The sequence below is a fragment of the Hylobates moloch genome, unplaced genomic scaffold, assembly GCF_009828535.3.
Source record: "Hylobates moloch isolate HMO894 unplaced genomic scaffold, HMol_V3 SCAFFOLD_2, whole genome shotgun sequence".
Taxonomy (NCBI): domain Eukaryota; kingdom Metazoa; phylum Chordata; class Mammalia; order Primates; family Hylobatidae; genus Hylobates; species Hylobates moloch.
This window is the reverse complement of record NW_026652277.1, coordinates 128,650,770-128,722,277: the sequence shown is the minus strand read 5'-3', so window position 1 is coordinate 128,722,277 and position 71,508 is coordinate 128,650,770. Positions and strand designations below refer to the sequence as shown.

The window sequence follows — 71,508 nt, the reverse complement described above, 5'->3', positions numbered from 1 at the left end:
GACATGGTGGTGTATGCCTGTGGTCCCAGCTACTTGGGAGGCTGAGGTAGGAGGATTGTTTGAGCCTGGAAGGAAGAGGCTGCAGTGAGCCGAGATCACAGCACTGCACTCCAGCCTAGGTGACAGACCCAGACCCTGTCTCAAAAAACAAAACAAAACAAAACACAAAAACTCCACAAAGTATAATTCTCTAGTGTTTTATCTAATGAAAGTATAATAGAAGCTTTGCTGTTAAACATAAGATATAAAGTGCCTGTGAATACATATTTTTCTTTTTGTTCTTTTTTCCATACATATTCTGCTTATGTAATATTTTTCATAATTACTTTGGATCATAATAATTTTTTTGAGATTAAGTCTTACTATTTTGCCTAGGCTAGCCTCAAATTCTTGGGCTGAAGCGATCCTCCCTCAGCCTCCTGAGTACCTAGGACTGCAGATGGGCACACCAGGCCGTCAGGATCATAATAGTTTTAGTTGATATTTTAATGAATCTTGATTCTTTTTAAAAAATAATGACGTGGTATATGAATTATCTATCAATTTAAAAATAATTCTAATTTTCTGTCACTCATCAAATATATAATCCACTTGCATGAACCTTCATTCTAAGTTAAATATAATTTCAGATATACAGAAACAATGCAGGAACAGTACGATGAATTTCCAGATAGCCTTCACATTATAACATTATATACATTTCTTTATAAAGCCTAATTGTAGAAAACCTAACCTATAGATTTTACATAGGTTAGACTATACATATATATATCTTTTTTTTTCCTGAGCAATTTAAGAGTAAGTTGCAGACATAATGCCCTTCTAACCTTAATTCTTAACTGGAAAAAATATACCACACCCAATTAACTATAGAGTAATCTAAGTATCGGTCTTTTCAGCAACACCCAATCAGATAATAATCATGTTGATAGCATCATTTTCAAATTGTAGCATCTTCTAACTTGAACAATGGTAGATAAAGTCTAGCTATAAGAGTAATTGATATAGTCAGCCAGGCGGTGTGGTGGCTCACGCCTGTAATCCCAGCACTTTGGGAGGCTGAGGTGGGTGGATCACGAGGTCGGGAGTTCGAGACCATCCTGGCCAACACGGTGAAACCCCATCTCCACTAAAGATACAAAAAATTAGCCAGGCATGGTGACGTGCGCCCGTAATCTCAGCTACTAAGGCTGGAGAATCGCTTGAACCCGGGAGGCGGAGGTTGCAGTGAGCCGAGATCGCGCCACTGCACTCCAGCCTGGGCGACAGGGCGAGACTCCATCTCAAAGAAACAAAAATGAAAAACAAAAAAACAAAACAAAACAAAAAGTAACTGATATACTCTTTTAGCTCAATAGATACTAAAGAGTAAGAACTTTAGCTGGGCACAGTGGATGTGCCTGTAATCCCAACTATTCAGAAGTTCGAGGTAAGAGGATTGTTTGAGCCCAGGAGTTTGAGACCATCCTGGGCAACATAGCGAGACCTCTGTCTCTACCAAAAAAAATTTTTTTAAATTAGGTGTGCATGGTGGTGCACGCTTGTGGTCCCAGCCACTTGGGAGGCTAAGGCAAGAGGATCACTTGAGCCCAGGAGGTTGAGGCTGCAACAGCACTCCAGTCTGGGCAACAGAGTAAGATCCTCTCTCTAAAAAAAAGGACATCTTTACTATGAGCGGTGAACACCACTCTTTCATGTTCTGTTTTTCAGTTTATATTTGTTTTCTCAGGTTTTACACAGCTGTTTTTATTTTTTTCTTTAAAGGAAGTAGGTGCTTGCTTCAGTAACACAATATCCTATAGTAATTCATCACATAATTTTCTATATGGAAGTCATTCTGTCAACTTGGGAGCACAAACAGGCATCATTGGTGGCTTTTCATAAGCCCCTGATAACTTTGTGTTGTTTTATTCCTTTTTTTTTTTTTTTTTTGACGGAGTCTTGGTCTGTCGCCCGGGCTGGAGTGCAGTGGCTCAGTCTCGGCTCACTGCAAGCTCCGCCTCCTGCGTTCACACCATTCTCCTGCCTCAGCCTCCTGAGTAGCTGGGACTACAGGCCTCCGCCACTACGCCCGGTTAATTTTTTGTATTTTTAGTAGAGACAGGGTTTCACCGTGTTAGCCAGGATGGTCTCGATCTCCTGACCTCGTGATCCACCCACCTCTGCCTCCGAAAGTGCTGGGATTACAGGTGTGAACCACCACGCCCAGCCACGTGTTTAGTTTTTATAAATATTTGGCAATTTTATTTTGACTATATCAATATTCAAAACGGGGTATTTTTGATTTTTAAAAAATTCATTTGAATAGCAATTGACTTTTATTCCCATTTACAAAAGCATCAGTCTGTGGCAGATTGGAAATGAAAACTGGTCCTTCAACAACAAACATTTGAGAAACTCTTCTAAATTACAGCCTCAAATTCCTGGGCTCAAGTGATCCTCCCACCTATGCCTCCCAAGTAGCTTGTACTACAGGTGTCTGCCACATTAAATTAGAGATGGGGGTAGAGCTATGTTGCCTAGGCTGGAAGCCTTGTCTTTTTGAATGCCTCTATGCCATTGGCCTCTATCTCTGACTTTACCTGGTCTTACCTTAACCTTGGTCTCCATTCTTTTCCTGCAATCAGGGCAGCTACATACAGTGATATAATATGCACTGCCTAAAGGTCCATTTTCAGGCCAGGGCTGAAACCCAGCACACCCTCCGCTCCACTCTCCATGCTTCCCCACAGGTCTGTGGCTGCCCCGAAGGAGCTATCTATTTCACAAAATATAGTCCCTGCATGGGCTAGACTTATGGTAGGTGGCTCAGGGTGGAATGGATGAACAATAGGAGGAACACGTTTTTGTTAAGATATTCCTATTTGCTACTAAACAGTCCACATAGATTATAGAAATAGATAAGCAAAAGCACACCTACAATTCCATCACCAGGATACTTTTGATTTCCTGTATCTATTGTTCCACTATTTAAAACAAAAAAAGGTGATAATTTACTATTTGCCTGCCTCATACCTGCAGGAATACTTTTTTGTTTTTTTAATTTTCCAGATTGACAATGGATATTTTTCTATTTTTTTTAAGTTAGTTTTATTCAGAGTCTTTTTGTTGTTGAGACAGGGTCTTGCTCTGTTGCCCAGTGCTGGAGTGCAGTGGCGCAATCATGGCTCACTGCAACGTCCGCCTCCCGGGTTCAAGCAATTCTTGTGCCTCAGCCTCCCATATGACTGGGATTACAGGCGTGCTCCACCATGCCCAGCTAATTTTTTTGTATTTTTAGTAGAGATGGGGCATCTCGCTATGTTGGCCAGGCTGGTCTCAAACCCCTGTTCTCAAGTGATCTGTCCACCTCAGCCTCCCAAGTGCTGGGATTACAGGCATGAGCCACCATGCCCGGCCATTTTTCTTTTTTTTTTTTTTTTTTTTTTTTTTTTTTTTTTTTTTTTTTTTTTTGAGACGGAGTCTTTCTCTGTCCCCCAGGCTGGAGTGCAGTGGCGCGATCTCGGCTCACCGCAACCTCCACCTCCTGGGTTCACGCCATTCTCCTGCCTCAGCCTCCCGAGTAGCTGGGAATACAGGCGCCCGCCAACACGCCCGGCTAATTTTTTGTGTTTTTAGTAGAGACGGGGTTTCACCGTGTTAGCCAGGATGGTCTCGATCTCCTGACCTCGTGATCCGCCCGCCTCAGCCTCCCAAAGTGCTGGGATTACAGGCTTGAGCCACCGCGCCCGGCTGCCCGGCCATTTTTCTATCTTACTTTTCCTCACTTAATGTTATACAAAATTATGATGCCAATATAAATCTGTATGCAGTCTTGATAGCTTCATATTTCAATGTATAATTATTTAACCAATCTCACTGTAAAATTTTAAAAAATTATTTAAAAATTACTTGTTGAGGCCAGGTGTGGTGGCTCACGCCTGTAATCCCAGCACTTTGGGAGGCCGAGGTGGGCGGATCACCTGAGGGTCAGGAGTTCAAAACCAGCCTGACCAACATGGTGAAACCCCATCTCTACTAAAATACAAAAATTAGCCCGGCATGATGGCGGGTGCTGTAATCCCAGCTACTCGGGAGGCTGAGATGGGAGAATCGCTTGAACCCGGGAGGTGGTGGTTGCAGTGAGCTGAGATTGTGCCACTGCACTCCAGCCTGGGCAGCTGAGTGAGACTCTGCCTCAAAACAACAACAACAAAAATTACTTGTTGAAAAGATTGAGCACTTTTTGAAAGTGCTCATAACCCCACGATTGTAGCATAACGAATTTAGGTTTCTTTATGCACATTTTGCCTCATTAAACTCAACATATCCAAAAGCAAATCTACCTCCTTCTATCCCCATCCTCCTCCCTCTCCTGAATTGTCAGTGGAATGAGGCCAGAAACTCTAGGTCTACCCTTTACTCCTTTTCTGTCCCTGCCACTTCCACATGCCAGCCCTAACATTTCTTACCTCTCTAGTCTAACTGGCTTCCTGGCTTCCAAACTAACTTTCTGCAATCCCATTGTAAGCTGCACCAGCACTACCTTTTTTGGTCTTTTAAATTTTAAATTTTCCCCAAGGCCGGGTGTGGTGGCTCACGCCTGTAATACCAGCACTTTGAGAGGCCGAGGTGGGCGGATCACGAGGTCAGGAGATCGAGACCATCCTTGCTGACACGGTGAAACCCCATCTTTTTTTTTTTTTTTTGAGACGGAGTCTCGCTCTGTCCCCCAGGCTGGAGTGCAGCGGCGCGATCTGGGCTCACTGCAAGCTCCGCCTCCCGGGTTCACGCCATTCTCCTGCCTCAGCCTCCCGAGTAGCTGGGACTACAGGCGCCCGCCACTGTGCCCAGCTAATTTTTTGTATTTTTAGTAGAGATGGGGTTTCACCGGCCGGGCGTGGTGGCTCAAGCCTGTAATTCCAGCACTTTGGGAAGCCGAGGCGGGCGGATCACGAGGTCAGGAGATCGAGACCATCCTGGCTAATACGGTGAAACCCCATCTCTACTAAAAATACAAAAAATTAGTCGGGCGTGATGGCGGGCGCCTGTAGTCCCAGCTACTCGGGAGGCTGAGGCAGGAGAATGGCGTGAACCCGGGAGGTGGAGCTTGCAGTGAGCCCAGATAACGCCACTGCACTCCAGCCTGGGCGACGGAGCGAGACTCCGTCTCAAAAAAAAAAAAAAATTTTTCCCCAAACTACTTCAAATACTTGAAATTTATTCTAGTATTTTTGTTCTTATACAGAAACTTTTTGCTGAGAAGTTTCTAGAGAGGGACCTGGCTGTGAGCTGCTAGTAACCAATACTCCTGGTAAGTAAAAGAATAAAGACCTTAGTCTTTGGGGTGATCTTGGTGTGGCAGCACAGCATCTACCACAATACTATCTTATTTCTTGTCCCCACTCCCCACACCAATCACATGCGGTTTGTAGAGCACGGAATTCACTGGGTTTTTTTTTGGTTTTTGGTTTGTTTTTTCCCGCCCCCAGATAAAAAGATCTGCGTTAGAATACCATGCCCTTGTCATCTCGTGGATTTTTTTCAGTCATGTCAAAGATGACCCCTCCTGTAAACCTTTTCTAAACTCCCTGGGCAGAGGCTCTCCTCTGTACATGCTTCTATAACTTCTCATGTTGTTAACACATCTATTTCCTCTACAAGTAGAGACTAGACCTCCTCTAAGGGTCAGAAAATTCAGCATCTACCAGTAACACCAGCATTTAATTCATACTCATCCAGTTATTTTTGACTAAACATTCATGTACTTTTTGTATTTTGAGACAGAGTCTCACTCTGTCACCCACACTGGAGTGCAGTGGTGCAATCTTGGCTCACCGAAACCTCCACCTCCTGGGTTCAAGCGATTCTCCTGCCTCAGCCTCCTGAGTAGCTGGGACTACAGGCATGTGCCACCACGCCCGGCTAATTTTTGTATTTTTGTAGAAATGGGGTTTCACCATGTTGGCCAGACTGGCCTCAAACCCCTGACCTCAGGTGATCCTCCTGCCTTGGCCTCCCGAAGTGCTGGGATTACACGTTTGAGCCACCGCGCCCAGCCCATGTAGTTTTATGTAGTTGTATATAATTGCATAGCACTTAAGACCACATTAACTAACCAGCATCTATTCTCCATGTTTTGCATGCTTCATCTCAGTATCTCTTACATCTAAAATGCTAAAGGTGGCTGGGCACGGTGGCTCACATCTGATATCCCAGCACTTTGGGAGTCTGAGGCAGGCAGATCACTTGAGGCCAGGAGCTCGAGACCAGCCAGGCCAACGTGGTGAAACCCCATCTCTACAAATTAACCAGGCATGGTGGCAGGGCCCTGTAATCCCAGCTATTCGGGAGGCTGAGGCAGGGGAATCACTTGAACCTGGGAGATGGAGGCTGCAGTGAGCCAAGATCGCACCACTGCATTCCAGCCTCAGTGACAGAGTGAGTCTGTCTTTAAATAAATAAATAAAATAAAATGCTAAAGGTGAGGCTGAAGTCAACAGAACCAGGCTACCAAAGATGAGGAATTCTTAAACGGTAAATAAAATAGGAGATGAAATAATTGAATTCCGAAGCTTTAAGTAGATTAAAAGATTTAGCTGAGAGATAACAGTGACTGAAACAACAAACTCTAGCCTGCCAGAGTTTGAATCTGGGCTCTATCATTTCTAGTCTCTCTAACATTGGGCAGTTACTTTTATTTTTTAAGATGGAGTCTCCCTCTGTTGCCCAGGCTGGAGTGCAGTGGCATGATCTCGGCTAACTGCAACCTCCGCCTCCCGGGTCCAAGCGATCCTCCTGCCTCAGCCTCTTGAGTAGCTGGGACTATAGGCCTGTGCCACCACACCTGGCTAAATTTTGTATTTTTAGTAGAGATGGGGTTTCACCATGTTGGCCAGGCTGATCTTGAACTCCTGACCTCATGATCTGCCCACCTCGGCCTCCCAAAGCGCTGGGATTATAGGCGTGAGCCACCACACCTGGCCACAAAGTTACTTTAAACCAGAGAACTACCCAGGTGCCTTTACGCTTTCTTTTTTTTTTTTTAAGTGAAAGCAAGTTTATTAAGAAAGTAAACCAATAAAAGAATGGCTACTCCATACACTTCCCTTCTTGTCTCCAATGGTAGAGGGCCTGTTTCAGTCATCAGGTTCCACTACCTAACTCCTTTCATTCTGAGGACAGAAACAGTATCTAAAAAAGCATACAAACCATGATCATCTCAATGGAGGGGAAAAAAGGGAGGTAGGGATGTGATATCTTCCATTCCTAAGAACCCAGCAAACTAGAAGGGACTATCTCAATCTAATAAAAGGCATTGATCTAGACATCTACATAAAACCAGTAGAGGCCAGCTGAGGTGGCTCACTCCTGTAATCCCAGCATCTTGGGAGGCTAAGGCTTGAGCCCAGGAGGTGGGGACCAGCCTGGGCAATATGGCAAAACCCTGTCTCTACTAAAACACAAAAATTAGCCAGATGTGGTGGTGTGCGCCTATAGTCCCAGCTACTCGGGATGGTTAGATGATATCACTTGAACTGGAGAGGTCGAGGCTGCAGTGAGCCGTGATTGCACCACTGCACTTGAGCCTGGGTGACACAGCAAGACCGTCTCCACAAAGCAAAACAAAAACACCTACTAGCAAACACTCTTGATGGAATATTCAATGCTTTCTTCCTAAAACTGGGAACAGGGCAAGGAGGTAAGCCCTTAATACAGGAACAGCACATGAAACCAAGCAAGTAAGGTACAAGTGCAAGGGAGGGAGCAAGTGCAAGGATGTACTCCCACTCAGATGCCCACTCTACGCTTCCACTGCCCTGACGGTGCCTCCTTACATTTTATTACATACCTCACTTTAGTCACAATCTGCTCTTACCTCTTCTCACCATGGAAGTCCTAACCAGTGGAATAAGGGAGGAACCAACCAACCACCCACTATTGGCAAAGTCTCATAATGTAAGTCAACATTTTTAAAGTTGCCTTTCTGTAAACTAGTACCAGTTGGAAAAAGAAACCAATTCCATTTAGACTAGCAACCAGAAACCAAAAATGCTCAGGAATTAACAAACTAGCTGGGCACAGGGGCTGATGCTTGTAATCCCAGCACTTTGGGAGGCCGAGTTGGGTGGATCACCTGAGGTCAGTTCAAGACCAGCCTGGCCAACATGGTGAAGCCTTGTCTCTACTAAAAATAAAAAAATTTAGCCGGGCATGGCGGCAGACGCCTGTAATCCCAGCTATTCAGGTAGCTGAGGCAGGAGAATCGCTTGAACCCGGGAGTTGGAGGTTGCAGTGAGCCGAGATTGTGCCTTTGCGCTCCAGCCTGGGCCACAAGAGCAAAACTGTATATAAAAAACAAAACAAAACAAAACAATTCAACTTAATTATAATAATCCCATCAGGCTTTTAAAAAAATTGAAACTGACAGGCTTATTGTCGTATTTATATCACATCTAAAGGACAAATTAATCTACAAACGGAACACAAGTAGACCACTTGACTTCAGGACTTTAAAGCTCAGCAATCAGTATTATATGGGCACATGGACAGATAAAAGTGGATCAATGAAAGAGAAAACACTCCAGAAGGCCAGGTGCCTTCTGGACACATCCAAAGTGGCTCTCGCCTGTAATCCCAGCACTTTGAGAAGCTGAGGCAGGCGGATCACATGAGGCCAAAAGTTCAAGACCAGCCTGGCCATCATGGCCAAACTCTGTCTCTAATAAAAATACAAAAATTAGCCGGGGGTGGTGGCGTACGCCCGTAGCCCCAGCTACCTGGGAGGCTGAGGCAGAAGGATTGCTTGAACCTGGGAGGCGGAGGTTGCAGTGAGCCAAGATCGCATCACTGCACTCCAGGCTGGGCAACAGAGCAAGATTCTGTCTCCAAAAAAAAAAAAAGTGTGGGGGGGAGGGGGGGAATACACTCCAGAAATAGATGGAGAAAAGAATCTTTCCCACAGTGTTAGAATAACTTGATGGGGGGAGAAAAATGAACCTCAAGCCCTACCCTACATCACTACAAAAACTTACTTGAGATTGATAATAGACCTAAACATAAAAGCTTAAACATTTCATGAGAAAACAATACCACCATAACAATCTGGAGGTAGGCAGATTTATTTAGAAAAAGTCCATTTAAAAATTGAAATTAAGACTCCAGTGGAAACTTCTGCTCAAAACACTATATAAAAAAAATCAAGAGTCAAGACACACAATGGGGAAAATATTTGCAAAATAACTGACAAGGAATTTTATTCAAAATACATACAGTTCCTATAACCTGGTAATAAAAACGAATCTAATTTAAAAATACACACTCAAAGACATATTAATGGCCAATAAACACATGAGAACATGTTCATTAGTCAGAGAAATGCAGACTGAAACCACAAGATACCACTACATGCCCAGAAGTCACAATATTTGTGTGCAAATGTTCATAGCAGCTTTACTCACACTTGCCAAAAACTAGAAACCAATAAAATGTTCACTAACAGGAAAACAGATTAACAAATTATAGTATATTCATACAATCGAGTCCTACTCAGCAATAAGGACTGTTGAACCTCAACAATGTTTATGCTGAAAGAATTACAAAGTTCCAGGGAAGGAAATAAAAATGAACCCCAGTCTATGATGAAAACATTTGAGCTTGGTGGTGGTGGGAGATTGCTTAATTGCCTGGGTAGAGTAAGTGAGCTCCTTTTGTCCTGGTCAGGTGTGGGCGAAGGAGAACCACTTACCAAAATTATAGCTTAGATGTGTACATATATATATATTTTTGAGATGAAGTCTCACTCTGACACCTAAGCTGGAGTGCAGTGGCAATCTCGACTCACTGCAACCTCAGCCTCCCAGGTTCAAGTGATTCTTCTGCCTCAGCCTTCTGAGTAGCTGGGACTACACGCATGCGCCACCACTCCCGGCTAATTTTTTGTATTTTTGGCACAGACAGGGTTTCACCATGTTGGCCAGGCTGGTCTTGAACTCCTGACCTCAGGTAATCCACCCACCTCGGCCTTCCAAAGTGCTGGGATCACAGGCGTGAGCTACTGTGCCCAGCTGGATTTGTGTATTTCAATTTAAATAAATTTTATCTAAAAAGAGTATGTAGTTAGCAGACAGATATGCCTAACTAGAATGGTGGTGTTGAAACTTGTATATAAAGGTTTAGTTTACCATTTTGTTTACTTTGTATGTTTGAAAATTCTCCATATTAAAACTGGGCGCAGTGACTCATGCCTGTAATCCCTGCACTGTGGGAGGCCGAGGTGGGCAGATCATCTGAGGTCAGGAGTTCCAGACCAGCCTGGCCAACATGATGAAACCCCATCTCTACTAAAGTTACAAAAAATTGGCCGGGTGTGGTGGTGCGTGCGTTATCCCAGCTACTTAGGAGGCTGAGGCAGGAGAATCACTTGAATCTGGGAGGTGGAGGTTACAGTGAGCCAAGATGGCGCCACTGCACTCCAGCCTGGTGACACAGTGAGACTCTGTCTCAAAACACACACAGAGACACACACACACACCCCTCCATATTAAGATGTTTACAAATCTAAAATCTATTGTCTGGGCCCCTAGGCCATATATCTAACAATTTATCAGACATCCCTTGACAAGTCTGTTTGATGGTTTTCTTACCATCTTGAAGTCACATACCTCTAGCTTTGTTTCGAATTTCACCATAGGGTTCTGTTGAGAATCCAGGAAAACGGTGGCTATTGCACGATTTTTGTTTTTGAGACAGGGTTTCACTTTTGCTCGGGACAGAGTACAGTGGTGCATTCACAGCTCATTACAGCCTCAACTTCCTTTTATTTATTGTAGAGACAGGGTCTCGCTATGTTGCTCAGGCTGGCCTCAAACTCCTGGGCTCAAGCAATCCTCCCACCTCAGCCTCCCAAACTTTTGGGATTACAGGTGTGAGCCATGGCACCCAGCCCAAAGTTCAGTTTTGGAGTTAAGAATTTGGACACTTGACCAGGTGCAGTGGCTCATGCCTGTAATTCCAACACGCTGGGAGGCAAAGGTGGGCATATTGCTTGAGAACAAGAGTTCAAGACCAGCCTGGCCAACATGGTGAAACTTTGTCTCTACTAAAAATACAAAAATTTGCCGGGTGTGGTGGCGCATCCCTGTAGTCCCAGTTACTTGAGTGACTGAGGCACGAGTATCACTTGAACCTGGGAGGTGGAGGTTGCAGTGAGCCGAGATCATGCCACTGCACTCCAGCCTGGGTGACAGAACAAAAATGTCTTAAAAAGAAAAAAAAAATTTTTTTTGGACACTTGCCATCATTCAAGGCACTAGCACAGAGGCCTGTGGAGGGCCCTAAGGGAAGAAAATCAGAAAATTCAAACAAACTAGTGGAAATATTTTAGGAAATCACAGGACAGTCTCTGAAAGCAGGAAAGGATGGAATCCAAATTAGCAGCACCTCTTCCATTATGACAAGAGGAAGGGCAGAGGATGAAATTGCAAAGCCTGAAGCCCGGAACCCAAAAAATCCATCACAATTGTCTATCCAGGAGAATAAAATAATACCACATTACCACTTGTGTCTATGATGGAAACTTGGTGACTGCTTACTAATGAACCCCCAAATTCACTCACCTGTTTTTGGCAAACGAATCTTGTGAATTACATATTGCACAGATATGTAATATTTTGCTTTTCTAGGAACACCATCTGTTTTTAATGAAAATTGAGGAAATATTTTCTAACTGAAGCATATTCTGAGAAAGATCAGAATATATATTTTCTTAAGATTTTCAGCTTATTACATATTTGACTGTAGAACTAAAATGCTGCCAAATAAAGAAAATGACAAAGCCAAGTGTGATGGCAGAAGCCTGCATTCCCAGCTACTTGGGAAGCTGCAGCAGGACTGCTTGAGCCTAGGAGTTCAAAGAAGCAGTATGCTATGATCGCACCTGTGAACAGCCACTGCACTCCAGCCTGGACAACAGAACAAGGCCCCAAGTTAAAAAAATAAAGAAAATGATCAAGGTTATAAATTTTTTTCTACTTAATAGAAATAACCATGAATGAAATAAGGAAACTTATAGTTTGATCATCCTCAACCAATGTTTTAAGAGTCTAGTCAATAATAAAGCTTGGGACCTAACACTTTTAAACTTCTCTCTAACTCCAAACTCATAAATACACATTGCTGTATTGATTTTAAACTTCAGATATATAGTATTTGGTCAAGTAGGCTACTTGAAAAAACAGGGCAACAGAAAAGTTTCTGAATGTCACTAGACAATTAAACTTTTATTGAAGCGTAAATTGTGGTACAGAAATACATTTCAACTGATTTAAGTCCGACACCAGTGAAAGGAGAAATTATGGCACCAAAACTTTCCCTCTTCTATCATACCATGATTTAGATTATGATTCAATCTACATTTCTCTTTTCTAGGCTTTGTCCCATAAAAATTTGTGCAGTTTTTCAACATTAGAATTCTTAATTCCATCAGAAAAAAAAAAAAAAAAAAAAAACAGACCTCAAGTCAACAAATCTATTGGGATATTGTTTACGAACAAAGTCCACCTTACGCATTGGTCCTCAAAACAGAGCTCCTCAAAATATTAGGTGCTGTGCTCATTACAGAATCGAACTGATCACACTGATTGAAAACTTCCTCAATGAAATTTTCAATCAACAACATGCTTCAAATAAAAGTCAAACAGTGTTCCAACCACTTGATTTCAAACCAAGTAGATTTTAGGTTTAGAAACACTAAAAAAAGGTGTTTCATTTATAAATACGGAAGGAACAAAAACATCACTGCATCAATCCAGAAATTATCAAAATATTTAGAGGACAAGAAATATAAAATTTAGTCAACTTTGCTGTTTTCTCAGTTCCTTAAAATCCCAGAGTATCTGCAAATATAGCTAAAAGGTACCAACTCTTGAAAGCCTACATTACTAGTCATTTCCCATTGAGTATTTTGGAATTTTGTTATTCTACTTATTTATTCATGTTCTACTTATTCACGTATTCTGCTTTATGATGTTTATCTGAATAATCTGGACAAATTCTCATTCTGGACAGTCATTCATTTCATCCTATGAATGCCATGGTGAGGGAAACACCGTAGTTAAGAGGAACAGATGAAGTCAGAACACTCACATGCATCACAGTCACAGAACTTTAAGTCACAAGATGGAAAAGACATTGATTCTGCTTTGGATCAAAGTTTATAGAACACTACTTAATGGAAACTAGTGGAAATGGCAGCTAAAGGAAAAGTTAAGGTGAATGATCCAAACTGACTTGATTTACTGAATCCAGAACAAAATTATGCTAATTCTCTCTGGTAATTAAGTAAAAAAAAAAAAAAAAAAAAAGATTTTATACTACTACTAAGTTAGTAAAGGCGTGCTACTCATTAGACGCTAATCTCATTTACTGAGGAACACAGAATTTTATGTTTTCCACAGTTCAGCCAGTACACCCTAATCTCAATCTACAACTCTGGGTCTTCCCTGCTAATCAACTATTTTCCAAAAGAGCACATTACAATAAAAGAGAGGCTAAATTCCCATGCCCTTTAAAGAATATTAAGCTCAGGGACCATCTCCCCCATTCCCCATCTGGGGTACAGAATTAGTATATAAACCCACAGTGTTAACAGTGTATTGCTTTATTTGGGGTCTTGGGGGAGACACCAGGGAGAGGGAAGAAATCAAAGGACTACAAATGCAGGGTCCAATAATGTTAAAATAGCAAATATGCAAAATGAGTAACTGGAATCATTTTCTTAAGGACTCAACTCATGGAAGAAAAACTTTAATTGCTGTTTCCAAAAACATCAGTATGAAGTAGAAATTGGTTTCAATAACATTAGTAAAGAATATGTTCTAGAAAGTGGAGGTAACTGGTAAAATTCTGGCAGCAATTTAATAGAACAGTCCTAGAGGGTTAGGCTGAGGCCAACACCTAATGAGGACGAAAGCCTTGTCTGTGGGGAATTTTGGATGATACTTGGAGAAAGATTACACTGTGCATAAACCAAATTGAGTTGCTTTCACAAGTGTTGTAAAGTTTCATATAGTAAAAGGTTTTTTCTACATGCACTTCAACTTCACAGCAAGAGTGGCAGAGAATACCTAAACACAGAAGAGAGCATTCATGCAAGATATCTAATTCCTTGATATAATAATGCATACAATTCAAAATGATTACACTATCATTACATCTAGGGCTTTCTGCAACTACACAGTGGTGGTTATGGAAAGCACTGCCCCCAGCATCGACATCTAGAAAGCATCCACCACCTTCTACATGTGTTCTCTTTTTGCGTTTTTTCTTCATTTTTCTTAATCAACTCTGCTGTTGTTGCTGCTTCTTAGCAAAACTGGTAAAAACAAAATTGTAATCATTGAACATAGCACTCTGGCAATCAAGACGCTTAAAACCTTCAATCTTCTGGGGCGAAGCAAGCACTGTGCGACATTTAGAACTCTGGGGGAAAAAATTAAATAACCATTAATGTTTGCAATCCAGAAGTATTTTCATCCAAAACAGTTAAGTGACAGACTTTTATCTTAATGAAACTAAGACATCTGAGTTATTTTAGCTGCCTTATGTGCTGGAGGGACCAGGACATCTTATGGTTCCTCCCACCAGGCCTGTCAATAGCAAGGCAGGAGGAACCCATCAATTTGGCTAGATAGAAAACAAGGACTGACAGAGGTCTAATGAAACAAAGCTTCTCAGCTACCAGTAACCTCAAACAGTATTACTTCTGGATATCTGAGTGGCTGGTATATGTGCTATCTTAGAATACATCTTAGGCCTCACTGTCTCATTTCCTTTAAGATTTTAAAAATCAAATAACCTGATTAATAATAAAATATAAAATTACCTGATTAACAAACAAGGTGGTCACAAATTTTCCTGGCTTGAAGACTTCTACAACTTTCCTGATCAGGTCATCATAGGAGGTCTGACTTAAGTTTGTTTCAAAGCTAACATAAGAAAATTCTGGTTCTGGAGTGATGTGAATAGTCCAATAAGTTCCCTGAGAGAAACAGTTCACAGTGTTAAGAATGGAAAGACTATTACACATTTAAATAATTATTGCAGCAATATATAACTACTCACATCCGATTTCATTCCATTCATCGAATACCCACAAGGATTGAACATTGTGGCATCAATGACAGAACCTGGTATCAGGTCACGAATTCCACTCTCCTGGGGGGAAAAAAGACCGAGTTTAACAAAGGTTTGACAAATAAACTTCAAATGAGTCCAAAATTTAGTCCCAGGGTGGGAGGAGGGAGAGGATCAGGAAAAGTAACTAATGGGTACTAGGCTTAACACTTGGGTGACGAAATACTCTGTACGACAAACCCCCATGACACAAGTTTACCTATGTAACAAACTTGCACTTGTTACCCTGAACTTAAAAGTTAAAGAATGAAAAATAAAATTTAGTCCCCATGCAGAAGAATCCAGCAACAATTATTACTAAAAATGCTTACACGAGTGACATCCTTTGCAGTAACACCATCTTTCATGTAGAACTGGTCCATAACTGCTGGGTCAAGCTCACTCATCAGAATTTCCAAGGTTTGATCCGGCTGACTGATTACCCGACTCTCTGGGAAATCCAGAGTATATAAGTACCTAAATAAAAGTTAAAAATAGTTCCTAAAAATGACAATTGGCAGTTTAAATCTTACATAGGACAACAAAAATCCACAAAATTCCATTAAACATACCAACAGTCAGAATTCATACGTCCCATACAATATGCTGCTCCATCTGTTGAGGGAAGAGAATGCAAAATAAATATAACACATCCATTTAATAGGATGGTTTGTTACTACCCTTCCACAATAAGCAGAATGATACTATTTGCCACTTATTAGAAATGTCATCCATCAGTGGACCGGGCATAGTAGCTCATGCCTATAATCCCACCTCTTTTGGGGGAGGCAGAGGTGGGCAAATCACTTGAGGTCAGGAGTTCGAGACCAGCCTGGCCAACATGATGAAACCCCGTCGCTACTAAAAATACAAAAATTAGCTAGGCATGATCCCAGCTACTTGGGAGGCCAAGGCAGGAGAACTGCTTGAACCCAGGAGGCGGAGGTTGCAGTGAGCCAAGATCGTGCCACTCCACTCCAGCCTGGGTGACAGAGCGAGACACCATCTCAAGAAAAAAGAAATGTCATCAGTGAAAAGAATGAAAACAGTAGGTGAATTCCCAGATAAGCAGGATCGACTGACTTGGTGGGTATTTGCACTAAACACCCAACACTCTGATTAGCTTGGTTTGGTTTCATATTAGTAGATGTGCTAAGTTCGATTTTCATGCTTATGAGCAACTTTGTGCAAAGTTACTAAATTATCTTAGGTTTTCAGCCTTACCTAGGAAGTAAGGATGTTATCAGATAACCTTTAGTTCCCTGACCTCTACAAATAAAAGCTTAGTAAAAGGATGAAAGAAACCCTTACCAATTTCATTCAAGAAACACTAATTTACACTGTGCAATTTTAAAAAGCCAGGTCAATTATTATATAAAATGCTGGAGCAGAACACTAGGCATTTTTCTGAAGGGAATCATATCCTTCTTCATATTGTCAAAGGACATTATGATCTATATGTTAAGAACCACTGAGGCTGGAGGACTACTAGAGGGCAGGAGTTCAAGACCAGCCTGGGCAACACAGCGAGACTCCGTCTCTACTAAAAATAAAATAAAAATTAGCTGGGTGCTTGAACTCAAAAGTTTGACAATGCAGTGAGCTATAGATGCCACTGCTCTACAGCCTGGGAGACAAAGTGAAAGCTTGTCTCAAACAAAAACGCAAAAAGAACCACTGAGTGAGACACAAAGTAGAGTGACTGGGCAGATGAAGATGAACTCTCTCTATGCTATATGAAAAACCAGAGGAGGCAGGTGATCAATTCTACATTTTGAAATGCCATCATTTAAACAGCATTGATTTATGATACACAATTATTTTTACAAGTACATGTGTGTAATACATAATTTGCAATAAGCTATCAATCTTAACTAAAAATATTTTATCTGATATTTTAATGCTCTTTATAAATTCTGCATATTTTGAATTACAGGCTATATAAAGATCACTACTGTACTCCTAAAACATCCAAGTCAAAGTAAATATGAACCAGGTGCAGTAACTCACACTTGTAATCCTAGCACTTTGGGAGGCCAAGGCAGGTGGATCCCTTGAGCCCAGGCATTCAAGACCGGCCTGGGCAATATGGCAAAACCTCGTCTTTACTAAAAATTAAAAAAAAAAATTAGCCAGGTGGGGTGGTGCGCATCTGTAGCCCCAGCTACTTGGGAGGCTGAGGCGGGAGGATCACTTGAACCTGGGATGTTGAGGCTGCAGTGAGCTGTGATCACACCACTGCACCAGCATGGGTGACAGAAGGAGACCCCTGTCTAAAACAAACCAAAAAACCCACAAGGAAAGCAAATATTAGTGTGTAGAATGCTATATCTGCATACGTATGCTCTCATATAGAAAGATCTCTGAGAGGTTGCACTTTCTATCTTTAAGAAGACAACAGTTTTATATTTTATTTAAACTTACTTGGGAAAATTGCATTAAGAAACTCTATTTCTTCCTGGAAATTCCGGTGTGGGTACCCTTGGTGAGAAGGCTTCATGAAATTCTTACGAGAATAAAAGAAGCTCTTTATTAAAAAAGAAAAAAAGATAACTTTTAGATGTAGAATTCTATCACTTTTCAAAGCTAATCAACTATTTTCCACCTATCAAAACTCGGCAAAATCAAAACTCAAATATTTTAGCTGGGCATGGTAGCATATGCCTGTAGTCTCGCTATTAGGAGGCAGGAGGATCACTTGGCCCAGGAGTCCAGCCTGGGCAACATCCTGAAGCCCCATCTCTCTCTCTCTCTCTTTTTTTTTTTAAAAAGCCCAGTCTAGTGATGATGGGTCATAACAACTATTAACACCAAGTATATTCCTTTCTAGAACTGTAGTTTCTAAACTGAGCTTATTAATAGTCATATAAGCAAAAATTTGGGGAGAATAACATTAGTTTTAAGCATCGGTTAAGCACACATTGCTTTAGATTTCTTACAAGGATCAATTCATAACAACAAAAACTGTATTGAGTACTAATGACAATCCATCCTTTCCTTATGAAGTTAAAGATTAAAATTCAGGCCGGGTGCAGTGGCTCACGCCTGCAATCCCAGCACTTTAGGAGGCTGAGGCGGGTGGATCACCTGAGGTCAGGAGTAAAGAGACCAGCCTGGCCAACATAGTGAAACACTGTCTCTACTAAAAATACAAAAAAATTAGCCAGGCGTGGTGGTGGGCACCTGTAATCCCAGCTACTTGGGAGGCTGAGGCAGGAGAATCGCTTGAACCTGGGAGGCGCAGATTGCAGTGAGCTGAGATTGTGCTATTGCATTCCAGCCTGGGAAACAAGAGCGAAACTCCATCTCAAAAAAAAAAAAAAAATAAATAAATAAAATGTAACAACTGCTAATCAGAAAATTATACCCTAGGTAAAAACACCTTAGTTCTTGAAAAGTATGAGAATTTAACTCAATACTGACTGTTGCTCTTCAACCTGACTCTTCATTATAAAGACTGGACAATTTCGGTAATGACATTTTTCTTGCTTTTCCTTCTTTTCTTACCATTTCTCTATTATTGTAAGTAACCATGTTAAGAAATTAACTACTGGAAGTGTCTGGCTTCTTCATTTCTTTCTCCCATTTGAATTTCATCCTAACTCATTCTCTGCTTCCTTCATATTTTCTGCTGTTCTTGAGAATCAGATCTCTTCCTAAGGTATGAATACCTTAGCACGTGTTTGCAAGCATCGTAACAAAGGCAGTAAGTATATAAATTTATTTACTTTGCATATTACAGGATAAGAACCCTAACATTTATGCCTGAAAAAATATTTAAATGTTTGCTTACTTACTTGAATTGAGTCAAACCCACTGTAATCCCTAGCAAGCTTCAACAGGGGAACCAGTGCTTTCAGCAAGAGGGTGGTACCACATGTCTTCAAAATGAAACGTCTCTTGGAGACAAACATGCTACTCTCACTGCAGTTGAAAAAAGTCACAATATTATAACAATACTAATGTACTACTGAGGGTGCAATCAACCAATTTAATTATCATTTACAATTTTGGCTAGTACTTTTAAATATTAGGATCTCAAGGAAGCAAGTAACACATTATTCTTTTCTTTTTCTAGTATACAAAACATCCCCAGGGCTTGGCACATGGTAAGCATTTTGATAAACATTCGCATATTCATAATATAAGCTTAGTTTAAAAAAAAAAAAAGAGAGAGAGGCCAGGCACGGTGGCTCATGCCTGTAATCCCAGCACTTTAGAAGGCCGAGGTGGATCACCAGGTCAGGAGTTCAAGACCAGCCTGGCCAAGATGATGAAACTCCGTCTCTCCTAAAAATACAAAAATTAGCCGGGCACAGTGGCAGGCGCCTGTAATACCAGCTACTTGGGAGGCTGAGGCAAGAAAATCGCTTGAACCTGGGTGGCAGAGGTTGCAGTGAGACAAGACTGCACCAGTGCACTCCAGCCTGGACAGACTGAGACTCCGCCTCAGGAAAAAAAAAAAAAAAAGGTTGGGGGGCTGTTTAGTCCAGTATCCCCCTGCAAGGCCCATCACAATATATACTATAAGCATTCGAAGTATTTATTGAATAAATTAACTCTGCAACTACAAAAAAGGTGATGAGCTTTTATATACCAATTAGACAACTGTATTTGTATAGAGAAGCTAACTTTCCCTTTGCCTGAACTTCTGATTAAGAGGTCCTTCTTTATCAATTGGGAGGAAAAGAAGGAAACCACCTTGAACTGTCCGGTGAGGCTTCAAAACCTATGTCCTAGAAACATTCACATTACCCTAAACGTTTCCTTTTATACCATATTTTTAAGAATAATGTAAAAAAAAAAGGCTGGGCGCAGTGGCTCACGTGCATAATCCCAACAATTTGGGAGGCTGAAGCGGATGGATCACCTGAGGTCAGGAGCTCAAGAACAGCCTGGCCAACATGGTGAAACCCCGTCTCTACCAAAAATACAAAAATTAGCCGGGCATGATGGAGGATGCCTGTAATCCCAGCTACTCAGGAGGCTTAGGTGGGAGAATTGCTTGAACCAGGGAGGCGGAGGTTGCAGTGAGCTGAGATCGCGCCACTGCACTCCAGCCTGGGTGACTGAGTGAAACTCCGTCTCAAAAAACAAAACAAAACAAAACAAAACAAAACAAAACAAAACAAACCCCAGAATTGCAACTGAGAGGAACTTAACTGTTTCACATTATGATTAGGACTGAAATTAGCTACCTAACACTTGTTTTACAGGACTTACCTGAGTACATAAGCTTCCTGCTTGTCAGTTTTTGTCACACTTATGATTGAACATTGCACATCCTTCAAAAGTATGTCCCACTCAGATCTATCATTTAACAAAAAAATTACGATTAATCCACAATAGTACCCACCTGCTCATAAAAATTACAAAGCTCACACTTTTTCTTATGAAGACCACATTTTTAATTAATATTGTACACCAACTTTTAGTTTCTTTCAAAATAATCTGTATTAACATATCCAGATAAATGATAGGTATATTATGCTATATATGAAACAAAAATTGGTCATTATACTATGTATTTACAAATTACTAAAAGAAAAATAGGCAAAAAAATGTTCAAAGGTCCAAAAACCAAGGTAAACCATTAACTAATCAATGATTATAGAAATGCAATGGGATACTTTGTCTATAACGTGCAGATTTTAAACTTAAGAAACACTTAAAAAAAAAGAAGAGCATAATTTTACCAATCTAATTGGCATAGAAATTTGAAAGCCTGTCTGTCTGGACAGAGTGAGTGATGTTACTCTTATAGCACTCACAAAAAACTGGAATGACTTTGCCAATTACAAGCATACCTAGAAGATTTTGGGAATACTACGCAGCTCTCCAAATGCAATGAGAAAGCCCATTTAACAGGAAATGTGCAGTACAAGCAACCATAGCAATGAAGGTCATATGGACATGAACAAACTAGTCTTAATTTGCCTGAGAATAGAATTAGGAAAGTGTTCATTCTTTCACTAGTGTGCCCATTATAAAAAGACAATGTAATTCCATGGAACAGCTTAACATGACAGATATTATTATTTTTTGAGACAGGGTCTCACTCTGTCGCCCAGGTTGGAGTACAGTGGTGCAATCACAGCTCACTTTGGCCTTGACCTCCCAGGCTCAAGCAATTCTCTTGCCTCCGTCTCTCAGGTAACTAGAACCACAGGCATGTGCCACCATGCCCAGCTGTTTGCCAGAAATATTTCTTAGGCCGGGTGTGGTGGCTCACGCCTGTAATCCCAGCACTTTGGGAGGCCAAGGCGGGTGGATCACTTGAGGTCAGGAGTTTGAGACCAGCCTGGCCAACATGGTGAAACCATGTTTCTACTAAAAATACAAAAATTAACCAGGCGTGGTGGCGGGTGCTTATAATCTCAGCTACTCAGGAGGCTGAGGCAGGAGAATCGCCTGTAATCCTAGCACTTTGGGACTGGGATGGCTTAAGCTCAGGAGTTTGAGACCAGGCTGGGCGACAGAGCAATACCCTAGTCTTTAAAAAAAGAAGAAAAAATTTTAAGCCCTATGATATCTGACAAGGCCATTGCTCTATACTCACAAAAATGGCAAATCTTTTTTTTTTTTTGAGACTGAGTCTTGCTCTGTCACCCAGGCTGGAGTCCACTGGCATGATCTCTGCTCACTGCAACCTCCACCTCCCAAGCAGCTGGGATTACAGGCACGTGCCACCACGCCTGGCTAATTTTTGTATTTTTAGTGGCGACAGGGTTTCACCATGTTGGCCAGGCTGGTCTCGTACTACTGACCTCAGATGATCCGCCTGCCTCGGGCTCCCAAAGTGCTGGGATTACAGGTGTGAGCCACCGTGCCCAGCTGGCAAATCATTTGTTAACCAGATAAGACCTTTTGAGCGAAATCCAACAGCAAAATGTTTTATTTGTTTGTATTAAAAAGGAAGCACAACACCAAACATGCCTGGTAGAATTTTGTGCTTGTCTCACCATTTTGCTATAAGAAACTGTTACTGACCCATCTGCGTACCAATACCCATGCAAAAATCTTTAATGTGTTAGGCTTGCTAATGATTACAGAGCTCAGTTCCTGTATTTGACTATAACATGACTAAGCAACTTTTTAAAAAGAGCTATTAAAAAGTTTTAAGGTTCTTTAAAAAGGGTGCTAACAATTTGTTCATATATGGAAAGAATACATATGCAGGACATATACTGTGATAACCCTTGAAATTACCCCTGGCTTGTGTGGTGGCACACGCCTATAATCCCAGCTACTCAGGAGGCTGAGGCAGAAGAATCACTTGAACCCTGAAGGTGGAGGTTGCAGTGAGCTGAGGATCTCGCCACTGCATACCAGCCTGGGCAACAGAGGGAGACTCTGTCTCAAAAACAAACAAACAAACAAACAAAAAAAACTTGGCCAGGCACAGTGGCTCACACCTGTACCACTTTGGGCAGCCGAGGTGCATGGATCACCTGAGGTCAGGAGTTTGAGACCAGCCTGGCCAACATGGTGAAACTCCATCTCTACTAAAAATACAAAAATTAGCTGGGTGTAGTGGTGGGCGCCTGTAATCCCAGCTACTCTGGAGGCTGAGGCAGGAGACTGAACATGGGAGATGGAGGGTGCAGTGTGCCGAGATCACACCACTGCATTCCAGCCTGGGCAACAAAAGTGAAACTCCATCTCAAAAAAATAAACTTTACTCGTGGGAATGAAATCCTGCTTCACTTGACTAAGATGAATTTACAAAATCCTTTTAAAAATTATCTATTAAGACTCCCATTCCTGAATATGAAGGTAAATAAAAATACCCACTATGATTTAAGTATTACAAGCATTAAAATTTCAGATATTTTAAGAACTTATCTAATTCAGGACCATCAATAATGCTACCTGCTTAAGTCATCACCTACTGACTTCCCACTATAACTTATTCTTGCACATATTCTTTTTTACCCACTGGACGCACTAACAAATCCCACCCTCCCTTTCTCAGTTATATTCACCATTTCTATTAAGACTTTTAATGGCTGAACTAAACAGTATAATAGTCTTTTCCTTTCTTATTTTTGTTTTCTCTTTTTTTAAAGGCTGTCGTGGCCAGGCACTGTGGTTCAGAGAGGCCAAGAAGGAAGGATCACGAGGCCAGAAGTTCAAGACCAGCCTGGGCAACATAGCAATAGCCAGTCTCTTAAAAAGAAAAAAGGCAGCTGGGAGTGGTGGTGCATGCCTGCAGTCCCAGCTACTCGGTAGGTAGGCTGATGTGGTAAGTTTGCTTGAGCCCAGGAGGTGGAGGGTGCAGTGAACCATGATCACACCACTACACTCCAGCCAGGGTAACAGAGCAAGACCCTCTCTTAAAACAAAAAGTATTCACCCTTACAACTTGTAGCACAGATACTTTAAAGTCTTGGTCCATGTCACCTTGAAGTTGGTGTCTGCTGTCTTTTCCTTTGAGATGTTAAGATTTTCCTGGTTTTGGGTATGTTGACTAATTTAGGATGGCATCCTGGATATTTTGACATGTTACATCATTCTAGGTCTTGATTTTTAAAAACTTTCAGCAGACAATCTCGTTTGGTTCAGGCTTCAAGTTTTTACTCAACGTTTGTAGGTTGTGTTATGGTTCCAATGTTAGGTTCGTTATGAACTCCTTTGCTATGCTATTTGCATCTGCCCCACTTATTTGCCACCCAATGGCCAGGCTGGCCCTGGAGAGGCAGTCTATTGTGTATTCTAGTTTTCAAAGCCTCTGATGTGCTGTTTAGGGTCAGATCCATGCAAAATGGCTAAGGAATGTTCATATAAAACTTTATAGGTTTACTTTCTTCAACTCTCCATAATCTCTCTGACAATGCCTGACTCACATACGGGATAGGGGACGGACTCTTCTTCATCCACTATCTATAAAAACAGGGCTTTGGCCGGGCGCAGTGACTAATGCCTGTAATCCCAGCACTCTCGGAGGCGGGAGGATCACGAGGTCAGGAGATCAAGACCATCCTGGCTAACAAGGTGAAACCCCATCTCTACTAAAAATACAAAAAAAAATTACGGCCGGGCGCGGTGGCTCACGCTTGTAATCCCAGCACTTTGGGAGGCCGAGGCGGGCGGATCACGAGGTCAGGAGATCGAGACCACGGTGAAACCCCGTCTCTACTAAAAATACAAAAAAAAAATTAGCCGGGCGTGGTGGCGGGCGCCTGTAGTCCCAGCTACTCGGAGAGGCTGAGGCAGGAGAATGGCGTGAACCCGGGAGGCGGAGCTTGCAGTGAGCAGAGATCGCGCCACTGCACTCCAGCCTGGGTGATAGAGCGAGACTCCGTCTCAAAAAAAAAAAAAAAAAAAAAAAAAAAATTAGCCAGGCGTGGTGGCGGGCACCTGTAGTCCCAGCTACTCAGGAGGCTGAGGTGGGAGAATGGCATGAACCCAGGAGGCAGAGCTTGCAGTGAGCTGAGATCATGCCACTGCACTCCAGCCCCGGCTACAGAGCAAGACTCCCTCTCAAAAACAAACAACAAACAAAAAACAATTCCCTTCTCTCGTTTTAGACATCTGTCTAACTACCACAGCTGCTAAAGGCCTACAAGGGGATTGGGGCAGAATAGAACAAAACAAAAGCAAAAAAGAGATTTCCTCCACTCTGATTCAAAGGGGCCTCTCTTTCTTTCTTTGCAGACCAGAACTAGACAGCCTTTCTTGGAACTATTTTTGCCTGCCCCTACTGTTCAGTTCTGGGTTTCTGGCAAGCCCAGGAGAAATCGGCAAGGAGATACTAGAGGAGAAAAAAAACAGGAAATTCACTGCTGGTTCAGTGGAATTTAAAGTTCTGGCTTTCTTCTCCATTTCACCTGCTAAAATTTACTTCTCAGAGTCCTTGGATAGCTGCTCAACAATGCATTCTGTCCAGAGTTTATTAATTGCATTTTAATAAGAGAAGACAGTGTAGCATGCTTCTTCTGTAATGGCAGAAAGAAATAACCTTTTGTTTTTTCAGCCAGTCTCACTGTCACTCAGGCTGGAGAACAATGGTACAATCACAGCTCACTGCAGCCTTGGCCTCCCATGCTCAAAGAGATCCTCCCACCTCAGCCTCCCAAGTAGCTGGGACCACAGGCATGTATCACTACACCTTACTAATATATTTTTAAATTTTTTGTAGAGATGAGGTCTCCCTATGTTGCCCAGGTTGGTCTCAAACTCCTGGGCTAATGAGATCCTCCCATCTCAGCCTCCCAAAGTGCTAGGACTATAGGCACGTGCCAACCCATTGGCTTCAGAATGCTCTTATACTCACTCATCATCAGTTAATAAAATTCTCCATCCAAACCTTTCCTCAACTAATAGTAATGCTCCAGTAATCAGAATGTTTCAATCATAGTATCAAAGAAAACAATTACTTTAAGCAACCTAGGACAAACAGTTAAACTGTCTATCAACCTAGTGATGATAAAGGCATTTACCAGAGCTGCTAGGCTCGAGAAAAATAAATCAGAGGGCAAGACAGATGAAAGAAAAAAGAAGTCAATACAATGCTATACATGTACATAAAAGAGGTGAAAAACTCTGCAACAGCTGAAAATTTCAGCACGAATTATTTCTATCACATTTCTGTGGGAAAAAATGGCCTGCTTTTGTAAATAAAGCTCTACTGGAACCTAGCCACACCCATTCATTTGTACATTGACTATGGTTTTCTCCCTATAAGGGCAGAGCTGAGTAATTGCAACACAGACTGTCTGCCCTGCAAAATTTAAAATTTACTCTATAGTCCTTTACAGAAAGTTTGCTGACTCTTGTTTTGGAGGAAAGGTTTTCAGTGGTCTGCTTTCTGATCAAATTAATGATGGAAAAGACAAAGTGCTTTATACAGTCGACAGAGCCATTTTCTAAATCAGGTTGCAGTGAGCCAAGATCATGCCACTGCACTCCAGCCTGGGCGACAGAGTGAGATTGTGTGTCAAAAATAAAAAAGATAGTATTAAGCTAGAATGTTTTATCAGGCTCAGTAGTGATGGTGGTCTTGTCTCTGCTTCACTCCGAAGTACACTACACACTGAGACTTTGAAACACTAGTCTATTATAAACTATAAAACTGATCTATTTGGTAATCCTTGCTATTTAAAGAGTTCAGTAAATCAAATTGATGGATATAAAGCAGAAGAGAGAAGCAAGATAGCAAGATGATTTTGGGATTTGTTCACATTACGGATCACTAATACTGACCTAGTCATTAGAAATTATTATAAAGCTATTCAAGCACACAATTTTCGTGTTTTTTTTTTTTTTTTTTTTTTTTTTTTTTTGAGATGGAGTCTTGTTCTGTCACCTAGGCTGGAGTGCAGTGGTACGCTATCAGCTCACTGCAAACTCCGCCTCCCAGGTTCAAGCAAGTCTCCTGCCCCAGCCTCCTGAGTAGCTGGGATTACAGGCATCTGCCACCATGTCAGGCTAAATTTTTTTTTGTATTTTTAGTAGAGAAGGTGTTTCACCATGCTGGCCAGGCTGGTCTCGAACTCCTGACCTCAAGCAATCCACCCGCCTCAGCCTCCCAAAGTGCTGGAATTTGGGATTACAGGCATGCACCACCATGCCTGGCCCAAAGCACACAATTCTTAGGTGCTTATAAAACACAAAGAAGTATGTAGATTGAGTATTTCCTGATTTGAATTCCTTTTTCTCATCTTAAATGCCACCTCTTTGATCTAACTCAGTGGTTCTCAACTTGTAATAATTTTGCCACCCGGAAGACATGTGGCAACATTTGGAGACATTTTTTATCACAACTCTGGTGGTGGTTGTGTTGCCAGCATGCAGTGGATAGAGAGGCCAGGGATGCTGCTACACACAGTATAATTAACAGGATAGTCATTGACAACAGTGAATTATCTGAACTGAAATGTCAAGAATGCTGAGGTTGAGATACCCTAATTTCACTTAAAGACTAGATACTAAAATATTAAATATAATCAGAGATCATGATAAATGATCCCAAAGAAATAGATGTTCTATATTAATAACAGCACACAAATTGTATGTCTGAAAAACAACACTTTAGTGGCATGCCACATTTTATATTTAAAACATTTTCTTAGAGGCTGAGGTCTAATAAAAATAGAACTTACGAATGTCTACAGGGACAAGATAATTATATTATAACAAGACTTCTCTATGTTGCCTGATTAAATGCATTTTGGGAGCCTGAGGCAGGCGGATCATTTGGGGTCTGGAGTTCAAGACCAGCCTGACCAACATAGCAAAACACCGTCTCTACTAAAAATACCAAAATTAGCCAGGTGTGGTGGCGCAGACCTGTAGTCCCAGCTACTCGGGAGGCTGAGGCAGGAGAATCACTTGAACTCAGGAGGCGGAGGCTGCAGTGCACCAAAAATCACACCACTGCACTCCAGCCTGTGAGACAGAGCAAGACAAGCGTGTCTCAAAAAAAGAAGTAAATGACTGAGCTCAAGTATCTTGAACAAGAGTCCCAAGACTACATAACAGGGAAAAACATCTCTTCCACAAATGGTGCTGGGAAAAATGGATGTCCACATGCAAACAAAATTAAGTTGGACTTTTACCTTACATCATAAACAAAATAAACTCAGAATGGATCAACGACCTAAACATTAACAGCGAATAAAACTCCTAGAAGAATACATACGGTAAATGCTTCAGGGCATTACATTTGGCAATGATTTACTGGATATGACATACAATAAAATCAAAAACAGACAAATGGAACTTGAAAACCTAAAATGTAAACATTTCTATACATCAAAAGAAACGAGTGAAAAAACAACCTGCAGAATAAAATACTTTCAAGTCACCTCATAAGGGGTCAATATCCAAAGTAAAAGAAACACCTACACACAACTCAGCAAAAAAAGTGATTAAAAAATGGACAAAGGGACCAGGGGCGATGGCTCAATCACTTGAAGTCAGGAGTTCAAGACCAGGCTAGCCAACATGGCGAAACCCTGTCTTTTACTAAAAATACAAAAATTAGCCAGGCATGGTGGTGCATACCTGTAGTACCCACTATTAGGGAGGCTGAGGGAGGAGAATCACTTGAACCTGGGAGGCGAAGGTTGCAGTGAGCTGAGATGGCACCACTGCACTCCAGCCTGGGTGACTGAGACTGTCCAAAAAAAAAAAGACAAAGGACTTAAATATAGAAGGATCCCATTAGTGCAGGGTTATGCTCTAATCACCTGAAAACTGAATACATAGATCCTATTCCCATACCCAGTTAGGTCAGACACTTTCTGAGGATGATGCCTGCAAATTTTTATTTGAAAAGCTTCCAGGTCATTAGATTACTCATTACTTCCTAATGTAAAACCGGCTGGTTTCAAAGTTCATGTAATTTATCCAAAGCCACTGCAGCTTCTCAATTCTGCTCATACCTCACATTTTTAGGTCTGTTTTAGAGACTCTCATTACAGTACATTCATCAGGGTGCCTCTACCCCAGGTAGTAAGCAGTCTTTAGGTAAAAGGCATCCTAAAACCAGATCATTCTTGAGTAAAGCTAGACTGTCCAGAAGTTAGATTCTGAGGATGCGTTCCTGGGGCAGTGAATTCAGATACCCTGAGAAATAAGCCTCCTCCTTTTGTTCAAAGATAGGAACCTATTATATCACATTATTGTTTCTCTATCTCAAATTTTTACCCCAAATCGGGATATTCCTCTCAGTTTTCTGCTACTTTCAACATGTGCTTCTTAAAGATACATGGTTTGTAAACAACAGTTGAAATATTTTCGTTGTTGTTGAGACAGGGTTTCACTCTGTCACCAGATGGAGCGCACTGGTGCAATCTCATTTCGCTGCAGCCTCCATCCCCCAATGGCTCAAAAAAATCCTCCCACCTCAGCCTCCTGAGTGGCTGGGACTGCAGACATGCAGCAGGATGGACCAGCACGCACAGATAATTTTTCAATTTTTTTTGTAGAGTCAAGATTTCACTATGTGGCCCAGACTGGGTTCTCAAACTTCTTGGCCTCTCAGAGTGCTGGGATTAGACATGAGCCACCAAGCCCAGCCATGACACCTTTTTGAAACTGCTGGGAGGAATGTAACGAGAAACTTAATTCTTTAGTAGGAAGCATTTCTACTCTGAAACATTACACTAAAAGGTTTTTTGGCAATGGGTTGTAAATTCCTTCAATGTAAATTATTGATATTGCAATAATACTGCATAATGATGTAGTCAAATAAGTCATGGAGTTTGGGGAAAGTTAAGCTGAGGTATGACTATCTTTGCAACTGCCCCAGTCCTTTACTAAAAATTATGTTTTAGTTTATAAAATCTGAGTAAAGCACAGTAATAGGATTTCCAGTCCTGAAAAAATCACTCTTTTCTCAGCAAAATTTTCTATTTTCTAACAGATTTCCTCCCTACTACTCTCACCCTCCCCAAAGCTGCCATTTCTTACAAAAGGTTTTTGTTTGTTACAGCACTTTGATCCAACAACTAAACCATTTTTTAAATGGTCACTGATTTTTATTCAACATCCCTAAAATCCGAAAAATCAGAGAAAACTGCAGGTTACCCCTAAGAAACTGCCTCTCCCTTAACTGTCCTTTATTCATCTAGATATAACCTGGACTGCTGCTTTTCTCCAACAGTATTGTTTAACCCAAGCTACATCATAAAAGATTTTTCTTTGTTAAATTTCTCAGTATTACATAACTTGGTCACTTATTAAGATAAATTATCTTCAACGGTCTACAAGAGGGAAGCAGTGTTTAGTAAAAAGGTGTACATTCAGAAAGGATTCCAGCTTAACTTGGCATTAAAGCTTGGACTGATGAGCCAAGTTTGTTTAAAGTGAATTCTATTCCCTCACACCACACACAAAATCAATTCCAGATGGATTGCAGATCTAAATATGAAAGGTAAATATCGTGTAGAAGAAAAAAATATTTCAGAATTTGGGATGAGCAAACCGAGGGAAGTATGTTGTTTCCCAGAAGAATGTGTGAAAAAGGTTGGATATTTTCTCCCTTGAATTATATAGAACACTCCAGCGAAACCATCTGGGCCTAGATGATTGACTGATTCAAGTTATTTAGGTGTTCTAGGACTGTTTTAGGTTCTCTATTTCTTCTTGCGCTAGTTTTGGAAGGCTATTTTTCCAGGATTTTTTTCTCCCTAATATCCTTATCTTGTTATCCTCGTCTTTAGCATCAATACTAATGCTCTCTTTGGACATTTAAGTCTTTCACTCTCTTAATCGTTTCTATATCCCTATGTTTATTATGATTTATAAGCAGATTTGTTTATTTTAATTCAGTCTGTTCATCTTTTCACCTACTTTTAGTTTATTCACATCTTAATAGAGCCCAGGAGGTCAAGGCTGCAGTGAGCCATGATCGTGCCACTGCACTCCAGCCTGGGCTATAGAGGGATCCTGTCTTTAAAGTGTTAAAGATAACACTTCAGGTACTACATATAAAATATTAACCTATTTATTCTTCACAACTGCCATGAGCTATGTACCATTATTGTCTCCATTTTACAGATGAGGAAACAGCTCACACAGCTATTAAATGCTGTTTGAATTCAAATCTTGTTATTCCAGAGGCTATGCACTTAATCATGTCATTTGAGTAAAACATGTCATGCTTTATTCTTCTAGATGACCGATTATCCTTCCCTGGGGTCTCTGGGGCTGGCCCCATGTCCCCACAGACCAGACTCCATCCATGATACTCTCTTTGCTAGGCTGTTGATTTTAGGTGACTCAGCGAAACACCTACTATTTCAGGCTTTTTTTAACATCCTGGTAAATAACCTAACCACTTGAGTGGTCACTGAAAAATGTTCCAACGAAGGTTATCACGGGACCTTAGTTAAATCAACAGATTTTTCAGTTCTTGCTTAACTTGCTTTATCTACAACAGTTACAATGTGGCAGTATACTACCAATAGTTGTTCAATGAATGTTACATGCCCACAAAATGGATGGCACAAAATCATCTACACAAGGGAATATTTTGTCCTTCAAAGTTTAACTTTGGCCATGATTTTAAGAGCCACACTGCAGCAGTAAAACAATTTGGGCTGATTAAAGTACAAAGTAAAAAGGGTTCTTAAACATTTAAAAAAAGCAGGCTGCTTTGTAAAAAGCCTCTTCCTCCTCTCTCCACTTTGACTCAGGAAGCTCTAAACAGCCAAACCGCCAAGAACTTGGGGAGAACAAAACCTTCTCCCCTTTATTAAGAACATGTACTGACTATTATTTAAGGGCTCAAATATTTAAAAGCCAAAGTGACAATTTCTGTTATTCGTTTTCTAGGACTGTTCTTACCCATTAGTTCTTCCTTGCCAAGATTTTCTAAGTTAATTATCCTGATCACAATCGTTTTACCAAACGCCTATCACAAATATCCTCTTTCTCAACTGTAAAATGAAGGAAATACTAAGCTTCTCCATGACCAAAGTCCGCTTCCTATAATCTACACGTGAGCCTGGCACGTAGTAAGCGCTATAGACATTTTAAGTGTCACACGAAGCTTGAAAAAATGAGACGTGTGACATTTTAACTATGACTAGTATTTTTTTCTACAACGGAATCGTTCAAGATATACTGCTAGAAACTGGGTTTCCCATCGTGCCTTAAAGTCTCGGTAGCACGTGTCTGCCTGGATTCCCTTTTCCAGCTGCTTTTTGTCAAGGGACAGCTCCGAGAACAGCTAACATTCCTAAAACGCCCATTGGTCCACACCCTGGGGCCAGGCTCTGAGTCGGGCCCAGAAGCCCATTGGTCGCCGCCTCTCAATGAAGCTGGCCACGCCGGTTACTCGCTGCACCGCCACCCTAGCCGCACTTGTGCGCAGAGGAGCCGGGGATCCGGTGGCAGGGCCTAGGAAGGCCATGGGTGGCCACCGGTGCGACCGCCGCCAGGAACAAGGCCCAAGCATCCACGGGATCTCTGGGCTTTTATATAAGCATGGATTTCCACGGCAATACCAACTAAAACGCCTCTTCGGCGCGGTCAGCCCAAGTATCTCTCGCGTGACGGCCCGCAGTGGGAGTGGGCCGCAGATTCCTTTGCTCAAGCTTAAGGCATTATAGGCATTATGTCCTGGGGCAGGCGGGCCTCCCTCCCCCCGCACCTCTCCCGCCCCGCTCCGCCGGCTCCGTAGCAGTTACACAACCCAAGGTCAAGAGATTGGGGAGCAGCCCTCGGCGGGCTCAGCGGCCGTGTCGAGGGCGGCCCCGGGGACTGCGCCGTCTGCCCAGCCGCCCCGAAAAGGCTCTGGCGCAGAGCACGTTAGGGCAGCGGTGGGGCCCCGCCACTGCGACACAACTGCTCCCGCCCAATCCCCGCAGCCCGAACGCCACATGCTGCCCCGCGGGTGGGAGGCCTGTTCGCCAGCCCCTCAAACAAGGCCGGGAGGGCCCCTCCTATCCGCGCCCGAGGCAAGAACGAGCGTAGCTCCCGCCCTCCATTCCCCGAAGCGGGCACGCCCGAATTAGCGCCTGACTAAGTCTGCCGAGCCACACCTGCCGGAGGCGACCCGCGCAGGCGCCCCCGACCCCCACCTGGGGCCCCTGCCGCCTACTACTACAGAGGGGAATGTCGGGAGGCACGGGCCGCAAAACCACGCCGGGCCGCGCCGCCCGCCGCCCAGCGCGGGACGTTACCTGAGCACGCGGCCGCGCCGGCCTCCTCCCCTCCCCCAGGGCAGTGCCAGGCGCGGCAACCACAGCGGGAGAAGCCGGCTCCGGCCCGCGTGGACATGGCCGCTCTCCCCCAAACCGCGCACCTTCCAAGGCCGCCGAAGCGACCCCCGGCCGCAGACCTGCCCCCACCTGAAAGCTGAGGGAACTCGGGCCCCACCCGTGGCTGGTGCCTCGGCGGCTGCGACAGCCCCCAGGCCCGGATGTCAGCGAGCGCCCCGGGGACCCACCTTGGGATAGTGCGAAGATCCCCAGATCCTTGGTTTGCGTCGGGCTGCTGCCGAGAGAACCACACCTCCAGCAGCTTCTCGGTCCCTTCGAAAAAATGTGCAGCTTCCATCACCGTGAGACTAGCGAACAACCAACAACCACAGAAAATCAACTAAATTAAACCTCTTCTCCCGCCGCTGCCGCCGCCGCTGCGGATTGTTCCAGCTGTGTTACTAAAGTTCAGGTTCCTTTTTTTTTTTTTGCTATAATTTTATATTAACTTTTTTTAAAAAAAGGACTAATAAAATTTTCCCGGCTTTGTGTGAGCGAAAGTTGAACGTGAGTCTTTTGGAAATAGAAGCAGATACAGTTCAGTCTCTTGTATTCCGCTGCTTTCCCGTTAGAGAGATTAGAGCGAGCGCTAGCTAATGTCGCCGGCCATACTGTGTAAGCGAGAGCGGTGCGTGAGCACTGCCCTTATATATCCCGGCTCCCGCAAAAGACCAGGAAGTGACGCATCGTCCCACCTCCACGGCCCATAGCTGCTGCCGCCTGTCAATCACTCGCGGCCGAGTGGCGGCTGGCTGGCCGAGGGCCTGGCGGAGAGCGCGGGGAGCTGCCCACTGCGCTGCGGCTCGGGCTCCAGCCGGCTCCTGAGTGGGAGTCGGTGGTGTGATGTCCAGCTGGGGACCAGAAACCTCGGATCGAATGCAGAGTGGGTGGGGAGAGCGGGAACGGAATGAGGAAAGGCTGTGCAGAGCTGTTTAGGAAAAAAAAAAAAAAAAGATTAGCAGAAAACATGGGTGGGTTCTTAGGGGTGTTGGCGGGGTTCAGCGGGGACGATGGCCACCGCTGGGTTGGCGTGGTGGTTTTGATCTTGTGCAGTTCACCGCGACTGCTGAGGTACTTGGCCATTCTTTAAAGTGTGTTTTCCCAAGGCGAACGCAGCCAGGCGTTAAAACTAAACATTTGTCCGTGACGCGCACGTTGCCAGGGGTCGAATTAGAAGGCGCTTTAATTCTGCTCACGCCTTGGCTGATGTGCGAATGAATGCAGTCCTCGGCTGGTTTATACAATAGCCAGAAGCATTGTCTTCCCATTTCAGAAGAGAAAAGCAACGTGGCGCCCAGCCTTGGAGGGCTCCTGCTCTACCCACCTCCCACCGTGTGGCTCGCCATGCCTCCGAATTGGCTGAGCACAGCAGCCTCCGGGAAGCACTGGCAACTCCGTTGCTCCATTAGCTCAACTGGTGGGAATTTATTCAGCAAAACTACTTCTAGAAACTGAATGTGTTAAATATAATCTGAACTTATTTGATCATGTTTTTCTTTGAATTTTATCAAGCTGATGTATTAATTGACGGAGGTTCTCCTTACCCCCCAAAATTTACAGTGCTGTTTTCCCATGTGCTTAAGAAGGATGTACCAGGAAATTAATAAAACAGGGATTCCAGAGCTATCACTGGTGGTAACTTAAAGAACTATCAGTCTAATATTTTATAAATGTTAAATATAAAATAGTCGTCAAGCCATGGTCAAACAGTTTAACCTCAGATGGCAAAATTGTGGTAACAAAGTTATGACTTTTACTTGGAAATATGGGAGGAAAAAACCCAAGCTGACATAAAAATTGCTATTGTCACAAGACAAAAGGACTTTTCGCTATCATCCTTAGAAAAAAACTTTCCCTAAAGTGAAATAAGATGATGTCAACATGAAAAATCTACTGAATGGCCGGGCGCGGTGGCTCAAGCCTGTAGTCCCAGCACTTTGGGAGGCTGAGGCGGGCGGATCACGAGGTCAGGAGATCGAGACCATCCTGGCTAACACGGTGAAACCCCGTCTCCACTAAAAATACAAAAAATTAGCCGGGCACGGTGGCGGGGCGCCTGTAGTCCCAGCTACTTGGGAGGCTGAGGCAGGAGAATGGCGTGAACCCGGGAGGCAGAGCTTGCAGTGAGCCGAGATGCGCCACTGCACTCCAGCCTGGGGGACAGAGCAAGACTCCGTCTCAAAAAAAAAAAAAAAAAAGAAAAATCTACTGAAAAAGACATGGTTTGGGTTTGCACTCTAGATACCCTGTAGAATAGCACTTGTCTTACAAGAACGTGGATTCACGTGTCTCCGTGAAACCTGTTGAAAGAAGCTATGTTGTGAGCTAGGTACGTATACTACTCTTGCCGTGTTTTGTTTGGGACGGAGTCTCGCTCTGTCGCCCAGGCTGGAGTTCAGTGCCGTGATCTTGGCTCACTGCAACCTCCGCCTCCTGGGTTCAAGCCATTCTTCTGCCTCAGCTTCCCGAGTAGCTGGGATTACAGGTGCATGCCACCACACCCGGCCAATTTTTGTATTTTAGTAGAGAAGAGGTTTCACCATGTTTGCCAGGCTTGTCTCGAACTCCTGACCTCAGGTGATCTGCCCACCTCGGCCTCCCAAAGTGCTGGGAGGCCACCGCACCCAGCCCTCTTGCCATGTTTTATAAGCATCCAACTCAAACTGTGGATTGGGACAAAAGATAATAAATGTTGCTTATTTTATAATGAAAAAAGAATGTGGTTACTCTACTTGGAATAAAGATAAAAGAACCATTTCTGTGTTTTACAAGCTGTTCAATTATTTGATGGTTGCTTATTGAAGAATCTGCCTACTAAACCACCTCAAACACTAATTGTGGTATAAACATAATTTGGCTTATAATTGCTTATAATTAGTTGCTTCTCAACTACTATTATGCTTTTTTCCCAGTGCAATTTAAGTTAATATAAAAGTGCCAAGAATCTTGGCAAAGTAAATCCTTGTTAATTTAATATAGGATAATTTAAACAGAGTCTTCCAACTGGATTAGTCCTTTGTAAAATATATCATTTTTCTTGTTATCTTGAAGCTCAAAATTCCTTGTATACTCTGGTTGCTCTTCAGATCATAGAAATAATAAAAATAAAAATCCCTTGTACTAAGTTGGTTAATCTTTGCTTATTTTCCTGAACTCAATATGTCCAAAATACATTTATCATTATTTCTAAAATGATTTCCCTTCTCAGCGCCATTTCTATCAAGAGTGACCATCTTTCCCCCAGATTTCCAGTTTTTTAAAAACGCCTCATTGGCTATAGCACTTTGCACATAAAACACTTAAAGGACTCCCATTCACTAGGCCTTCTTAAGATACCTCTGATTGTACTCCTTCCCTTTATTCTCTTTAGTAATCATTCCTATTAAGATCTTACTCAAATTTTTAAAAATCCTTACTTGACCCCACTTCTACCTTTAGCTATCACCGAATTTCTCTGCTTCCCTTAACAGCAAAACTCCCTAAAAGATATAAAGGCATGTCTATACGTGTGGTCCCTACCTCCTCATCTCTCCTTCAATTCTCTAAATGGGTATTTATTCCTAGCACTTGACTGAAATGGCACCTCTCAAGGCCCACTTCTTGCCAAAGCCAGTGGTTGCCAAAGCCATTGAGTAATCCCCATTTACTCAATCTTTCAATAGCTTCTGACACAATTAACTATGCCTTCCTTCTAGAAAAAAGTCTCCAGGCTTTCGTGACATCTCTTTTGGTTTTCCTTGGGAATTTTCTTCCCAATGCTGCAGTGGTCTTGGCTATGCCTCTGCCCTCTTTTCTACATAAATTTTCTCCCTGGGTGACCTACCTCATCCAGTCCATGGCTTTATGACCTGCCCATAGTATTAATGACTTTCAAATTTATATCTCCAGCCCAGATATCTCCCTTGAATTTCAGACCTTTGAGACACTTGCCTACTTGAATGCCTAACAAGCATATAGAAGCTAACATTACTAGAAAAGAGCTGTTCCTTTTCACAGCAAAATCTGCCTCCTCCCCACAAAAGCAAAACAAATTACAAAAACTCAGCTGTCCTCAACTCAAGCTTCCCGCTGACCTCTTTGTCTCCACTCTTATCTCTTCTTACCTCTTTATGGTCCTCCCTTTACACAACAAATCACCTCATTAAATAGCAGTTGCTTAAACTCAAAATCATCAATGATTCCACTCTTTCCTGCACTGTCCTACATCCAACTCATCATTAGCCTTGTTGATATTTCTAAAACATTTCAAGAATTTGTTCTATCTTCATTTCTACCACCACCCTAGTTCAGAGCACAAAATTAGCTCCCCTGAACTATTGCAGTAGCTTTCTAACTATAGTAGTGTTTGTCTTCACTTTGCCACCTCACTTGGTTTTAACACAGAGCAGCTAGAGTGATTTTTTTTGTTTTTATTTTTTTAAATGTCTCCATAGCCCAAGATGGAATGATGTTTTTAAAACATAAGCCCAATTATGACACTACAATTCTCCAAGGGTTTCCCATTACAATTAAAATCAAAATTTCTTACCCTGGCCTTCAAATCCTTATGTGATTTGGTCCTGAATTAATTATCCTCCAACCTCAACTCTACCATTCACTCTCTGTACTCCATCCATACTGACCTGTCTCCCTTTAGGTCATTTTCATTTATCTGAAATGCTCTGTCTCTCCCTCTTGGTATGGCTTGTTCGTTCTTGTCATTTAGATCTTAGCTTAAATGTTGCCTCTTCTGAGAAGTCACTAAGCTACTGTAGCAAAGAGATCCCCAAATACAATAACTCAAAGATTAAGGTTTATGTCTCTCTCACATAACAGTACAGAGGTAGGCAGGTAGTCTAGGGTGAGTAGGCAGCTCTGTTCCATGAGATCATTCAGGGAACCAGGTTCCTTCTAACCCATTTTGACCATAGAGTAAAATCTTTATTCTCATTGTTGAAGCTGGCTTAATTTGTCCACAGTCTAGCCTGGAAGAAGAGGAAAAAAAGAAAGGAACAAAAACCACTTTCCTTATAAAAACAAGATATGGAAACTTTTTTTTGTTGTTTTTGTTTTGTTTTTGTTTTTGTTTTGAGGCAGGGTCTCACTCTGTCACCCAGGCTGGGGTGCAGTGGCTCCATCTTGACTCACTGTAGCCTCAACTTCCCCGGGCTCAAGTGATCCTCCCACCTCAGCCTCCCATGTAGCTGAGACTACAGGCAAGTGCCACCATGCCTGGCTAATTTTTGTATTTTTAGTAGAGACCAGGTTTCACCATTTTCCCCAGGCTGGTCTTGAACTCCTGGACTGATGATCTGCCCACCTCAACCTCCCAGAGTGCTGGCATTACAAGCATGAGCCACCACACCTGGCCTTAGATTCAATTTAAAGTGACCAAGTAGTGTGCTGGAACTGGCTTCCTACTGTTTGTGAGAGCTAATCGTTACACTCTCAGAAATTTGGGGAGTCAGTTGACATCACAGTGGTGGTTTGAAATTAGCCATGTTGTGAGTATTTACATCAGTGAAATTGGCAAACTCCAATCAGGGTTCTCCATACCCTCAGCTAGGTGATTGTTAAACACTTACTGGTTGTTAAACGTTTACCAGCATGCCTCTGGTTTCACAAATCTGTCACATTGATGGTGTTGAAAACATGGTTTTCTTGGCCAGGCACAGTGGCTAATGCCTGTAATCCCATCGCTTTGGAAGGCTGAGGCGGGAGGATTGCTTTAAGCCCAGGAGTTCAAGACCAGCCTGGGTAACATAGCGAGACCCTCCATCTCTATTTAAAAAAGAAGAAAGAAAAAGAAAACATGATTTTCTCTGATGTCAATGCAAGTTTTACTGCCCAAGGCTGTTGTGGGACTTCAGAGATTATAAGTGAGAAAAGTGTTTTAGAAACTGTAGGCCAGGCGTGGTGGCTCACACCTGTAATCCCAGCACTTTGGGAGGCCAAGACTGGCAGATCACCTGAGGTCGGGAGTTCAAGACCAGCCTGACCAACAAGGAGAAACCCCGTCTCTACTAAAAATACAAAGTCAGCTGAGCGTGGTGGAGCATGCCTGTAATCCGAGCTACTCGGGAGGCTGAGGCAGGAGAATAGCTTGAACCCGGTAGGCGGAAGTTGGGGTGAGCTGAGATCACACCATTGCACTCCAGCCTGGGCAACAAAAGTGAAACTCTGTCCAAAAAAGAAAAAAAAAATAGAAACTGTAAAACACCATGTAAAGATACAGTATTGTTACTGCAAAATACAGAAGAAATAGAAGCTAAAGTAATGAAGAAAGAAACAACACTGTAATGCCTCAGATTACATTGAATTACATTAATTTTTTTTTTTTTCTGAGACCGACTTTTGTTCTTATTGCCCAGGCTGGAGTGCAATGACGCAATCTGGCTCACCACAACCTCCGCCTCCCGGGTTCAAGCAATTCTGCTGCCTCAGCCTCCCGAGTAGCTGGGATTGCAGGCATACGCCACCACGCCTGGCTAATTTTGTTTTTTTGTTTTTTTTTTTAGTAGAGTCAGGGTTTCTCCATGTTGGTCAGGCTGGTCTTGAACTCCTGACCTCAGGTGATCCGCCCACCTTGGCCTCCCAAAGTGCTGGGATTACAGGTGTGAGCCACCGCGCCTGGCCTTGAATTACATTAATTTAAGTTTAACTGTGAAACAAAAGTGCCTATATATAATCTGTCCCAAAAGCTGTTTGTCTTCTTTGGTGTAACTCATATGGATAGAGGAGATACACCAGAAGTGAAAATATAATTTTATTTGATAAGACTCTCCTCAGTGTTCAGTATTGTATTTCAGTTTATCAGGCATAGGTGAAAGACAAGTAACAGAATAAAGTGAAACTAATAAGAGAGAATAGAAGGCTCAGAATATAACACATTTAGTGATAATGTTTCCCAGGATGAATTAAATATTTAACAGCAGATATAAGATTAAAAATAAGAAAAGACATCCAGGCCCGGTGGCTCACACCTGTAATCCCAGCACGTTTGGAGGCCAAGGCAGGCAGATCATGAGGTCAGGAGATCAAGACCACCCTAGCTAACACGGTGAAACCCTGTCTCTACTAAAAATACAAAAAATTAGCTAGGTGTGGTGGTGAGCGCCTGTAGACCCCGCTACTTGGGAGGCTGAGGCAGAAGAATGGTGTGAACCTGGGAGGCGAAACTTGCAGTGAGCCAAGATCGCACCACTGCCCTCCAGCCTGGGTGACAGAGTGAGACTCTTCCTCAAAAAAAATAATAATAATAAAATAAATAAGAAAATACAGCCCAGGTGTGGTGGCTCACACCTGTAACCCCAGCAGTTTGGAAGGCCGAGGCAGGAGGGTCACTTGAGGCCAGGAGTTCAAGACCAGCCTGCTCAACATAGCCAGATCCATCTCTACAAACAATAAATAAATAAGAAAAGATGAACAGTGAACTTAATGGAAATGGACAAGGCCATTTATAAGCAATGTGGTTGACCATTGTCCTAGCAAAATACGCCAATGTAATTTTCCATTAGTAATTACTCATTTTCATCAGTAATTAAATATTCAGTAAACAAAGAATTTGTAATGTGCTGTTTGCAGATTTTATGTGGTTCATGAACACTTTCATTATTTCAGTTTTAAAATATTTAACTAGACAGCCTCTATGAATGTTTTTAAATTTATTTTTTCTTTTGAAATTTTTTTAACTGTTTTTGAATTCTACTTTCATATTTACTTTTGTTTTGTTTTGTTTTGAGTCAGAGTCTTGCTCTGTCGCCCAGGCTGGAGTGCAGTAGCACGATCTTGGCTCACTGGAACCTCCATCTCCCTGGTTCAAGCGATTCTGGAGCTTCAGCTTCTGGAGTAGCTGGGACTGCAGGCACTTGCCAACATGCCTGGCTAATTTTTGTATTTTTAGTAGAGATGGGGTTTTGCCATGTTGACCAGGCTGGTATCTAACTCCTGACCTCAAGTGATCCCCCCTCTTACCCTCCCAAATTGCTGGGATTACAGGCGTGAGCCACCACACCTTGCCTGTATTTACTACTTTTTATGTTATAATCTCAACTATATTCTGTTATTTAAATGATTAAAAAACGAATTGGGCTAGCACAGTGGCTCATGACTGTAGTCCCAGCTACTTGGGAAGCTGAGGCAGGAGGCTTGCTCGGAACCCAGGAATTTGAGGTTACAGTGAGCTATGATTGAGCCACTGTACTCCAGCCTAGGCAAGACAGCGAGACAGTCTCTTAAAAAAAAAAAAAAAAGAAAAGAAAAGAAAAAGTAACTGTTTAGAAAGTGTTGTTGGGCCAGGCACAGTGGCTCACGCCTGTAATCCCAGCACTTTGGGAGGCCGAGGCGGGCGGATCACGAGGTCAGGAGATCGAGACCATCGTGGCTAACACGGTGAAACCCCGTCTCTACTAAAAATACACAAAATTAGCCAAGCGTGGCGGCGGGCCCCTGTAGTCCCAGCTACTTGGGAGGCTGAGGCAGGAGAATGGCGTGAACCCAGGAAGTGGAGCTTGCAGTGAGCCGAGATTGTGCCACTGTACTCCAGCCTGGGCGACAGTGCGAGACTCCGTCTCAAAAAAAAAAAAAAAAAAAAAAAGAAAGTATTGTTGGAGCTCAGAAACTGATACCACCATATATGGCTTGGTGAACTGAGGAAGTCTCAAAGTCTCTCTGACTTACACCCCTCCCTACCCCACCCTCTGTAAAACAGGAGTTCCTTTATCTTCCTGAGATCCAGACCATCAAAAAAAATTGATTTTTTTCTCCTCCCTGGAAGACCAAGAATGTAACTACATCTGAACATAGCTTTTCACAGGATCATGTACAGTTTAATCTCTGTTCCCTAATCCATTCATTCTCCCTAGTAACAGAATTCTTTTCCCTACTTCCACAACCTGTTTTGCTAGCGTAGTCTGTAAGCTTCTGAATCACAATGGGGGTGGGCAATGACTGTGATTTTCCTCTTGTGCTCGTTGTGTACTTGTTAAATAAATTTGTATGCCTATTATTCCATTAAACTGCCTCATGACAGTGATTTTCAGTGAACTTTCAGAGGGCCAAGGGGAAAGTCCTCTTTTGATCCCTACAGTGTATAAGATATGAATTAAAGTGAATGTTAAAAAACCTTTACATTTCCATTTTATATTACATTTCCATTATTTTACGGAAATTGTAAAATAATCAGGAAATTATTTTCAGATATTTCCAAAAGCTATATTTCCTGTAACCTTGATTATCTATTAAAACTTTAAAACAATCAAGAAATGAACTAAAATAAATAACAAAACTTAAAATTAAAATTATGTAGATAAGGCTAAGGTTTTTTAATTTAATTTTTTGAAAATGTAATGAAGGTCAGGCATGGTGGGTCACGCGTGTAATCCCAGCACTGTGGGAGGCCGAGGCAGGCAGATCACCTGAGGTCAGGAGTTCGAGACCAGCCTGGCCAACATGGTGAAACCTCATCTCTACTGAAAATTTAAAAATTAGCTGGGTGTGGTGGCAGTCACCTGTAATCCCAGCTACTCAGGAGGCTGAGGCAGGGGAATTGTTTGAACCCAGGAGGTAGAGGTTGCAGTGAGCCGAGATTGCACCACTGCACTCCAGCCTGGGCAACAGAGTGAGACTCCATCTCAAACAAAAAAAAAAAAGAAAGAAAAAAAGAAAATTTAATGAAAGCTTACGAAACTTTTAATAAAATTAAACTATCTGCAATTCGGGCCCGGCTCAGTGGCTCACGCCTGTGATCCCAGCACTTTGGGAGGCTGAGGTGGATAGATCACCTGAGGTAAGGAGTTCAAGACCAGACTGGTCAACATGGTGAAACCCTGTGTCTGCTAAAAAATCCAAAAATTAGCTAGGCATGGTGGCACATGCCTGTAATCGGAGCTACTCGGGAGGCTGAGGCAGGAGAATTGCTTGAACCTGGGAGGTGGAGGTTGCAGTGAGCCAAGATCACGCCACTGTGCTTCAGACTGGGTGACAGAGCGAGAAAACAAACAAACAAAAAAAACTATCTGCAATTCTAATATTCCATGTCCCTTTTGCTACAAATGTGAAGAATCAGTATCATACTTTGTTACATCTATACAAACACTTAAGAATCATATAAAATTGCTCAGTTTTGCAAAATGTTCCTCAGCTACCCATCTGAAATTTCATCCTAATTTGTGAGCACTCTGGTGTCCTAAGAAAAGCAAGAAAATGCTTGACACTAGGAAAAGATACTCTATTAAGCCAAAAGCTATTGCATTCACACTGAGAGGAAGAACTTATTTGACAAGCTAATTATTTTGTATTTTATCTGTTTCTGCTGTTTGGAATCCTCCCCACATTCCGAAGCAAGGTCTGCAGAAACCATAAAGCTTTATGGCATTTGTATTCGGTTGCCTTTTGTTTTGTAGACATAGAGCAAGTGATGTGAAGTGTTTCCCTGGGGTCTAATAGGTGTTATTTCCAGGAGTGGATGTTCAAGTTTGTAAGTCATACAATGCCAGCCTGGATGCTGGATTCCAAGTAACAAAGGTACCTGTGTGTTATTTAATAAATGCATTTTGGCATTTATTTGTGACATGCAGGGTGAAGGGCAGGGGCCCCTCTTGTTGGGTCTAGGGGTGATGCTAGTCAGAGTTTACAAAATGAAGTCCCCAAAACTCCCAACACTTCCCTAGTCTTTCTAGGCCACTGGTAGACAAAGTTAGAAAGTTAAGGGGTCCCATTAATCACTATCATTGGGGTCTGACCCCATGATTGGGGTCCCACCAATCACTATCGCAAAACATCTGTCAGATTGAAATTTAAAAGCCCATGTTTTCTGAGGACAAATATTTATACAAATTCAATTACTGAGTTTATCGCTCATAGTAAGAATTTTTTCTGTATAAAACATTTATAATTTATTGGTCTTTTGGGGGAATTAAATGCTTCACCACTGTATTACAACTGAGCCATTAATTTTGTAGCTTCATCAACATTAACTGGTTCACTTTAATGACGCATTGAGGAATTAGTTCTTCCTGCAGAGATTTTTTAAAAAAGGCCTTTTTAGAAGTGTGCAGGTTCCTTTTGTATATTTACAAAAGCTTTATTTACTCTGTTAATTTTTTTGTCATTTATAATGTTTATCTTCTTAAAATTAGTGGTAACTCAGGCTGGGTGTGGTGGCTCATGCCTGTAATCCCAGCACTTTGGGAGGCCAAGGCGGGCGGATCACCTGAGATCAGGAGTTCAAGACCAGTCTGGCCCGTCTCTAATAAAAATACAAAATTAGCTGGGCATGGTGGCGCATGCCTGTAATCCCACCTACTTGGGAGGCTGAGGCAGGAGAATCGCTTGAACCCGGGAGGCAGAGGTTGCAGTGAGCAGAGATCACGCCATTGCACTCCAGCCTGGGCAACAAGAGTAAAACTCCGTCTCAGAAAAAAAGATTAGTGGTAACTGGTTTTGCTTTGTTTTTGGCCTTCATGTTTTTTTGGTTGGCTATGTGAAATACATTTCTAGACTTCTGCACTCTTTATTTGTTCTTAGCTATTGTCTCTCACCAGGCCTTCAATGAACTTCTTAAGCTCCAGGTGATGCCATTTGTTTCATGGAAAGTTTTTAAGTCAAGTGTTATGGGAAATAAGTTCTTTAGAATATGTAATTTATAAATTCTTGAAGAAATCAGCCCTACACACCCTACCTTCTCAAAGTCTAATGTGTAATTATAGAAAGCAGAATCAGGCCGGGCGCGGTGGCTCACGCCTGTAATCCCAGCACTTTGGAAGGCCGAGGCGGATAGATCACCTGAGGTCAGGAGTTCAAGACCAGCCTGGCCAATATGGTGAAACCCTGTCTCTACTAAAAATACAAAAATTAGGCAGGTGTGGTGGCAGGCGCCTGTGATCCCAGATACTCAGGAGGCTGAGACAGGAGAATTGCTTGAGCCCAGGAGGTGGAGGTCATAATGAGCAGAGATTGAGCCTCTTCACTCCAGCCTGGGCGACAGAGCAACACTCTGTCTAAAAAAAAAAAAGCAAGCAGAATCAGGTTTATGTTTCCCAGAGTTAGGAAGCTTCTACTTTGTAGAAGTGAAGTAGCCCTAAGTAAAAGACGTGTATCTGCAATCGAGACTCATTCCAACTTAAAAAAACGAACTTGGGGGCCAGGCATGGTGGCTCATGCCTGTAATCCCAGGACTTTGGGAGGCCGAGGCAGGCGGATCATGAGATCAGGAGATTGAGATCATCCTGGCTAACATAGTGAAACCCTGTCTCTACTAAAAATACAAAAAAATTAGCCGGGCGTGGTGGTGGGCGCCTGTAGTCCCAGCTACTCCGGAGGCTGAGGCAGGAGAATGGCGTGAACCCCGGAGGCAGAGCTTGCAGTGAGCCGAGATGCACTCCAGGCTGGGCGACAGAGCGAGACTCTGTCTAAAAACAAACAAAAACAAACAAACAAACAAAAAACCGAACTCGGTTTTCCTATTGTGAGGACCACAAGTCCACAAGCCAAGAGTTTACAATCAGCTTGTAATGCTTCAAGCTTAAATACTAATGTCAAGTATCAGATATTTGAGGAGAGCCTTCAACATTAAAGCGAGAGAAAGATAAATCAAAGTAAATAGTCCGAGTGCAGTGGCTCACGCCTGTAATCCCAGCAGTTTGGGAGGCCGAGGCAGGCAGATCACTTGAGGCCAGGTGTTCAAGACCAGGCTGGCCAACTTGGTGAAATCCCGCCATCTCTACTAAAAATACAAAAATTAGCCAGGTGTGGTGATGCGAGCTGGTAATCCCAGCTACTTGGGAGGCTAAGGCATAAGAATTCTTGAACCCGGGAGGTAGAGGTTGCAGTGAGCTCAGATCTCAACACTGCACTCCAATCTGGGCAACAAAGCAAGACTCTGTCTCAAAAAAAAAAAAGTAAAAAAGGCAAAAAAGGAAACCAGAGGAAACAGAAATAATGCAGGAAGTAGAAGGAAACTTCCAAGGATAAAAGACCATTATTATACCCCATACAAATAAGAGAAAGCACTCTATCCATTAAAAAAAAAACAAACAGAACAATCACACAAAACTAGAATACTATGAATAAGGAGAATTCAGAGAACAAAAAAGAATGCTAGGAAATTAAAGCTAGGATTACTGAGATTTTTTAAAAATTGGAGACTGGGCAACATAATGAGACTCTATCTCTACAATATAATAAAAAAAATTAGCAAAGCATGGTGGCACCTGCCTGTAGTCCCAGCTACTCCTGGGAGAAAAAAAAAAAAGATTTTAAATCTTTAATAGGTCACAATCAAAGGACAAAGAATCAGAATGCATTGAACTTCTCAACAGCAACATTGGAAGATTAAAGACAATGGAGCAACACCTTTAACATTTTTTTTCTTTTTTTTTTGTTTTTTTTTTTTTGAGACAGAATCTCGCTCTTTTGCCCAGGCTGGAGTGCAGTGGCGCTATCTCGGCTCACTGCAAGCTCTGCCTCCTGGGTTCATGCCATTTTCCTGCCTCAGCCTCCCAAGTAGCTGGGACTACAGGCGCCCGCCACTGCGCCCGGCTAATTTTTTATATTTTTTTAGTAGAGACAGGGTTTCACCTTGTTAGCCAGGATGGTCTCGATCTCCTGACCTCATGATCCGCCCACCTCGGCCTCCCAAAGTGCTGGGATTACAGGCATGAGCCATGGCCCCCGGCACACCTTTAACATTTTGAGTAAAAATTGTTACTTTATTTTTCATTTTGTTTTATTTTATTTAATCTTTTTTTTGTGTGTGTGATGGAGTCTTGCTCTGTTGCAAGAGCAAGAGGCTGGAGAGCAGTGGCGCGACCTTGGCTCACTGCAACCTCAGCCTCCCAGGTTCAAGCGATTCTCCTGCCTCAGCCTCCTGAGTAGCTGGGATCACAGGCTTGTACCACCACGCCTGGTTAATTTTTGTATTTTTAGTAAAGATGGGGTTTCACCATGTTGGCCAGCCTGGTCTCGACCTCCTCACCTCAGGTGATCCACCCACTTTGGCCTCCCAAAGTGCTGGGATTACAGGCATGAGCCACCACACCCAGCCTATTTTATTGTATTGTATTTTATTATTTTATTTTTTGAGATGGAGTCTCACTCTGTTGCACAAGCTGGAGTGCAGCGGCATGATCTTGGCTCACTGCAACCTCTGCCTCCTGGGTTCAAGTGATCCTCCCACCTCAGCCTCCTGAGTAGCTGGGACCACAGGCACAAGCCACTACATGTGGCTAATTTTTTTTTTTTGAGACGGAGTCTCGTTCTGTCATCCAGGCTGGAGTGCAGTGGCGCGATCTTGGCTCACTGCAAGCTCCGTCTCCTGGATTCATGCCATTCTCCTGCCTCAGCCTCCCGAGTAGCTGGGACTACAGGTGCCCACCACTATGCCCGGCTAATTTTTTGTATTTTTAGTAGAGACAAGGTTTCACCGTGTTAGCCAGGATGGTCTCGATCTCCTGACCTCGTGATCCGCCCACCTCGGCCTCCCAAAGTGCTGGGATTACAGGCGTGAGCCAGCGCACCCAGCCCATCTAATTTTTGTGTTTTGTGTAGAGACTGGGTTTCACCATGTTGCATGAACTCCTGACCTCAAGTGATCCACCTGCCTTGACCTCCCAAAGTGCTGAGATTACAGGCCTGAGCCACTGTACCCAACCAGCCAATTAATAAAAGCAAGGGATCACCACAAATTTAAAAATCAGAAGTAAAATGTGATCGTTCTCTCTGTGTGTGTGTGTGTGTGTGTGTGTGTGTTTTATTTTGTTTTCTGAGACGGAGTCTTGCTCTGTCACCCAGGCTGGAGTGCAGTGGCACAATCTTGGCTCACTGCAACCTCCACCTCCCGTGTTCAAGGGATTCTACTACCTCAGCCTCCCAAATAGCTGGGACTTACGGGCACATGCCACCATGCCTGGCTCATTTTTGTATTTTTAGTAGAGACGGGGTTTCACCATGTTGGGCAGGTTGGTTGCAAACTCCTGACCTCAGGTGATCCTCCCACCTTGGCCTCCCAAAGTGCTAGGATTACAGGCGTGAGCCACCTTGCCCAGTGTGTGTGTGTGTGTGTTTAATCACATAGGATGGTATTATAATTAGGGCAATAGAATGAAAATATTAAAGAATTATTAACTTCTGTTTATGGCTTATTCTGCACTCTTCTTATCTGAGAAAGATAAAAACTGGAATAATTGGAACAATAAACTCTGAGTATAAATATATTATCTCTCAGGATATATATATATTTTTTTCTTCTTACCAACAGAGGTTTTACTGCGTTTGGTCCACAGTCATATTTCACATTATCTCATGGGATAGGGCCCCTGGGTGGGGGTCCCTGTGCAGTACTCGGTGGGGCGTGTGGCCAGGGGAGACGGAGCAGCATAGCTGGTCCGGCCCAGAAGGGGAGAAGGAGGGCTGGAGGCTCCTTAAAACCTACTGAGGGGTTGGCCGGGCACGGTGGCTCAAGCCTGTAATCCCAGCACTTTGGGAGGCCAAGGCAGGCGGATCACGTGGTCAGGAGATCGAGACCACCCTGGCTAACAAGGTGAAACCCCGTCTCTACTAAAAATACAGAAAAATTAGCCAGGCATGGTGGCGGGCGCCTGTAGTCCCAGCTACTCGGGAGGCTGAGGCAGGAGAATGGCGTGAACCCGGGAGGCGGAGCTTGTGGTGAGCCGAGATCGTGCCACTGCACTCCAGCCTGGGCGACAGAGCGAGACCCTGTCTCAAAACAAAACAAAACAAAACAAAAACCTACTGAGGGGCTGGGTGTGGTGGCTCACGCCTGTAATCCTAGCACTTGGGGAGGCCAAGGTGGGCGGATCACCTGAGGCCGGGAGTTTGAGACCAGCCTGGCCAACATGGTGAAACCCCATCTCTAATAAAAATACAAAAATTAGCCAGGCGTGGTGGAGCACTTATAGTCCCAGCTACCTGGGAGGCTGAAGCAGGAGCATCCCTTGAGACAGGGAGGTGGAGGTGCAGTGAGCCAAGATTGTGCCACTGCACTCCAGCCTGGGCAACAACAACAACAACAACATCAACAACAACAACAACAACATCAACAACAACAAAACCTACTGAGGCCACAGTGGAGGGGGTGGTTAGCATGGAGAAGGAGTCAGGCTTAGCCCCAACAACGCAGAATTCCACTTCCTTCTATGGGCCTCACTTTCCCCACCGGGCCCCGGGGCAGGTCTGAGGGTCTGAAGTCTGTTGGTCTGAGGGTTCTAGGGAAATGTAGCCACTTGGGAGCCTGAGATATTTAGCATTGCGGCCAGGCCCCTTTCCCAGGGCACTCATTTCCCAGCACGCTCTCCACTGTCCCCGCCCCATTCCTCTGGAAAAAAAAAAAGTATTTTTCTTTTGTTAATACATCCTGAAAGTTTTACGGGTACAGAAACCACAAACTCATTGGCTGACAAAATGGGGAAGAGACAAGTCAACTGGAAACCTTCGGGGACTGGTTCCCTCCAAGCCCAGGTCTCTTCTCCCCAGCACAGCTCAGCCCACAGCCTGGACGTGCCAGCAGGGACCTTCACCCTATACATATGGGGATACAGCTTTGACTCCTTGCCCCACAGCCTGGTGGCTCAGTCCTGCGAAGGACCAAGGCAAGGGGGAAAAAAGACCTTCTCCTTGATCCCACACCACCACTCACAGACCCTGGGTTGATTGGCAGCACTGAACAGATTAAGAAAAAAAAAACGATGAAAACACAGAAAAACCCAAAAACTCAGACGGGGAGATGATGCGGGGAGAGAGCGTGCTGGGAGCCTCAGTAGCGAGCCTCCTCTTGGTAGTAAGGGGGATATTCAGGGACCACCCCACGCCCGAGGGAGCCCTGTCGGCCACTGTGCCTTCTGGGCAGAACTTGGGGTCATATATCTGCCGGTCCAGGCCAAAGATCTGGCCGATTTGCTTGGCGCCCTGCGTGTAGCCCATCTGCAGGGACATGGAGGAGTTGTCACACTTGTTGGTTCCCAGCTTGGTGTCAACCGGGTCCTGGGAGCCTTCATGCCCACCTGGCTGGCACACTTGTTTGTACCCATCTGAAGGCTGATGGTTAAGTGGTCCATGGGGGGCACGATGTGGTTCTTGGGGTGGTAGAGATGCCTCCCTGTGCTGTACCCAGTCATGTCCGACTGGCTGGTGCATTTGTTGGTGCCCATCTGCAGCCCGATGGTGCATTGGCCAGCCTTCATGGTGGCATCGTCGAAGTTCAGCTCCTGCTTCTCCGAGTACTTAAGGCCGATGTCCACCCTGCTCTGCAGGCCCTTAGTCTTGGCTTTCCTCACCAGGGCGGGAAGAGACACCTGCACCTGTGTCATGTTCCCACTGTCAAACAGGTCGTTGGCATCAAACAGGTCCACGGTGTTCATGCCGTAGCTGACCATGGCCTTGATGAAATTGGAGAGGTTTTCTAGCTGGTGCCAGTTCTGCATGGAACGGTTGATCTTGGGACTGAGCCCGGCTATAGCTTGTTCATGAGTGTGCATAAGATGTCCTTCAGGCCCTTCTGGAAGTTGGGGCCAATGGAGAGGCTGGTGAGTCCCTCAATCCAGCTGCGGAGCTCTGCCTCCTTCTGGGGGTCATATTTGCACATGAGCCAGTTCTTGACCTCGGCTGACAGCCCGTACGAGGGGTCCTTGTTGAACTGCGTGGAGCTCATGGCTGGTGGGCACGGCGGCGGGGTGGGATGGGACGGGAGAGGACCTCCCGGCAGGCGCGGGGCTGGGACTTGCTCCTCTCGGGATATTTTTATGTGGTCTGGGCATGGTGGCTCACAGTTGTAATCCCAGCACGTTGTGAGGCCAAGATGGGAGGATCACTTGAGTCCCAGAGTTTGAGACCAGCCTGGGCAACATAGCAAAACCATGTCTCTACCAAAAAAAAAAAAAAAGTTATTGGGGCCTGGTGGCAAGCGCCTGTAGTCCCAGCTACTTGGGAGGCTGAGGAGGAAGGACAGCTTGAGTTCAGAAGTTCTAGGCTATAGTAAGCTGTGATCAGCCTACTGCATTCCAGCCTGGGTAACAGAGAGAGACCCTGTTTCTAATTCAATCAATCAATCAATCTATAGTGATATATATATATATATATATATATATATATATATGAAATTTTTTTTTTGAGTTTCACTCGTTGCCCAGGCTGGAGGGCAATGGCACAATCTCAGCTCTCCACAATCTCCACCTCCCCAGGTTCACGTGATTCTCCTGCCTCAATCTCCCAAGTAGCTGGGATTATAGGCCTGCACCACCACGCCCAGCTAATTTTGTATTTTTAGTAGAGACGGGGTTTCTTCATGTTGGTCAGGCTGGTCTAGAACTCCTGATCTCAGGTGATCCACCCCCCCTTGGCCTCCCAAAGTGTTGGGATTACATGCATGAGACACTGTGCCCGGCTATAGTGATATTTTTATGTGAAGCTGAAGAACAAAAGCTATTCTGTTATCTGGACGCAGGTTTTAGTTGGTTATTTATTTATTTTTTTGAGACAGTCTCTCTTTGTTGCCCAGGCTGAAGTGCAGTGGCAATGATCTGTGCTCACTGCAACCTCCGCCTCCCGGGTTCAAGCGATTCTCCTGCCTCAGCCTCCCGAGTAGCTGGGATTACATGCGCCCGCCACTACACCCAGCTAATTTTTGTATTTTTAGTAGAGATGGGGTTTCACCATATTGGCCAGGCTGGTCTTGAACTCCTGACCTCAAGTGATCCACCTGCCTTGGCCTCCCAAAGTGCTAGGATTACAGGCGTGAGTCACTGTACCTGGCCAGACCACTCAAATTTTTAACAAACCAAGCTATATGTGCCACACACCAAAATCCTGCCTTTCTTGGAATAAGGAAAATAAGCTAATATGATCTGACCCTTCTTCCCTCCAGAGCCTGAATCTCTAACTTGAGAGATAAAGACTGAAAAAGTCCAATTTAGAAAGTCCATTTCAGCCTATTTGGTGTCTAGGAATTTGAGATACTAATTGTCTTATCCCTACCCACTTCCCCATCTCAGAAAATCTTCCCTGCCACAGAGTCCCTGGCAGGGGCAGCTATGCTACTTACCATTAGACCTTGTCTCCCTAGCCACAGCTGATTGGATCAGAGAAGCACACCTAATCCATTCAGATGCTTTTCCCCGCCTTAACATGGGATGTCTCACAAATTTGGGTGTCATCCTTGCGTAGTGACTATGCTTATCTTCTCTGTATTGGTCCAGTTTTAGTATATGTGCTGCTTATACGAGCACCAATCCAATTCTTTTGCTTGCTAATTTGAACCCAGAGACTTCGACTTTGAGTAACGAGCTCAGTGGAGGACACCAGAGCTGGACAGTCAGGTAGTGTGAGGAGTGGCAGCCATTTGTTTTGGTGTATGCATGCTCATAAATGAGGAAATCCAGTCATCAGAGATGTGTCAACAGATACAGCAACTGTACAATTCCGGAGAAAGGTGGAGAGAGTAGTGGTCTGACAACTTTGACATCTGCGACTTCTACTTGGGATCTGTGATCCTCTCTGGATTTCTGATCATCCCCTTTTAATTAATTAATTTTTATTTATTTTTTGAGACAAGGTCTCGCTCTGTCGCCCAGGCTGGAGTGCAGTGGTGTAAGCATAGCTCAGTGCAACCTCAACCTCTCAGGCTCAATTGATCCTCCTACCGCAGCCTCTGGAGTAGCTGGGGCTACAGGCATGTGCCACCATGCTTGACTAATTTTTAATTATTTTTGGAGTTGGGGTCTCGCTATGTTGCCAGGGCTGGTCTCCAACTCCTGGACTCAAGTGATCCACCCTCCTTGGCCTCTCAAAGTGTTGGGATTACAGGCATGCATCACTGCACCTGGCTGATCATCCCCTTTTAAATTGGGTTAGGATACCTTTCTTTTACTTGTAACCAAAGAACACCTGATGGAACAGTTTTTAAAAGTCCATTTTTGTCACTCTACCTTTTCACACCTTTCTCTCAGCCTCCAGATCATACAGATTCCCTGTAATCTGTGTAAACTGGTTGGGAGCAGGGAAATAGGGAGAAGACATTTCCTTGAAATGCCCTAGACAAGAGACACTGGCATCCTTCTAGATGCAGGAATTCGGGGGTTCTTCAAGCCTCAGCCTGGCTTGCAGCAGTTTTGGCAGCCTTTGGAAGGCACCAGATGGTCAGCCATGTGATACATAATCTATGTAACTTATGCCATTTATTACTTTATAATTGTATCAAACTATAATTTGTAAGCAAATTTTGTTTAAAAGCTATTAACTAGGTTTTTCTGATTGTTTTGGTATACTTTTATAAAACAAGGCTATTAAATCCTGGTTGCAAGTTCCCAACCATCAATTTTTTGGTAGATTTAATATATAGTATATAGTTACAGAGTTTTAAGTACATGCGGAAATTTTCAGAATTTCTCATTTATTTCTTTGATCTCAAGGTTCTTAAAAAGCTGACATAGGCCAGGCATGGTAACTCATGCTTGTAATCCTAGCACTTGGGGAGGCCAAGGCCAGAGGATCCAACGAGGCCAGGAGTTCAAGAACAGCCTGGACGATTCTCTCAAAAAAAAAAAAAAAAGAGAGAGAGAGAGAGAACTTTAAGCCATGCAATTAGAGAATGTGAAGATAATCTACCCAAGTAGATATTTACAAATAAACCTAACCTTCTCATTTTCCACATAACTAGTTTAGCATTATTTATTTGAAATCCACAATTATAGTTTTCAACTCTGCAAAATCTCATATATACTGTGTATTTAATACTATGTAATAAGAAAGCAAAAAATCAGAATCCTTCAAATATTACATACATAAAATTTATGAAACTAGGAGTTGCTACATTTCAATATAAACTCAATTAATGAATTTTATTCCAGAGAATGTAAGAATTACAAACATTTGGCCAGGTGCGGTGGCTCACACCTGTAATCCCAGCACTTTGGGAGGCAGAGGCGGGTGGATCACCTGAGGTCAGGAGTTTGAGACCAGCCTGGCCAGCATAGTTAAACCCCATCTCTACTAAAAATACAAAAATTAGCCGGGCTTGGTGGGGCAGGGGGCACCTGTAATCCCAGCTACCTGGGAGGCTGAGGCAGGAGAATCACTTGGACCTGGGAGTCGGAGGTTGCAGTGAGCCAAGATCGCGCCATTGCACTCCAGCCTGGGTGACAGAGCAAGACTGTCTCAAAAAAAAAAAAAAAGAAAGAATTACAAACATTTAAAGAGGATATTCTGTTGTCACCAGTGTAAAAGTGATACCTTTTTTTTAATGGGCACATATCAGGTAACTATGGGTACTTTGGTATCTGTTCATATTACAACACGTATACTTTTTTTTTTTGGAGGCAGAGTCTTGCTCTGTTACCCAGGCTGCAGTGCAATGGCATGATCTTGGCTCACTGCAACCTTTGCATCCCAGGTTCAAGTGATTCTCTTGCCTCAGCCTCCCAAGTAGCTGGGATTACAGGCGCCCACCACCATACCTGGCTAAATTTTAATTTTTAGTAGAGACGGGGGTTTCACCATGTTGGCCAGGCTGGTCTCGAACTCCTGACCTCAGGTGATCCACCCACCTCAGCCTCCCAAAGTGCTGGGATTACAGATGTGAGCCACCGTGCCCAGCCACAACACATATACTTTTAAAGTAGCTTTTTAAAAATGACTTTATTCTGTGAAGTATGAAAAAAGAAAAAAAGAAAACATGAAGTTTAATTCAATTCTGACATCATAAAAACATGCATTTATTTATAAGTATTGGTTATACTGTTTACAATTATTAAATACTTATGAAAGAAAGGTAGATGAAAAATAAAAATCATCATTTTGGATGAAAGGAAATAAATTATTTCTGCCTTGAGTGGTTAAAAATTCAAGTATTGGGGGGCCAGGGGGGAGGGATAGCATTAGGAGATATACCTAATGTAAATGACGAGTTAATGGGTGCAGCACACCAACATGGCACATGTATACATATGTAACAAACCTGCACGTTGTGCACATGTACCCTAGAACTCAAAGTATAATAAATATATATGTATATAAAAAAATTCAAGTATTGACCGGGCATGGTGGCTCACGCCTGTAATCCCAGCACTTTGGGAGGCCGAGGCTGGTGGATCATCTGAGGTCAGGAGTTCAAGACCAGCCTGGCCAACATGGTGAAACCCCATCTCTACAAAAATACAAAAATTAGCCGGGCATAATGGCGGGTGCCTATAATCCCAGCTACTTGGGAGGCTGAGGCAGGAGAATCGTTTGAACCCGGGAGGCAGAGGTTGCAGTGAGCCAAGATCGCACCACTGCACTCCAGCCTTGGTGACAGACTGAGACTCTGTCTCAAAAAAAAAAAAAAGAAAGAAAGAAAAGAAAGGAGTGATTCTTTTATCCTTTGTACTCATTTGTTTTCCTTTTCATGCATCTTGCTGCCCTACATAAAAGTTAGTTGTAACTCTTTTAAATTAAGATCTCCAGTGTGAAGTAGTGTATTGCTTAACTGGACAGGGCTGTAACCTGAAGTGTGAGAAGGGGAGTGTCCCCATTTCCCAATAGCAGGTCTTTAGCAATAAAGGTGTGGTACCACCAGTGCTAAAGAATACTATTCTAGTTAAACGTGTTTGTGTTCTGCATCTTCCATTGTGCAGTAACTCTATTATTTATAAATTCTAATCCTTTAGTAAAGAAAAAAAGTAAGAAAGAAAAACAAAAACCAAAAGCCATCTATAGGCTTTGAAAATTCCTGGACATAAAGCATCAGTCACTGGATTTTCCTTCACCCCTGCCAAGTTCCACAGTCTCAGAGCAGGCTTCCCAACAAGAGCTAGGAGAGCAGGACAGGGAAATGTTGCTAAGTGACATGGGGTTTAGTCGTGCGATGGAGTATCAGAGGACACTTGACGTTGAGCCTTGTGCTACTTCATGGCCATTCCACAATATAATGGAAGAGCTGTAACATTATGTAGATAATGGAGGATTGTAGACAGAGTGGCAAAATAGAGAATTCCTAGCTTCAACTGTTAGTTCCAAAAGGTCAGGTAGTTTAAGAATGATGTGTTTAGGCTGGGTGCAGTGGCTCACACCTGTAAGCTCAGCACTTTGGGAGGCTGAGGCAAGAGGATCACTTGAGATGAGGAGTTCAAGACCAGCCTGGCCAACATGGTGAAACCCTATCTCTACTAAAAATACAAAAATGGCCAGGTGCGGTGGCTCACGCCTGTAATCCCAGCCCTTTAAGAGGCCGAGGCAGACAGATCACGAGGTCAAGAGATCCAGACCATTCTGGTCAACATGGTGAAACCCTGTCTCTACTAAAAAATACAAAAATTAGCTGGGCATGGTGGCTTGCGCCTGTAGTCCCAGCTACTCAGGAGGCTGAGGCAGGAGAGTCGCTTGAACCCAGGAAGTGGAGGTTGCAGTGAGCTGAGATCGCGCTACTGCACTCCAGCCTGGGCAACAGAGCGAGATTCCGTCTCAAAAACAAAAACAAAAAACAAAGAAACCCCCACAAACCCCAAAATTAGCTGAACGTGGTAGTGCATGCCTGTAGTCTCAGCTACTCAGGAGGCTGATGCAAGAGAATTGCTTGAACCCTAGAGGTGGAGGTTGCAGCGAGCCAAGATGACACCACTGCACTCCAGCCTGAGTGACAGAGTGAGACTCTGTCTCGAAAAAAAGAAAGAAAAGAAAAAATAGAAATGCTGTTGAATGCAGGCATACCTCAAATATATTGCAGAGTCAATTTCAGACCACTCCACAATAAAATGAAAATTGCAATAAAGTGAGTCACACACACTAAAAAAAAAAAAAAAAAAGTGCTTAATTAGCCAATGATGCAAATTCAAAAAAAAGGGAAAGATTGATATGGTTGCTTATCTCTCTAAATTTTTCATGTTAGTTCCTTCCGCACCCCAGAATAATCTTAGGTTTAGAACTAATTAATTAACTAATTAATTAATTAAACCTTTTGTTCATTCAAAAAAATATTCATTGAGTACCTATAAGGTAGAGTGTTAGGTCAAAGTATGAAAATTGACTCTTACACTGATATTGTGAGGTTTGCTAAGAAGTTTGTTGTAAAAATGAGAAAGTATGGAGATCAAAGACAGCAATTCTTTGTATTGATTATTGTTTTATTTTATTTCTAAGATACGGCAAGAGAATGAGCCTTTATTAGATATGACTATGAGTTCCAAAACTGATGTTTCCCAGTTGTTGAAGGAGGTGACCAGGAAGTCTTAACATGAATAGCTACATAATATTAAGAATTCATTATGGGCCAGGTGCAGTGGCTTACGCCTGTAATCCCAGCACTTTAAGAGGCTGAGACGGGTGGATCCTGAGGTCAGGAGTTCTAGAACAGCCTGGGCAACACAGTGAAACCCTGTATCTACTAAAATACAAAAAACTAGCCAGACTTGGCAGCTTGTGCCTGTAGTCCCAGCTACTTGGGAGACTGAGGCAGGAGAATTGCTTGAACCCAGGAGGCAGAGGTTGCAGTGAGCCATGATCCTGCCACTGCACTCCAGCCTGGGTAACAAAGAGAGACCCTATCTAAAAAAAAAAAAAAAACAAAAAAAAAAACTCGTTATGTTATAGAAGATTGCTAGAGTTCTGTTTTAAACCAAAGCTCTTGATTTTACTTTAAATAATTCAATTTATGCACATTTTAAGAAGCGTATTGTTAAAGTAAGCTGCACTTGTTACTTATTTTTTGCATATTCATTCACTATTCTGTGTCTAGGATATCCTTTATTTTTCTCCTGGCAAATAATGTGTCTAAGATAAATGAACAATGACATTTATTAAGCACTTAATTTATGCAAGCTGGGGTGATGTTAAACACTATGTGATTAGAACCAATTTTGAGGGCCAGGTGCAGTGGCTCATGCTTATAATCCCAGCACTTTGGGAGGCCAAGGTGGGCAAATCGCTTGAGGTCAGGAGTTTGAGACCACCCTGGCCAACATGGTGAAACCCTGACTCTATTAAAAATACAAAAATTAGCTGGATGTGGTGGCAGGTGCCTGTAATCCCAGCTACCGGGGTGGCTGAGACACAATAATTACTTGAACCTGGGAGGTGGAGGTTGCAGTGAGCCGAAATTGTACCACTGCACTCCAGCCTGAGTGACAGAGCGAGACTCTGTCTCAAACAAACAAACCAAATCAGACTTCTAGCCAGGCACAGTGGCTCATGCCTGTAATCCCAACATTTTGGGAGGCCAAGGTGGAAGAATTGCTTGAGGCAGGAGTTTGAGACCAGCCTGGGCAACATAGTGAGACCCTGTCTCTACCAAAAAATTATAGAATTAGCCTGGCCTGGCGACATGCCCCCTGATCCCTATTGCTCGGGAGGATGAGGCAGGAGAAGTTCGAGGCCTTTAGCATAGGAGTGCGAGGCTGCAGGGAGCTATGATCACACTACTGCACTCCAGCCTGGGCAACAGAGACTCTGTCTCATTAAAAAAAAAAAAAAATTAAAAGAATCAAACTTCTCTCTGTTGGATGAGGATGCTGACCAGATTAAGGAAGGGTTGCCCGCCTCCTCCTGATAGGGTATGAGAAGAGCTTAATTGATGCCTGTGTCAGTTTCCTCAGGCTGCTGTGAAAATTGCCACAAACTGAGTGGCTTAAAACAACAGGAACTGATTAGCTCACAGTCCCGGAGGCCAGAAGTCTGAAATCAAGATGTCTGGAGGGCCACGATCTCTCTGAAGCCCACAGGGGAGAATCCTTCTGTGCAGATTCCAAGTTCTGGTGTTGCCTGCAAGCCTCGGCAGTCCTTGCTTTACGGCAGCGTAACTCGAATCTCTGTCTCCACACGGCCATCTTCTCTCTGTATCTGTGTGAACAAACTTCCCTCTTCTTATTTCACTAGTCATATGACACTAGTCATAATAGATTTAGGGCCCACCCTAGTCCAGTATAACCTCATTTTAACTTGAGTACATCTGCAAATAGCCTATTTCCAAAAAGGTCACATGCACAGGTTCCAGGTAAACATAAATTTTACGGGAACAGCATTTAACCCAGTGCTGTGTCCAAACTTGTCACCGAATGAGGGGCCATCCTGAAAATGCCATTCAGTGGGAGTTGGAGGGCATCTTTGATACCCATGGACTTTCTTATTCATGTTTTTTTCTTTCATATCTAGGACTTTCTTATTCATGTTTTTTTCTTTCATATCTAGGACTTTCTTATTCATATTTTTTCTTTCTTTTTCAGTTTTTTGTTTTTTTCTGAGACAGAGTCTCACTCTGTCACCCAGGCTGGAGTGCAGTGATGCGATCTCAACTCACTGCAGCCTCCGCCTCCCGGGTTCAAGTGATTCTCGTGCCACAGCCTCCTGAGTAGCTGGGACTACAGGTGTGCACCACCACACTGAGCTAATTTTTGTATTTTTTATAGAGACGGGATTTTGCCATGTTTGGCCAGGCTGGTCTGAAACTCCTGGCCTCAAGTGATTTGCCCCCCTTGGTCTCCAAAAGTGCTGGGATTACAGGTGTGAGCTACTACACCCAGCCAATTTTTATCTTTTTTTTTTAAGACGGGGTTTGTCTGTGTTGCCCTGGTCTCTAACTCGTGGGGTCAAGCACTCCTCTTGCTTCAGCCTCCCAAAGTGCTAAGATTACAGGCATGAGTCACTGTACCTCGTCCTCATGTTTTCTTTCTGTAAAGGAGAGTCTAACTACAAGAATGTTACTGCCGAGCGCGGTGGCTCATGCCTACAATCCCAGAACTTTGGGAGGCTCAGGCAGGCGGATCACCTGAGGTCGGGAGTTCTAGAACAGCCTGACCAACATGGAGAAATCCCGTCTTTACTAAAATACAAATTTAGCTGGGTATGGTGGCGCATGCCTGTAATTCCAGCTACTTCGGAGGCTGAGGTAGGAGAATTGATTGAACCTGGGAAGCGGAGGTTGCAGTGAGCCGAGATCGCGCCACTGCACTCTAGCCTGGGCAACGAGAATGAAACTCCATCTCAAAAAAAAAAAAAAAGAATGTTACTAAGACACCCCCTCTCCATCTTTTAGTGGTATTACTCTACTCTGATAACAAAAATATATCACGGTAGACAAATTTCAGTCTTTAAAATTAGGCTAGTGTTTTCTGTCGACAGATTACAAGACTTTTCTGTTGTTTTTATTGTCATTTTTTTAGTAAATCCTGTGTGGGAAAATACTGGATGTCTTCAAGTATATAATAAATACAATGTGCTACAAAACAAAAACAAAGTTGATTAGTCCTACTATCAAGCTGATGCTTATTTCACAGAGCTGGGACATTTTAATTTTCATTCAGAAAGGAGGTTTTTTTTTTTTTTTTTAAGATGGAGTCTCGTCCTGTTGCCCAGGATGGAATGCAGTGGCCTGATCTCAGCCAGGGTGGAGTAGTGTAGTGGCCCAATCTCGGCTGACTGCAACCTTGCCTCTGAGGTTCAAGTAATTCTCCTGCCTCAGCCTCCCGAGTAGCTGGGACTACAGGCGCCTGCGACCATGCCGAGTTAATTTTTGCATTTTTAGTAGGGATGGGGTTTCATCATGTAGGCCAGGCTCGTCTTGAATTCCTGACCTCAAGTGATCCACCTGCCTCGTCCTCCCAAAGTGCTGGGATTTCAGGTGTAAGCCACCACGCCCGGCTAGAAATTTTGAAATGAAATATAAGATAATTAAAAAAAGAGAGGCAGCTGGGCGCAGTGGCTCACTCCTGTAATCCCAGCACTTTGGGAGGCCAAGGCAGGCAGATCATCTGAGGTCGGGAGTTTGAGACCAGCCTGACCAACAAGGAGAAACCCCGTCTCTACTAAAAATACAAAATTAGGGCCGGGCATGGTGGCTCACACCTGTAATCCCAGCACCCTGGGAGGCAGAGGTGGGCGGATCCCCTGAGGTCAGGAGTTCGAGACCAGCCTGGCTAACATGGTGAAACCCCATCTCTGCTAAAAGTACAAAAATTACCCAGGTGTGGTGGTGGTGGTGGGGGGGTGTCTGTAATCCCAGCTACTCAGGAGGCTGAGGCAGAGAGAATCACTTGAAGCTGGGAGGCAGAGGTTGCAGTGAGCCGAGATGGCACCACTGCACTCCAGCCTGGGCGACAGAGCAAGACCCCGTCTCAAAACACACACACACACACACACACACACACACACACACACACACACACACACACACACAATTAGCCAGGTGTGGTGGTGCATGCCTGTAATCCCAGCTACTTGGGAGGCTGAGGCAGGAGGATCACTTGAATCCAGGAGGTGGAGGTTGCGGTGAGCCAAGATCACACTACCACACTCTACCTTGGGCAACAAGAGCAAAACCCCATCTCAAAAAAAAAAAAAAAAAAAAAAGAGAGGTGGCCAGGTGTAGTGCCTCATTCCTGTAATCCAAGCACTTTGAGAGGCCAAGGCAGGAGGACTGCTTAAGCCCAGGAGTTCAAGACCAGCCTGGCCAACATGGTGAAACCTTGTCTCTACTAAAAAAAAAAAAAATCAGCCGGGCATGGTGATGCACATCTGTAATCCCAGCTATTTAGGACACTGAGGCAGGAGAATTGCTTGAACCCCAGAGGCAGAGGTTGCCACTGTACTCCAGCCTGGGCAACAGGGTGGGACTCCGTGTCAAAAAAAAAAAAAAAAAGAACCAACTTTGGGCCAGGTGTGGTGGCTCACACCTGTTATCCCAGCACTTTGGGAGGCTGAGGTGGGCAGATCACTTGAGATCAGGAGTTTGAGACCAGCCTGGCCAACATGGTGAAACCTCATCCCTACTGAAAATACAAAAATTAGCTGGGCAACGTGGCACATGCCTATAGTCCCAGCTACCCAGGAGGCCGAGGCAAGAGAATCACTTGAACCGGGAGGCAGAGGTTGCAGTGAGCCAAGATCGCACCATTGCACTCCAGCCTTGGCAACAGAGCAACAAGACTTCCTCTCAAAAGAAAAAAAAAAGAACCAACTTTCAAATAAGAAAAACAAAACAGGCTGTGCTTCATAGCTGCCGTGTGTCCTGCGTGGTCAGGTGCTGTCATGAGATTTTGGACTCCCTGAAGGCCATCCCTAGATCTTGGGTTAAAAGTCTGTATTCTAGTCTGAACCGTAGGAAGAAAAAATAGTCGATATTTTCTTATGGGATGTAGAAGGCAGAAAATATTTTGACTTCCTGAGTTCTTACAGTGCTGTCAGCCAAGGGCATTGTCACCCCAAGATTGTGAATGCTCTAAAGAGTCATGTGGACAAACCTCTAGAGCTTTCTATAATAACATACTTGGTGAATACGAGGAGTATATTACTAAACTTTTCAACTACCACAGTTATTCCCATGAATACGAGAATGGAGGCTGCAGAGACTGCCTGTAAACTAGCTCGTAGGTGGGGCTATACCGTGAAGGACATTCAGAAATACAAGCAAAGGTTGTTTTTGCAGCTGGAAACTTTTGGGGTAGGACATTTTCTGCTAGGTCCAGTTCCACAGACCCGACCAGTTATGATGGTTTGGGGCCGTTTATGCTGGGATTTGACATCATTCCCTATAATGATCTGCCTGCACTGGAGCATGCTTTTCAGGATCCAAATGTGGCTGTGTTCATGGTGGAACCAATTTAGGGTGAAGCGAGTGTTGTTGTTCTGGATCCAGGTTACCTAATGGGAGTGCAAGAGCTCCACACCAGGCACCAGGTTCTGTTTATTGCTGATGAAATACAGACAAGATTAGCCAGAACTGGTAGACGGCTGGCTGTTGAACGTGAAAATGTCAGACCTGATATAGTCCTCCTCGGAAAGGCCCCTTCTGGGGGCTTATCCCCTATGTCTGCGGTGCTGTGTGATGATGACATAATGCTGACCATTAAGCCAGGGGAACATGGGTCCACATACGTTGGCAACCCATTAGGCTGCTGAGTGGCTATCACAGCCCTTGAAGTTTTAGACCTTGCTGAAAATGCAGAAAAAATGGGTATTGAGAAATGAACTCACGAAGCTAACTTCTGATGTTGTAACTGCCGTAAGAGGAAAAGGATTATTAAACGCTGCTGTTACTAAAGAAACCAAAGATTGTGATGCTTGGAAGGTGTGTCTACAACTTCAAGATAACGAACTTCTGGCCAAGCCAACCCATGGCAACATCATCAGGTTTGTGCCTCTGCTGGTCATCAAGGAGGATGAGATTCATGAGTCCAGTGAAATCATTAAGACCATCTTGTCTTTCTGAGGGTAGCAGTTGCTTTCAGTGGTGGCTGGGAGCCAGCTGGAGACAGGTGGTCCTGTAAAAGCTCTGCTCTTAATGCGGGCACATTCTATTCCCATGTGTCTTCAAATACTTTTTTTGGAATATAAATTTTTTTTCAGTTGATACATAATAGAACAACATTTATGAACCTACTGTTTGCTTTGTAACAAAACTAAGAGAATGCAATGGCATCTATATTCAGCGAGTGTTCCGATATGTCTGTGTACTTTCTTTTTTTTTTTTTGAGAAAGAGTCTCTCTCTGTAGTCCAGGCTGGAGTGCAATGGTGTGATCTCGGCTCACTGCAACCTCTGCCTCCTGGGTTCAAGCAATTCTCCTGCCTCAGCCTCCCAAGTAGCTGGGATTACAGGCGCCTGCCTCTATGCCTGGCTAATTTTTTTGTATTTTTGGTAGAGACGGGGTTTTGTCATGTTGGCCAGGCTGGTCTCGAACTCCCGACCTCAGGTGATCCACCCGCCTTGGCCTCCCAAAGTGCTGGGATTACAGGTGTGAGCCACTGCGCCAACTACATTACTTTTTAAGGACAAAATGAATGAATTAATATATCAGAACATAAAAGCAAGTTTGTTTCCTTGGTTTTAATCTATTTTTGAAACCATAATGTGAAATTAAATTTCAGTCTACATTTTTGCTGTGGTTTGAATGTTTCCCCCAAGGTCACATGTTGGAAACTTGATGCCCCAATGCAGTGGTGTTGGGAGGTGCGCCCTTACGCGATGTATTTGGGTCATAAGGGCACAACCCTCATGAATAGATTAATGCCATTACAGTGGGAGTGGGTTCCTTATTTAAAAAAACAATTTTTGCCCTCCTCTCTCTCTCTCTGTCCCTGAGTGTGGAAAAACTCAAACTGTTTTTTCTGTCCTCTCACACCACAACTATCATCAACATGGAAGACTTTTGTGATCAAATGCGTGGAGGTTTTTTCCCACGCACCAAGTAAGCAATCACTTTTGCAGCAGACACCATCTGGGTGTCCTCAAATTCAATTCTGACACTATCTACTTGGAGATAGTTCAGATCACACAGGTTGAGGGCTGAGTCCCCAAGACTTCCTCCACTTCAGACACCGGTCACTAGTCTGGGCCTCCAGAACTTCTGACTGACCAGCTCTGGGCTCTGACAACCCTCTCTTTGAGTATGATTAATTTGCTAGAATGGGTCTCAGAACTCAGGGAAACACTTATGTTTACCAGTTTATTATAAAGAATATTACAAAGAATACAGATGGAGAGACACATGGGTTGAGGAATGGGGGAAAGAACACAGAGCCTCTGTCCCCTCCCTGAGTGCACCACCTTCCAGGAACCTCCATGTGTTCAGCTTTCTGGAAGCTCCTTAAACCCTGTCTTCTTGGACCTTTATGGAAACTTCATTGGATAGGCATGATTGACCACCATTTGGAAATGTGATTGGACAAAAAGTGTATGATCTAACACTAACAGACCGAGTAGGGAAACTCAGCAAGGCCTGCCTGTTCAGGCCTTGAGTCACAGGGACCCCAGAATCGTCTTGGGCTCCCTTGCAGCATTCCTTCTTCCAGGGTATGGGGCAGAACCGCTTCTGAATTGAGGGTATAATGACCTACAATCAGACCAGGTAGGTCTGAGAATTTCTTTATGACCAGCTTCAAAACAGAAAGGCAAGAGAAGAGTCCTGCCTTGGGGAGAGAAAGCAGTAAATGAAAGTAGGGCAAGGGAAGGCTAGAGAGAGAGAGAGAGATTCTGTTTTCTGAGGCCCAAATTGCCTCAACATTATAACAAGAGCTATGGGGGTTATGAGCCAGGAGCTTTGGATGCAAACCTATCTATTAATATATGTACATAATATCACACTCCCTCTCCTGCCCTTCCACTATGGAATGATGGAGCAAGAAACCCCTTGCCAAATGCCAACTCCTCAATCTTGTACTTCCCAGCCATCAGAGCTGTGGGCCAGTAAATTTATGTCCATGATGAGTTACCCAGTCTGTGGTATTATATTACAAGCAGCACAAAATGAACTATTAAACTGCCTTTCACGAATTTATTTTTCAAAGGGCAATGGGGAAGTTTTCTATTAGCCCTTATGCAAGTCTCTCTTGAACCCCTGGTAATAGCCTAGTTTACCTTGATATCAAGACGGTTGGGAAAGCACCAAACTCCACATGTGGCATGTGCCCATGCTGACTTCCAGGGGTTCATGCTACAAGACCTAAAGTTCTTTTTTTTTTTCTTAAAGTTTTTTTTTTTTTTTTAATCAGTGTTGACCAGGTTGGCCTCGAACGTGTAGCCTCGCCTCCCCAAGTGCCAGGGCAACCGGCCTGAGCCACAGCAGCTCCCAAACAAGACTTAAAGTTCTTATGAGATTGTCTAAAACAAAAAGATGTCAGGAGGGCTGATGGTGGTTCCATGTGTGCTAAATGTGTCTATAACAGGATCAAGTTTGTTTTCCTTATCAAGGAGCAGAAAATCACGAAAGTGTTGAGAGCACAAGCACAGAATCAGAAAGCTAAATTTAAAAAGTGCAGTTTTTGAGTAATAAATCAAAAGGCTACAAAAAATTATCAAATTTGTTCTAGCATAGTGAGAGATAAATGAACAATACCCATTATTCTTTATACTCTTTGGTAATTAAAAAAGATTTCTCAGCCAGGCAAGGTGGCTAATGCCTGTAATCCCAGCACTTTGGGAGGCCGTGGCGGGCAGATCACCTGAGGTCGAGAGTTCAAGACCAGCCTGACCAACATGGAGAAACCCTGTCTCTACTAAAAATATAAAATTAGCTGGGCTTGGTGGTGCATGCCTGTAATCCTAGCCACTCGGGAGGCTGAGTCAGGAGAATCGCTTGAACCCAGGAGGTGGAGGTTGCTGTGGGTGGAGATTGTGCCAATGGACTCCAGCCTGGGTGACAAAGATTCCATATCAAAATGACAACAACAACAACAACAAAAACAAACAAACAAAAAAACCAAAAAAAACCCCACAACTTTTCAAAAAAGTACTTATGGCTTGGCATGGTGGCTCACACCTGTAATCCCGATATTTTGGGAGGCCAAGTCGGGGCGACTGCTTGAGCCCAAGAGTTCGAGACCTGCCTGGGCAACACAATGAGACCCCTTCTTTATTAAAAAAGAAAAGAAAAGGCCGGGCATGGTGGCTCATGCCTGTAATCTCAGCACTTTTGGAGGCCGAGGCAGATGGATCACTTGAGGTCAGGAGTTCAAGACCACTCTGGCCAACATGCTGAAACCTCGTCTCTACTAAAAAAATACAGAAGTTAGCCGAGCATGGTGGCACATGCCTGTAGTCCCAGCTACTTGGGAAGCTGAGGCAGGAGAACTGTATGAACCCGGGAGGTGGAGGTTGCAGTGAACCAAGATTGCACCACTGTACTCCAGCCTGGGTGACAGAGCTGGACTCCATCTCAAAAAATAAAATAAAATAACTTCTAAATATTATATAACCTTTTATTAGTTTAATGATCATATATTACTTCTGTATTTCAAAAATCATTTCTGAATATTTAAATAATTAATCTCAAATAGAACTAGAACCAAGATGCCTTCTTTTCAAGTAATCACCACACTCAGTCCTCAGTCTAGGCTTCAATGAACTAATCAAGCAAATACTTAGAGCTACCTCCAGCTGCTCCGCTTTGAACATTAAACTCAGAATCTCTAGTCAAAGCCTTGTACTGGTAAAATTTGCCCAATTCTGTGTTACATTGCATATTCCTTTAACACTTCAATGCATTCCCACAAATTTCTTAGGTTCCTATTAATACCAACTTGCAAGATTTTGCAATTATTTTGGTATGTAAAGCCTTATCTACTTGGAACACATATTTTAATTTTCTCCCCAAGGCACTCTGGGAGTGAACTGGTTTATGGAGGCAGGCAGGGATGGTTGGGGTGGGTCTTCAGGAGAACAGGCATCCTCTTGTGAGGTTACTGCCTTTGGAAAGGTTTAAACAAGGGAAACCAGTTTCCTGAGACAGTGAAGGAGTTCTGTTTCCACTGGCAAGGGAAGGTCAGGGAATTTGGGGGTATAAGATTGCCAGCTTCGCCTGAGTTCACCCACATATTCCCAACGTCTAAGAGTTTACCTCCTTCCCAATACCCTCATCTTAACATGAAAGACTTGATGAAGTTGTATGTTGTGTTTTAATTCTATAATCTGCAAAATTAAATTTGGGGCTTTGTCTGCCAGGCAGTTGCAAGAAATCAGTTTTTTAAGTTTAATTTTATTGTAAATTAATGATTTATGGTTGTATATATGAAGAGATCAGCTCTTTTAATGTTATTGTGGAACTTTTCTGGGTCTCTACTCTTTGAACTGAGAGTTCAACTCCCTGTCATTTTCTTTTTTTTTTTTTTGACAGCGTTTTGCTCTGTCACCAGGCTAAAGTTCAGTCGCATGATCACAGCTCACTGCAGCCTCAATCTCCTAGGCTCAAGCGATTCCCCCCCACCTCAGTTTCCCAAGTAGTTGGGACTGCAGGTGCACCACCATGCCTGGCTAATATTTTAAATTTTTTGTAGAGATAGGGTCTTGCCATGTTGCTCAGGCTGGTCTTGAACTCACGGGCTCAAGCAATCTTCTTGCCTTGGCCTCCCAAAGTGCTAGGATTACAGGTGTTAGCCACTATGCTTGGCAACATTTTCTTATTCTTACTGAAATATTCTTCTATTCTCCAGTGCTCCTAGAAGAAATCATCTTGTCTTTTTGTTTGTTTGTTTGTTTTAGAAACAGTGTAAAGAGGTTTTTCTTTTTTTTAAATTGTGTAAATGTAACATTAGGCTAAATTATTTAAAGTCAATAAATTTTTATTCAAGGAATTCCATGTTGTGATTTGTTCCACTGTCCATCAGGGTCACTTTAGATCCTCTAAAGAGCTGGAGTCAAAAGATTTATCTTCAAATTAGCCCCTTTTAATGAAACTAATGCTAATTTTAATCCAGTTGTCCTGTCAGTCCATAATTCTTTTATTTTGGCTTCTGTCGTCTCCTTTTAATATGGATATACTGATGAAGACTTCAAAATTCACCAAGAATCTTTGGGATCTAATTTCTTCAACCAATTTAGGGTCCTTTTTACTGTAGGTGGTGGATCTGCCTGGTTTTCAATTTGACACCCTCTCTTAACATGAGTGAGTTCAAATCATATTTATTCCTAAGCGATCTCACTCAAGAATAGTACAGATATGTGGAATACGCCCATACCTTTAACTCCAGACATCATGTTCTCAAGATAAGAGGCTTTAAAACAAAAAGCCATTGTCTATATCATGTCAACATGAAATTGGAATGCAAAATTAATACTGCTGAGGATTTCCCTCATATCCCACACTGTTTATCTCTTCTACAGTCCTAGAATCAATCTTTTTTTTTTATTAAGAGACAGGGTCTGTCTTTGTTACCCAGGCTGGAGTACAGTGGTGCCATCAAAGCTCAGTGCAGCCACCAACTCCTGGCTCAATCCTCTTGCCTTAGCCTCCCCTTCCTGAGTAGCTGCAACTACAGGTACATGCCCCAATATCCAGCTAATTTTTAAATTTTTGTGGAGATGAGGTGTTTGTTAGTTTCTTGCCCAGGCTCATCTTGAACTCCTGGTTTCAAGCAATACACCCATTTCGGTGTGGAGATTGCAGGCTTTAGCCGCTGTGCCTGGCCTGGAACCAACCTTTATGGCTATCAATACTCCATCAGTTAACTGCCTCAGGTATCATAATATCCCTTCTTATATGTATCAAAGTTCATACTGAACAATGAGTTCTGGGTTGCAAAAGAGGATTTATTTTTTGCACCTATCCAAGTCTTTGTCCACAAGTTAAACAAAAACATACGTAAGTGCAGTTTTGTTGTTGTCGTTGTTGTTTTTTATTGACACGGAGTCTCGCTCTGTCACCCAAGCTGGAGAGCAGTGGTGTGATAGCTCACTGCAACCTCCGCCTCCTTTGTTCAACTGATTCTCCTGCCTCGGCCTTCCGAACAGCTGGGATTACAGGTGCTTGTCATCACACATGGCTAATTTTTGTATTTTTAGTTTCACCATGTTGACCAGGCTGGTCTCGAACCCCTGACCTCAAGTGATCCGCCTGCCTCAGCCTCCCAAAGTGCTGGGATTATAGGCATGCGCCACCGAGCCCAGCTGAAATCATCTTGTCTTTGGCTATCTTTATTATCACATTAGACAAGCTCTTGAATTCTCAAAGCCTTGCCCTTTCCAAGCTCTTCATTCCAAACAAACACAACTCATATTTTCAGGAATCATAATGTCATCATCCCATGATGTAATAATGGTTAGTTGTGTTGACTTCACAAGGCTGTAGTACCCAGTTAATCAAAAACTAATTTAGGTGTTGCTAGAAGGAAATTTTCTGGCCGGGTGCGGTGGCTCATGCTTGTAATCCCAGCACTTCGGGAGGCCGAGGCAGGCGGCTCACAAGGTCAGGAGTTTGAGGCCAGCCTGGCCAACGTGGTGAAACCCTGTCTCTACTAAAAAAATACAAAAATTAGCTGGGCATGGTGGCGTGCACCTGTAATCCCAGCTACTCAGGAGGCTAAGGCAGGAGAATTGCTTGAACCGGGGAGATGGAGGTTGCAGTGAGCCAAGATTCTGCCACTGCACTCCAGCCTGGGTGACAGAGCAAGACTCCATCTCAAAAAAAAAAAAAAAAGGAAATTTGCAGAAGGAATTTTGTAGATAGGATAAGCATCTACAGTTGACTTTAAGTAAAGGAGATTATCATCCATTAATTATCTGGGTGGACCTTATTCAATCAGTTAAATGGCCTAAGAGCAAAATGGAAGTTTCCCTAAGAAAGAATAAATTCTTTTTTTTTTTTTTTTTGAGATGGAGCCTCGCTCTGTCGCCAAGGCTGGAGTGCAGTGGCACGATCTCGGCTCACTGCAAGCTCCGCCTCCCAGGTTCACGCCATTCTCCTGCCTCAGCCTCCCGAGTAGCTGGGACTACAGGCGCCTGCCACCATGCCCAGCTAATTTTTTATCTTTTTAGTAGAGACAGGGTTTCACCGTGTTAGCCAGGATGGTCTCAATCTCCTGACCTGGTGATCCGCCTGCCTCGGCCTCCCAAAGTGCTGGGATTACAGGCATGAGCCACCGTGCCTGGCCTTTAGAAAGAAGAAATTCTAACCTTGGGCTACAGTTTTAGCTTCTGCCTGAGTTTCCAGCCTAAGAGCCTGCCCAAGGTTTCAGACTTGCTTAGCCAGCCCCCACAATTATGAAAGGTAACAAATAATTCCTTGCAATAAATTTATAAACTTACACACACATACCACACACACACCACACACACACCACACCACACACACACACACACACACACACACACACACTACTAGTTCTTTTTCTGGTAGAATCCTAATTGATATGCATGCCATGCATTCAGAGATAGCTACATAATTGCAAAGTGAAAATGTAAGGACCTTGTACAAAAAGCAGAAAAAAAATGCAGTTAAGATACTAAAATATAAAGCATAGTTCTTTTTTTTTTTTGAGACAGAGTCCTGCTCTGTTGCCCAGGCTGGAGTGCACTGGCGTGATCTCAGCTCACTGCAACCTCTGCCTACTGAGTTCAAGCAATCCTCCTGCCTCAGCCTCTCAAGTAGCTGGGACTACAGGTGCACGCCATCACACCCATCTAATTTTTGTATTTTTAGTAGGGACGAGGTTTCAACATGTTGGCCAGGCTGGTCTTGAACTCCTGACCTTAGGATCCACCTGCCTCAGCCTCTCAAAGTGCTGGGATTACGGGTGTGAGCCACTGCGCCTGGCCAGCATTTTTCTTTAAAAATATTTTATTATTATTTATAAAATAAAAAATATTTTATTATTATTTATAAAATAAAAATATTTATTATTTTTATTTATGTTGCCCAGGGTGGAGTGCAGTGGCGCAATTATGGCTCACTGCAGCCTCAACTTCTTGGGCTCAAGTGGTCCTCCCACCTCAAGCCTCCTGCCTCGTTGGGACTAAAGACAAGCACCAGCACGCCTGGCTAATTTTTGTATTTTTTATAGAGGCTGGGTTTCACCATGCTGCCCAGGCTGGTCTCAAACTCTTGGGCTTACGAGATCCTTCTATGTTGGCCTCCCAAAATGCTAGGATTACAGGCATGAGCCACCACATCAAGACTTGAGATAATTTTTCTACTTGAGATAATTTTTCTAAAAAGATTTAACTGTATATTTACATCATTTTATGTAAGTCTGAATTTAATTGCAAATGTTAATTTATACAATGTCATTTAATGTTTCCTCTGATAGTTTCTCTAACTTGTAGATGTCAGTCATATAAGAAATTAAAAATGACTTCATGTATATAATTCAGGATACCTGTTTATGCATTCTACTGTATATTCAATTAAAAGGAAAAAATTAATTTTAGATTTGTCTTCTTCATTAATATTTTTTTCACTTTTCATGAAAAGTGTTCTTTTC

General features: G+C 43.3%; 1 protein-coding gene, 2 non-coding genes and 3 pseudogenes across 4 annotated transcripts; 1 reads left to right on the top strand and 5 right to left on the bottom strand.

Annotated features, from left to right (window-relative positions):
• Positions 1–12,231: 12,231 nt before the first annotated feature.
• On the bottom strand, positions 12,232–33,511 carry AMD1 (adenosylmethionine decarboxylase 1). Of its 2 annotated transcripts, XM_032156683.2 has the most exons (9): positions 33,056–33,511; positions 20,377–20,463; positions 18,951–19,077; positions 17,578–17,680; positions 15,726–15,768; positions 15,486–15,630; positions 15,103–15,195; positions 14,864–15,019; positions 12,232–14,460 (listed from the first exon to the last, which is right to left on the bottom strand). In XM_032156683.2, exons 1-9 carry the CDS (start codon positions 33,163–33,165, stop codon positions 14,320–14,322), a joined length of 1,005 nt encoding a protein of 334 aa, XP_032012574.1. In that variant the 5' UTR covers positions 33,166–33,511; the 3' UTR covers positions 12,232–14,319. The 2 variants fall into 2 exon arrangements, with proteins under 2 accessions (XP_032012574.1, XP_058291464.1); XM_058435481.1 differs by lacking the exons at positions 20,377–20,463; positions 33,056–33,511 and having other exon boundaries at positions 17,578–17,659; positions 18,951–19,471.
• Positions 33,512–43,781: 10,270 nt separating this feature from the next.
• On the bottom strand, positions 43,782–49,390 carry LOC116476854 (ribosomal biogenesis factor-like; annotated as a pseudogene).
• Positions 49,391–49,617: 227 nt separating this feature from the next.
• Positions 49,618–50,511, bottom strand: LOC116475729 (calponin-2-like; annotated as a pseudogene).
• Positions 50,512–51,977: 1,466 nt separating this feature from the next.
• LOC116477216 (U6 spliceosomal RNA) lies at positions 51,978–52,084 on the bottom strand. The gene has a single exon (XR_004250401.1). It is a non-coding gene; the product is annotated as a U6 spliceosomal RNA (small nuclear RNA).
• Positions 52,085–61,821: 9,737 nt separating this feature from the next.
• Positions 61,822–63,313, top strand: LOC116475726 (ornithine aminotransferase, mitochondrial-like; annotated as a pseudogene).
• Positions 63,314–68,774: 5,461 nt separating this feature from the next.
• Positions 68,775–68,900, bottom strand: LOC116477714 (small nucleolar RNA SNORA40). Its single transcript, XR_004250610.1, has one exon. It is a non-coding gene; the product is annotated as a small nucleolar RNA SNORA40 (small nucleolar RNA).
• Positions 68,901–71,508: the final 2,608 nt, after the last annotated feature.

Coding starts and splice junctions, on each gene's coding strand:
- AMD1 (XM_032156683.2), bottom strand. CDS start 33,165: ATGGAAGCTGCACATTTTTTCGAAGGGACCGAGAAGCTGCTGGAGGTG. Junction 15,631..15,725: donor CGTATGAATTCTGACTGTTG/GTATGTTTAATG, acceptor ACTTTTATTTAG/GTACTTATATACTCTGGATT. Junction 15,196..15,485: donor CTGCAAAGGATGTCACTCGT/GTAAGCATTTTT, acceptor TTTTCCCCCCAG/GAGAGTGGAATTCGTGACCT.